Source organism: Saccostrea cucullata, unplaced genomic scaffold (assembly GCF_032062105.1).
Source record: "Saccostrea cucullata isolate Sc308-1 unplaced genomic scaffold, CSIRO_AGI_Scuc_v1 ctg938, whole genome shotgun sequence".
In the NCBI taxonomy this organism is placed as follows: Eukaryota; Metazoa; Mollusca; class Bivalvia; order Ostreida; family Ostreidae; genus Saccostrea; species Saccostrea cuccullata.
In genome coordinates, this window is record NW_026931372.1 from 224,463 (window position 1) to 285,410 (window position 60,948).

Here is a 60,948-nt window from a genome sequence, read left to right on the forward strand (position 1 = left end):
CAACGCTTCACACCGGCATATTTATCATGAAGCGCTAGCGCGCTTCATGAAATATGCCGTCGTGAAGCGTCGTAATTCATAACCTCATGAATCTTCAAAAATTAAATTCATTTCTTAAATATACTAATGTACGGCTTGAACAATATTGATAGTATTTTGTTGACCCAAGTTTGGGTCCCCAAAAAGAATTTTATCAAGGTCTATTTCTCCTTTGTTATTTTTTATAGTATGGAATAATTCTCTTCTTATTTCAGTATAATTTTTACAATAGAGGATGAAATGCTCAGTGTTTTCATTGATATATCCACAAGAACACTGGGTATTGTCTGAAAGTCTAAACTTAAAAAGATCTGCCTTAAGGAGGCTTACATTGTGCCTCATTCTGGTTAAAATTGAATTCAATTTTTTGTTGCCATAAGAAAGGTATTTTGGGGGAGGATCACCTTTAGAGAGTCTCTTTTTAAAAGCATTTATAGTGTCAAGGTTTCTAGTCTCAGTAGGCAATGCATTCCATGCTAATATTGTAGATGGAAAAAATGAGTTCTTTAATAAATTTGTTCTACATTTGGGAATAACAATATTATTACTATTTCGTAGATCAGTTGATTCTCCTTTCGTTTCCCGTAACAATGATAACGCTTCTTGAAAATGGCTTATGTACGCATTTCCATTGCTCTAGCTGGAAAATGTCAATGTAAAAGTTATGGAGAGTTCCTAATGCTAATTTTCACTAGATTTCGCCTCAGCAGGATCTTACGTATCATATGCATTAAGGACAGTCCTTGTACCGGAATTCCAAGGGTGACTACACTGCTCTAAATTAGAGAAAAATCGACCTAATTATCTGAAAAACGGGCATTTAAAAATGTCAAGAATAATACCATTGCTGAGATCTCGATATAAATGAACCTATTGTATCGAAGAAATTAAGCTGGAATTGTTGTTTATTAGGGCAGTCCTGTACGTTTTACTTGAATGGCTGGGAGGGGATGTGTTAACAGTAAAATTTTATTTAGTAATGCAAACAGATAAACATTTAACATTTTTATCAAATCTCTGATGTTTTGAAAAGTGAGTATAGCCTTTAATTTATTCGCATTTGAAAACCATAAGATAAAAAATCAAACATTTGTAAATTACTGCATGTTGTGTTTCTATTGCGTGTCAGTATATAATATAGAAGGAAAGGCAGAAATAAAGTGTACTGAAGGTAATCTAATCCAATGTCGTTCAACAGCTTCCTTAGCTCAGTGATGTCTGCACATAAGGAGAGTTTCGTACGTTTTGGCCGTGTAATTTTTGGGATCTCATTAAGAAATTGTGATTATGTAGAGAAATACTACATGTCTTCTTACAATCTGTTGGAATTCCCATGGGTGCCAACTGCCCCCGTTATAAGGTGATCTATTTTTGTTTTCATATGACAGAATTTTGAAAAAAATCCTATGCGTGAAAAGAATAAAACACCTGTTGTGGACTTCAGATCGAGATTTAGATATATCGACGACGTAGCATTGTCAATTAGCAATGATAATTTCCAATCCTATGTCAATACGATGTATCCCGGTGAACTTGAGATAAAAGATATCACATAATCTGACACATGTGTTTAATATAGAGAATATTACATACTTAAATCCATATCATATGTCATATCAGCCCGAGTGGCCCCATATCAGCCCGAGGGCCGGAGGCCCGACGGCTGATATGGGGTCCGAGGGCTGATGTGACATATGATATGGATTTTAGCATGTAGTATTCTATTTATCATATATTTAAAAACACGTAATATGCAAGTTCACATATGGTCATTGATGAATATTTCGTGCTTGTTTGTGACATTTCTCTCTAAAATCTAATGAAGCCTTATTTAGGTTACTTAGAAAAAATAAGACCATAAATGTCATTAAAGAAAGATTTATTATGAATATTAAAATAAAATCAAGTAAATTGACTTTTAAACGTTATACATGTACAAACGTTTCTTCCGGTTTAATATGGATTTTTGGCCCGCCGGTCCGATACGTGATATGGATTTTCGGACCGGTCCGTGATATGGGGTATTGTGACGTCACCCGTATCACACTGTACAGAATCGGTGTATTTATTACTTAGTATATGATAAATTTGGATATTTCACTTGAAAAAGACTTTAATGGTAATCTATCTAACAACCAAACTCTGTGATAAATTTGATGACTTTTAACTCTTCTATCGTCAACTTCCCTTACTTATGCGGCAATATAAATGTACTTTCTTCACCTGCACACGGAGTTTATATATATCTCTGTTGATACGATACACTCGAGCATGCTCTACGTATGAAGAATTTCTAAAACGAAGTAAATTGTTGAAAAACAAGTTGACGAAAAAAGAACAACAGCAGTCTCGATAAAATTCCCTAACGGTCTATGCCCGATACTATTACCTTGTCAGCAAATTTAATTTATCATTAACTCAAGAACTGACTGACATTTTTCATACTAATTGTTAGTCCATTATCTATACACTGAAATGACGACGTACTTTCCCGAACATGAGATAGAGCACATGGGTTGTGACCTTTCGGCAGGGGATACTTACACCGTCATGAAAATCGAACCCATGTCTGATGTTTCGGAGGTCCCTGTTTGCTCTCCGACTATTTCGTATTGTTTTGTGGATTTTGATATTGAATTTTGTTCGTTATATCCTTTAAATGAAAATGATAATAAATACTGGTACAAAGAAATTGTGTTAAACCCTTTTGATTGACCTTCATATCATAACATTCAGCATTTTATTCTTATATACATATTAATAAAGTGTACAAAAATTCCTCTATACGTTCTCATTTTGATAGTTTGATACACTTTCGTATTTTTGCATATTATACTACAGAAAATATACAATGTGACACTAACACAAGCAAAATTTAAACAAATACAGGTCTATAAAATTGAATTTTGTAGAAATATAAAAACCATTAGATAAAGCGGTATAGGTTAATAAATTCATAATTTTACATTTAAAAACTAGAGGTACTGTGAGCAATGAGCTCACTAAATGATACCCCCCGCCTCCCATAATGTCGATGTGTTGCTTTATATTGTTTTAGGGTAATGTGTAAAGAGGAATAACTCGTCCTATGAAATGTTATCCAGAAGCTTCTATTATGTGACGTCATAGGTAAACAAAAAATGGCAATGTCCATGTTTTGCTCTGGGAAACCTAAAATACGTGTCGAATAAAAAAGTAAAATAGGAGGTGCACAATGGCAATATGTAATAAAGATTCTGTGAAAGTTTCATTAAATTTCACTCAGTAGTATAAGAGGAGTTGCGGATAAGAGAAAAAGCGTAACAGACGGACGGACGGACGGACGGACGTACAGACGGACGGACGGAAATCCCGATCACTATATACCCTCCCGCTTTTCAAGCGGGGGGTATAAAAATAGAAACTATACTGTGAAATAACAAAGTTTCGTGGTGTTTATTCACGAGGTATGGCGAGACCCACGATTTCATGTCCACCACAAAATGTCAGAACTGTAACAGTATAGAATATACTATACAACTATGGACATCAGTGTAGGTCGATATGTGGTTATAAGGACTCATGGCAATTGATATTGACCAAAGACACAGAAAGTGATAGCGACCGAGCCTGCGAGGTCGCTATAATTTTCTGTGTCTGAGGTCAATATCAATTGCCATGAGTCCTGATAACCCCATATCGACCGTTCACTGAAGTCCATAATAGTTATATTATATAATCACTCAAATTAAATGAACTGACACAGTCATAACTGAACGTTACGTCACAATGGTTAAATTCACGCTTCTTCTATTGTGACGTCACGTTCTATGTAACTTTCGTGCAAACGAACAGCGTGTCGTGCGATATCATTTTCTGCGGACGCGCTTTCGCGTCGATATCACAAAAGGAGGAATACCACGTGACGTACTTTCAGCCAATGAAAACCACGAAAATAATCTTCTTATATAATATTATTGCGTAATACAAGTATCAAGTGCGTCGTTTTATATAATAAACGTTGTCTGACGATTATCTGTAACATTCTGTCGATGAAGAAATTATTTAAAAAATAACAAACGTTTGCGACCGATATAGAAAGAATCAGAAGAAAGGGCGTTGGTTCTGTCGTTTACAAATGAAGAAATAATTGCATGTACCGTATCTTATAATAGCTTGAAATTTAAACAAAAATTGATTATTGTAACATTTTATATTATTTTCTTAGTTATGCATATAAATTAATGCTCGCAAAATGTTTGTATCTATTTACATTTATGATACATTTGAAATTTATAGTTTTCATCAGCTGATAGCTCTTAAAAAGTAAGTGTCTTAGTTGATTTCTTAATTATTACATCTGAATGTTAATATCGCCAAGTGAAAAGACAGGAACATAATATGCATGCAATTCTCGTGCGGCTTATGCTACTTACAATCTCAAAGACAAGAGAACTTGTACTTATAAACCAATTAATCTAATCAATTTGATTGGTTTATGTTAAATTTATAGTACATTTTAATTATTTTGATGGATTACATTTTCTCGTGTTCTGACATTTGTGCATACATGCACATAATAACAACTGACCTAAAACAAAATTTGTTTTCTTCATCAAATTGCATGGATATTGGAAAACATATCAATAAGTACCTTTGCCTTGAGGGCCATGGCGCTCGTGTATTAATGATGTATTTTGTTTGCAAGAATAACCTTTTTCTCAAAATGTTGTCATTTTGATGCATTGCTGATGAGACAAATACATACCGGAAACAATATACTTAATTTTGTGTTGAGATTGAAATATATTTTTTTGTCAAGTTCAAGTCCATTTATTCACTCAAAATCATTTCAAATACATGGTACATGATGTCAATGAAAAACAATTACAGCACATATACATTCAGGTCAGAGGTATAAGTAAATGATTCACATAATAAGACAATGAAATGGGAGAGAGAAAAAACGAAAGAAAATGAAGGGAAAAGGGAAAAAAAGAAGATAGAAAAAAGGGAGGAAAAACACGTAAAAATGAAATAAGTGAGGAAAAAAAAGTATGGAGGGCAGACTAAATCATATATTTCTAATATAAACATACAGAGTTTTTTTTAGCGACATAGTATCTTGTTTTGTCATCAGCTGAGAAAATTTAGTAAAAATATCACAAATATCTTTTGCTACCTTCTTAATATCAGTGCTTGAAATATCATTATTAATCATTTCGATAAGGTTACGCTCAACTGACTTCACAGCTGAAGACAATGTTATTACGGAACTCGGCTTCCCTATCGGGGCACCATTACTTTACACCTGGTTGGTTTTCACACGTGGAGCTATTTTTATACATTGAACAGGTGGACAAAGAAAAAGACAATGGATTATGTACATCGGAAAAAAAGATCACAGAATTCGTGTACTTTAAAATGTTGTAGAAGTTTAATAATATGTACACTTGCAATAACATAACCCACAGTACTGCTGTTTTTACAAGTAACACCACCTTTGTTTTTGTCGGTACCGGATCTACTTTTTACTATATACAAATCGTTATTTTTACAGAAATCTATTAATTTATAGCCAAAATTGTTGACAATTGTATCTTCAACAGATCTATATAAAGGAATGTCATATTTTTTAGAAATACAAGCCCTTGATAACATAGAAGCTTTAAATGCACCTTCTGAATGGTTAACATGTAACAAAAAATTATCTGCAGAAAAATAATCCTTTAAAATCCCGACTCTAGCATTAAAATCTCCCATTAAACATACATATTTTTGGTCTTTTGAAACATTTATGAGTTCTTGTGCAATTTCTGTATAACAATCTGTACAAGAATATTTACTACATTCAGGCGGTATATACACAACCCTGCATACCAAATCTTCACTTGTTTGAAAACGTGACTTATTAAACTTAAACCAGAGCACATATTTACAATCAGTATTTCAAAACCTTTACATACTTAATGATTTCATCACGTACTGCTAATATCAAGCCACCCGATATTACTTTTGAAAGCTTATTTCTGTTTTTCATGAATGTTATATATCCTGGGATATAAATTTCATCAGAATTATTTGTTTTTCTTTCAGTGAAAGCTATTATATCATATTGGGTGATAAATTCTTTAAATTCGTTATTATTGAGACGGTTTTTAATTCCACAGACATGTAAAGATAAAAAATTCAATGTGTTTTGTGTTCGATTAGGTGTTTGTACAGACTCATTACATTTGGTGGATGTCTGCTCTCCCGCGCCCTTCTAGGCGTTAGTGTGGTCTGGAGTAGATCCAGTGCGCGGTCTTTTCTGGGTTGGCCGTTCGCCCCCAGGTGTTTGCTGATTTTGAGTCCCCCGATTTCCATGTATTGACTGCCCGAAAGGTCTGAAGGATGTTGTTTCTTCTGTCATCTCCGTTATCAGTGGAGGTGGGGGAGAATTCAGTGAAAGACCCGGAAATATTGTTGCAAAATTCATGTATTTCAAGGACTGGGAATACATCAGAATCAAAGCGCCACATAAACTCCATGGATGTAACATCTGGGTAAATGAACAGTTCCCGGCAGAAATCGAGGAGAGGAGGAAAAAAATCTTCCCCGTTATACGACAGGCGAGATTAGACAAATGTACAACCAAGCTAGTGCGAAATAAATATATATTTATATATATATACTTATATATAAACGGGTATTTTGCAACAATATTTCTGGGTCTTTCACTGAATTCTCTGAACTTTCCCATCCTGTGGACCCGTTCAAATGAAAGTTCTTAAATTTCTTCCTAAGGAAAGTTGCAGAACCTCCTCTGTGTCCTCTTCTCTCTGAATGCCTGAAAACACTAAATTGTCTCTCATGGATCTGGCTTTTAAGTCGATGATAGAGTTTTTAATTTCTGCATTTTTTTAATTTAATAATTGCAGTTCTTGCTCAGTCTGTCTTTGTGCTGCTATTTGTTCATAACCTGCTCTCTTTAAGTCATTTTTATTACCTTCAGCCTGTTTCTTAGCCGCTTGCGCCATATCATTTACAAATACTAACCCAAAGAACTTACATTTGACTCAAGTTCTTTGAATTCACTACGTATGTTCTTTATTTCTGAGTCTAGATCAGTTACTTTTATCTTGATTTTGGCCACATCACTTTGAATAACATTTAATTGGGACATCTTGCTCTCGATTTCACAAAGTCTAGAATTCATTTGAATAAGTAACGAGTGAATTGAGTGTAATGATACTTCGCTGTCACTGTTACTGGGGTTGGAAGTGTTGCCGTAGATAATTGAATTTGACTCGGCCATTATCTGGACCGTATCTGAGAGAGACATTGCTATTTATATACATACACAGACATAACTTGAGTACAGTTCAGCTCCAGAGTTGTCGATCCCTACATGGGAAACAATAAAACTGTCACAAAGTAATCAAAATAAGAAAATAACGCGTTTGTTGCTAAACGTCAATCAATACATCTACGGGTAGATGTTACCTGGAAATTTTTGGCCCATACAAAATTTTCCAGAGCACTTACACAGACCACTTCACGACTCCATGATGACCTCTGACCTCTCAATATTCAATAATGTTAAACAGATTTAATAATTTAATTTATCTAAACATTCTTGTTAATCAAATATATGTATATATGACTTAATAAATCTTATAGCTTATTTATTAAGAAAAAATACCAAAATACATTGGTTCATGATTCAATATTAAAGTTTAACTTTCTTAAAAAACATGACATCATAAATGTGTTGCAGGTACGAAATGTTGAACAAAATATACTTTTTACAAATTTGAAGTCTATGGTATTAAAAATATGTTAAACTTCATTCTTTTACAATAAATAAGAATGTAAGATAATGCTATTTCAAAAACTGTAACTAGTTTTTACATTTAAAACATGTGATATATATCTTCTTTTAATTTAGATGTACCTTTTAAAATATTCTAAAATTTCAAACGAATTTCAAATCATTAAAAGTTCATTAACGTTTCTGTCGTGTCTGTTGAATATCTAAATACATTAATATTGGTGGTAAACTTTCAGATAAAATGCCCCTAGCTATTCAGGGGTTATAATTTACTCGGCTTGATCAAATGCCAACCTAAAGAGACAAACATTATAGACAGATGACGTACTTAGTTTTCCAATCATGGGTCTACAGTGGTAAAGAAAAAGAGGTACGTGGATTTAAATTTGTTGTCACGTAAATTATAATATCAAAAGTGTGTTTTATTTTTAATACTTATATGTTTGCAGTTATAATGAGGTGTTGATTATTATCAATATTTTTCTTCGTGGCAGCATCATAAATTCATTACAGTATTGCTATCCATTTTTTAGCTTTTTCTTGATTTGAAATAATGGAAGTTTGGAAGTTTAAAAAATTATTAGAAAGAGCAGGAGCCACTTTCAGCCTTATTTGGATCTGGGAATTTCTTACAAATCGACACCGCTTAGTTAAAATTGCAAATGCAGTTATTATCACATGGAATGTTGGTGGCTACGTATATCTTAATCATGACTTAATATTCTCTCTAGTCAAGGCATTATGACGTCATAAAAAGCGTGATATGCAAATTCATAATGAAAGATCTGTTTCTGAAGATCAAAGACATATTCCAAACTGTTCTACAAGACTGCCCTACGTAACATTTCATGTTCCTTCTACAGTAATGTGTCCGAAATTCCACAATATAAAACCATAATAACATTTGTTGCTTTTATACGTTAAACAGATCATGAGCTGAACTGTTTAAGAGAGATTGTAATTTTTTATTATGACAATTGTAAGTAATATTGCAGCAACTGCACTGCAACATTATACAACTCGTTTAAGTGGGTTTTCGCAACAGTTGAAGTATTAATTCTAGAACTAATAACCAAATAAGCATTTTGATGTTTCGAAAAAGTGAATACCTAAAATATCCCCTTACACACTCACAGAAAGATTAATATTGTAATTTATGGTTAAAATATGATTGTTCATTGGAATTTTTTTTAATTTTGTACTAGCCGTCACTACAGAGGAAGTACTTGACCAAAATGACGAGGAGTACAGCGTTGGCGGTAGTCCTCTTTCAGCAATACGCTATTGTGTATGGAACTGGCGAACATCCAGGTAAATCAATCATTTTCGTACCGTATAGCGTATAAGTGGAAGTGTTCGCGAGAGGCTAATGCTTAAAAATAACGCAACAAATCCCCAAGTTTCAGTGACGTGTTGAGATGTCGATGAAAGTTTATGAATTGCAATATATATATTTTTTCTGTTTTATAACCTCTTTTCAAAGTTTTAAAAGCTTTGCCTTCGCCTCAGTTGATTCTAGTGTGCAAGAAAATATTTGCATATAAATGTTTAATATTTGTCCATTTATTTCATAATTCATAGAAAGAAAAATTAAAAGATGAATTATTGGTTGATTTTTTTTAAATTCAATGAATAATATTTTGAGGATTTTTTTAAAAATAAAAAATTCAATCCCCTTATTTCATTATTTTCTCATTTCGCTGTGATCTTTAACTGTAGAATATTTTGATTCCACAGCTGATTGTGATTTTGAGAACAACTACTTCAGTTGGGAAATATACAAGCCGTCGTATGATGTATTTAATATCAAAATGTTTGAATGCCTGGTAAGGTATAATCCATTAGAAAGTTGCCAACTGTTGCTTCATTATCCAAAGATTGATTCGACTATAAACACTCCCTGGACCAGAATGAATCCTAAAGAAGGAAAGCGTTTTATAGACAAGGAAGGTAAATCCCACAGTTAGAATATTTATGTCTATCGAGAATTGAAGTTTGCAAAATATGGCTGAAATATTTATTATTATTTGAATTCTAGGGCTTAAGGAATTCTAAGGACTTATAAACAAGACCAATAATTTTATTAAGTGTAGAATTCTGAAAAATTAGTTAATCGGGTTCGTAAGATTTTTCAATTATTATTATTAATATATATTTTCTTTATTTTTGTAAACCGGACCCCTGATGAGTACATTAATATGAGAGGTACTTTCTTTACGCGCTCCATTCTATTAATTTTAGATCTTCTCCTGAAGAGCACATCACTTATATCAGCTTCAAATATGGCCAATCTTCCTTCATATCTTAAGTATAAGCATATAGTGCAACCATTTTACCTGGTGAGTGGAGATTTGCCCCTGTCAGATACTATTCAGTGTCTTCATTATTCCTACATGTTGATTGGAGTGACAACTCTAACCGTGGCATACGTGCCCAGACAGAGTCATATACATAACTTACTGAATGCATACTCAGGAAATGAGAATGTGATCCTCACCAAGAAGCATTCTATACAAAACTACCTACAGAAGACCTCAATTGATCTCCCAATTAGGTTGAATCATAAGGTAACATTTAAGAATCTATGTTATAGGTATATATTTTATTTAAAAACTGAATTTTCGTTACTTTCCATATACTTTTGAAAAAGAAAGTTTTTTTTCAATGAATTATACTTTTTCTTTGTTTTAGATTGTTTTCCAATCTCAGTTTTACAATTATACTAAGAATTTCGCGATTCTTGATGATATTTTTATCAGCAGTGGCCTTGCACTGGTAAGTAATTTATAATTGCATTTATGAATAGGAATTGCGCATTACAATAAAATATTTTAGACCATTCCAATGTATTCTGATGTTTGATTACATGGATGGTTGGCATTGTATGTACAAATTGTACAAATAATCGTTCCTTTTGAGTTTCAAAAATTAAGATTAAGTTTGAATATTATTTTTGTACTAGCTACATGTACACATAAAAATACAATAGAGAATTCTATGATGACATTGATTTCATCGAGTATTAGCCAAAAGCTCAAAAACTCAATCCCGATCAAATATTTTTTAACTAATTTATCAAATTTGAACTGCGTCACAGTCCCTGAGACAATTGGTACATGCTGCCTTGTAACGAGAATAAGAACAAAGATATTTGAAAGGCTTATTCCTTTTTAAAATGTACATGTATGAATCAAAATGTATTATGAGTATCACAAGTATACATTTTTCCAAAAAAAAAAAAATGAAGCTAAGCTTTTTTTATGAACTTTATATAATAAAGAAGAATTTTTTAAATTTTATTAACAATAGGTCCACGTCTCAGAAAGATACAGTTTATTGCAAAAGATAATCAAATTATTATCAGAACAATATACATATGAATTACAGTGACAGAGCGGTATCCTAAAGGAGAGTTCCGTTGTGACAGAAGTAAAGACTGTATACCAAGGAATCGGTTTTGTGACAGGAAAATTGACTGTTTTGATGGAAGTGACGAAGAAAATTTTAATTATATTTATTATTATACACATCTTATGATATCTTTTTATCCATACCTTTTCTTTTTTATGGTTTTCGGAATGTTTGCCCATCTATATGATAGAATAATCTCTTGTGTTTAAACCATACACGCATTACCTTCCTCAGCAAACAAGAATCTAATATATTTTTCATTGCAGGTGACTTCAAATCTAAACATAAAATTTCATCAAAGCATAACCATACTTCAAAATTCATTAAATGCAAAACCTTCGGAGATGAACATAATTTCTTGAGAAGTGCCCTAGATGAAGAAAATCAACCGACACCAGACTGTATACCTGTCCTACAAAGCAATATCACGGGTGTTGATTTTAACAAATCAAACCAACCCACTGACAGCTTTTTTGATTTGGAGGCATTACAAAGACGCAGTGGATTGCTTAACCAGTCAAAAAATAGTTTATCTGGTAAATGTGCGTTATCGTCGGCTTTATGGAAATGTGTTCAAGAATGTTCAATGGCTTGCACATCGTCAAAGTCAAAAATGAAATGTTTTAGTTACACAGCACATATTTTTTTTATCCATTCTTGGAATGGAAAATCTGATATGTGGCAAAGATTCTGTCTCAGATCTTTTCGTCTTTCCTGCTTATTCTTTGGATATTATGCGATCAGATATTGATTTTCTTTTATTAGATCAACCGAACGCTAAGATTTTTCAGCATATGAAGTTATTCAATAGTTCCATTAAAAATCTTACAATTTATCAAAGTTATAAACCTTCAGAACAACTACAAATGCTTCAATTTTTTAATTGTTCAGTTAAATATTTACAAATATTTTCTTCTACAACCACGTCAAGTTTTTCACTTGATATAGACTCCCCCAACCAAATGCCTAGAACTAAAGATCTTTTGGCGTCTTTTTCATTTCATAAAAACTATCTCGACATAAAAATTAAAACGTCTAGAAACAATCGTATAAATATAACTTTTAAAGCATCTCGGTTTAATAACGCTATAAAAGATGTAACTGTTTTCAATGTAAAAGAAATGGATAATTACGAATAATCACTTCAAACCATTAAAACAGCTCATGTTTCTTTATCTTAACTCCAATAGGATCGATGCCATACATGAAAAGGTATTCCACAATTTGAAAAATTTGCTAACTTTAGATAGAATTGTTTATAAACTTGGAAAATCTAGAATATATCTATATACAGAATACATGTAATAGAATTACACCTGTTAAAGAAATGTTCCTTGGATTATTTCATCTTAAATTGCTGATAGTTGATTTATTTTCAATATGTTGTGCAAAACCACGAAGTATCTGATGTTCAGTGCATTTCTCCTTGAAATGAAATATCCTCTTGTGAACATTTAATTAGTGCTCCTATCTTAAATGTTCTTACCTGGTATATAGCGCTACTTGCAACATTTGGCAATGCTATCTCTTTCATTTGCAGTTTTACCACATTCAGAAAAAGGTCATCCTCTTCATTCTTTATTTTAAGTATAAATCTTGGCATCGCTGATTTTCTGATGGGGGTATATTTATTCACCATTGTCAACATGAATTTAATTTAATCTGGGTATTTGGATTTACGGATCATAAATGGCGACAAAGTGACCCTTGTACTTTTGCTGGTATTTTATCTACATTGTGAAGTGAGGCGTCTGCTCTGTTCGTTCTCTTAATAACAGTTTACAGAGTTATCGCAACCATATACCCCTTCGGAAAAAAGTAAGAAAACTTGGATTTTAGGATTTTCAATACTTTGCTGGTCTATCGCCATTTGTCTCTCAATTTTACCCATTTTACCTCTTGGATTGGAAATGTTTGATGAATTTTATGCCCAGTCTTTCATTTACGTATGCTTATATAGCTACTATTATCAGTCCATAGACAAAAGGGTTGGCAATATTCCATGATAATTTTCATTGGCATTAATTTCTTGATTTTCCTTGGTATCACTGTTGAACAGTTAATAATTTTTTTTTTTCATTTTTAAATCTTGAAGGATTTGTAATGATTCAGGCGTGCTTCAAAGGGAGGTGCCTCTTGCAAAATCTGTAGATGCTGTTGTTCTGAGTGACCTCTTCTGTTGGATACCAATAGGAATCATTGGTAATTTTGTATTTATGCAATGTAATAGTGTCAAAACTGAAAAAACGTCGTTGATATATCTAAATGCAATAAGAGCCCTTTTCATGTATAATTTTTAAAATAAATTCTGCTTTATATGTATAGGTTTTATAGCTAAGAAACCAAAACTATCTTTAAAATGTACAGAATACATGTAATAGAATTACACCTGTTAAAGAAATGTTCCTTGGATTATTTCATCTTAAATTGCTGATAGTTGATTTATTTTCAATATGTTGTGCAAAACCACGAAGTATCTGATGTTCAGTGCATTTCTCCTTGAAATAAAATATCCTCTTGTGAACATTTAATTAGTGCTCCTATCTTAAATGTTCTTACCTGGTATATAGCGCTACTTGCAACATTTGGCAATGCTATCTCTTTCATTTGCAGTTTTACCACATTCAGAAAAAGGTCATCCTCTTCATTCTTTATTTTAAGTATAAATCTTGGCATCGCTGATTTTCTGATGGGGGTATATTTATTCACCATTGTCAACATGAATTTAATTTAAACTGGGTATTTGGATTTACGGATCATAAATGGCGACAAAGTGACCCTTGTACTTTTGCTGGTATTTTATCTACATTGTGAAGTGAGGCGTCTGCTCTGTTCGTTCTCTTAATAACAGTTTACAGAGTTATCGCAACCATATACCCCTTCGGAAAAAAGTAAGAAAACTTGGATTTTAGGATTTTCAATACTTTGCTGGTCTATCGCCATTTGTCTCTCAATTTTACCCATTTTACCTCTTGGATTGGAAATGTTTGATGAATTTTATGCCCAGTCTTTCATTTACGTATCCTTATATAGCTACTATTATCAGTCCATAGACAAAAGGGTTGGCAATATTCCATGATAATTTTCATTGGCATTAATTTCTTGATTTTCCTTGGTATCACTGTTGAACAGTTAATAATTTTTTTTTTCATTTTTAAATCTTGAAGGATTTGTAATGATTCAGGCGTGCTTCAAAGGGAGGTGCCTCTTGCAAAATCTGTAGTTGCTGTTGTTCTGAGTGACCTCTTCTGTTGGATACCAATAGGAATCATTGGTAATTTTGTATTTATGCAATGTAATAGTGTCAAAACTGAAAAAACGTCGTTGATATATCTAAATGCAATAAGAGCCCTTTTCATGTATAATTTTTAAAATAAATTCTGCTTTATATGTATAGGTTTTATAGCTAAGAAACCAAAACTATCTTTAAAATGAATTAATAAAGAATACTAGAACTTCTAAGATTGTGTTGTCCAATAGTTGATTCAGCATGAAAAAGCAATCAATAATTAACAATTCATTTTGTTCTTGCACAGGCATGTTGACGTTTTCTGGAATAGATGTCACCCAAGAAGTTTATGCCTAGATAAATGTTCTGGTTTTACCCGTAAAATCTGCACTCAACCAAATATTTTACACGTTATCAGCAATCATAAGAGAAAAGGGGCAAAGTTTTAAGGTAAACTTAGATTAACATTCCTGTGTGAAAACAAAATTTAAAAACTAAAAAGATCACCTGATTAAGGGTAGAACTCTCTCTCTCTCTCTCTCTCTCTCTCTCTCTCTCTCTCTCTCTCTCTCTCTCTCTCTCTCTCTCTCTCTCTCTCTCTCTCTCTCTCGTAGTTGTATTTTTTCTATTTTGAACGTGAAGGAAATCCATTTGCGTAAGGAAAAGGAGTTACGTTCCTTGTCTTCTCAAGAGAATTTTTATCTGAAACAACGGTTGTTGTCTTTAATGGTTAGATTATAGATTTCATGTTATGTACTGTGTCTGTTTAATATGCTGTTCCATCACAATTCTTCTTTTGGATTCCAGCTGATATCTCGATTTGTCTGCAAAGTTTTATTATCCTTTCTCTTCACTTTGGGTACATCGGTATTTAACTACATGTATACAATTTAAAAGTATAGATTTAAAATTTCGTGTGCTTTTTGCACAGAATTTCTTTTAACATTTCTTTATTTGAAAAATAAAATAAAACTAGTGCTAATTGTAACGGGAACCGTTACAGATGTTCCCCAAACGCTCCCCAACTCCCTTTCGGTGCCATATTCCCCGGAAGCTTCATTAAATAAGACAAACTCTGTGCATATTTACTTTAACGTTTTCCCAGAAGGATACCAATTATATTCAATTTTTAGCATTGCACCCAAGCGCATGTGAATGCATGTGCATTATGACCATATCATCTTGTCTACACTATTTATATTTTTTAATATACTATATATTAAAGTATTCAGTCCAAAAGTAATAAAAATCACTCATTCAAGAGTATTTTAAAATATACTCGTTTCAAATGCACGCACGTGCGTGCACGTGCATGATGATCATACTTTCTTGTAGGTGTCCCTTACATCTATCTATGTTCTAAATTACATCCTGTTTGGTTGAAAAACAACGGAGTTATAGCCATTTAAAGTTTCAGCCAATCAGATTGCAGCACATGTGCATGCGCGTAATTTCATGATTTTTTTAATATCATTTTGTAGGATATCCTAATGCATGACTATATTTTGAATTTCAAAGAATTTCGTCAAAAAACAAAGGAGAAATAGCAATTTAAAGTTTCAGCCAATCAGATTGCAGCACATGTGCATGCGCGTGATTTCATGATTTTTTTTCTATATCATTTTGTAGGATATCCTAATGCATGACTATATTTTAAATTTCAAAGAATTTCGTAAAAAAACAAAGGAGATATTGCCATTTAAAGTTTCAGCCAATCAGCTTGCAGCACGCGCACATGCTCATGCTTTAATGAAAATTCTTATATATCATGCGGTAGATCTTCATAATGTATGACTATGTTCAAAATTTCAAAGGATTATGACAAGAAACAAGAAAGTTATTGAGACTTTAGTTTCAGCCAATCAGAGCGAAGCGCACGTGCATGCGCGTGAGATCTTGCTATTTTGACTATGCTATCTTGTCTATACTACTAATGTATCCTTACATTATGAGTTTCAAAAAATTTCATCAAAAAATAGAAAAGTTACGGCAATTTCCATTATATTGTTAATTTCACCTATTGCACGTGCGTGCTCTTGCAAGCACGTGCGCGCAAAATGACCTTTGTTTGGCAACTCTACATAACATGCCTACTAACCCTAAAAAGGTTTCACCTAAGTCGGATGTATAGTTTACAAGATCACTCGTGGACTAAATTTTCCCAGGAAGAAGAAAAATAATAATAAGAATAATAATAATAAGAAACAGAGTAAAAACAATATGTTCCCCAACTTCGTTTGGGGAACATAATTATACATTACGTCCTGAATGTAAAGATTAATCGATCTATGTATATTTATTATATACCTAATGTGTATCACTCAATTTTACTGTTGAATTTACGCTATCACGTGACGTCGTGATCCGATTTTCCGGATCACCAACATGTTGTTTTCTTAATCCATATCACCACTCTCTGAAACTGATGACGTAGTACGCAGAAATATGACGTTATTTTTCTTGCGCGTTAAAAAGTCCCTTGTTATTATGCTTTGTTTAATGGTTTAATATTATCCAATTTATATCTAAAGGTTTATTTTAATATATTTAGCCAGTTATATAGGGGGTATATAATAAATCTATCATTATAACAGTAACTTGATCCGAAGGGTCGTATCACGTCTCGTTGACAGGCGCGGATCATCAGATCAAACTCGACGCTTCGCGTCTCGTTAGATCTGATGATCCGCGCCTGTCAACTCGACGTGATACGACCCTTCGGATCAAGTTACTGTTATAATAATATATATTTATTATCATTGTATACTGCGTACACAGAACTATCACATATTTATGTACGCCATGTCGGTTATATTCTTTTCATCTCCGACCTTTGTGACGTCAAATTCTTTACGGAATCATACGAAATACAGATTTTTATCTATGTTTTTCAGGTGAGAAAAGCAATTTACAGAGAGAAAAGGATCTATTTTTACAGGAAATAGGTAGGCTAAAATTGAAAGTCGGTTAAATTCTTTAACAGTAAGTAAATTCTGGCATTTCTTTTGCCTATGGCTTCTGTCCATTAGTGCAAAATGCATGTCAACTTCATTTTATCTTTAATATAAATTCTGCGAATTATAAACGAAAACAGAGAAATGATATTATCTTGCAAATCTTTGAAACTACATTTGAGATCAATTTCTGTTCTGATAATAAATCATCGTGATTTAAACCATGTAATACCCTTCGAATTTTTGTTTAATATATGTTAAAATATAAAAAAAAGTTTCATTTTGCTGGAATCACAAAATATCATAAAGCATAGAACCAAATCTCAATACACTGCATGGATGTACGTTTATAAAATCAAAAAAATATGTTTGTAGGTGTATTCCAAAGGGGATAAAGTTGATTTCAATGTATATATATATATTTTTCTCTCTCTATGTGATGATCTATTTGATTAATTTATTGATTGTTTTCGTGCTTATAGTTATGTAAAGAAAATTTTTATTATGGATATACACCTGTACATATTAGTTTTGGCCTTAGAAAAATTCAGATATCTCTTATTACCACCATTAAACAATGAAGGGGACTCAGATGTCTAGCATTCTTCATATCATGACTTCATCGTGATTATTATCTACTCCTCATCATAAACTGATAAACATGATACACTCAAGTCTAGAAGTAGTTTTTTTTAATTTCAATTCATTACCACGAAGGACTTAAGCTAAACTATTCAATAGATTTTTAGCAACACTTAGTCTTGCTTTTTCTGATTTTAGTCAACAGAAAGCACTATAGAAAGTTGAATATCCCAAGAAGCCGACAGACTTGGAATGATAGAGACGTTCTTTTGATTGAACAACATATTGAAGACTATATTCTTTTGTTTATGTATTTTTATTGGGAAATATTTTATTATATGCTGACATTAAAATGACACCATGCGTTAAAGTATTTATATATCAAATTGAATTCTTTATTTCGTAATTAAACAGATTTGTTTGCAACAGTAAGCATGGAGGATATACACGCTATACAAATGAAAAGACCAGAAGACTAAGATTTTATGTGCAACATAGTTATACACATATACAAACATTATATATATATATATATATATATATATATATATATATATATATATATATATATATATATATATATATATATATATATATATATATATATATATATATATATATATATATATAAATTCGGGACCCTAGCGTAAGGAAAACGCCGTGCAGTGAGCACTTTGCTACCTGTGGGAAAGGGAAATTTAAATTATTTCCATTTTATAAAATGCACAATGACTGTGAAATATCCAGAGTAGCAAAGGAGGACTACTTCATAAAGCTGTTTAACCCAAAACTTAACAGAAAATAATTACTTCAGTTTTAACTAAAGTTATTTTCTACTTGTTTTTTGGTTTATTTCAGTGATTGTAACGGTGCGAATTATAATGCTACCTTTTAACGTTATTATGACGTCACAATGGCCAATACTTGACGTCGTGCTTATGAACGTTACTAAGCAATTTTATATTTAACTTTTAACTGTCTGAAGAGCCATTAGGCAGAAAGCGCTAACAATAAAAATGATTTTCGAGATTTGTGATTTCTGACTTTTTTTCATTTGATATATTTTACTGTACCAAAACACTGGATTTTTCTTATATATATATATATATATATATATATATATATGAATATACAAATATAAATAAATATATGAATCATAAATTTTTCTGACAGTGTTTTACACAATGTTTTACTTGTTTCATGAGAGGATAAGAGTTGATGACATTTTTATATGTACAGGTAAATCGCACCAGAGCACTGAAAGGAATTTTCAAAAAATATTACATGATGAATTGGCATACAGAAATCATCATTGGATTCAGATCAAAGAGTGTACTGGTTGTTAATTTGAAATTAAAATATTTCGTGCAAATAAGTTGGACAATGGGTTTATATAACAATACATATCAATATACAAGTTCATAATAAAGAGTAAGCCAATCAAGTTCATCAAAAAGGGATCGTGAGGGTGCATCAGGGGGAGCATCTAAAATATACCTTTAGCATGTTTTGGGAGTTGATGAACTTTGTCAAAATTCGATCTGGACGAATTTTCCCCAAATTGTAAGTACATAGTAATCAATGGTTGACATGATGTATGCATTATAAAAGAACTCGCGTGTTTGAAGAGGAAGACTTTTTTTAATCTGTGGAGTGAAGAAATTTTACTTTCTTCACTTCTGATAAAAACACAGGCTCATGCGCCAATGAGAGGAACACCCACGAAATGTTGACCATATCAAAAACTTAAAACGCGCAATTTGTTTCTTTTAGTTTTATGCTGAATGTAATGATTATGGTATCCTTCTCTATTAATGGTCGTTTTGTGGTATCAAGGTGGCGATAAAACAGGTAGCAGTAACAATAAGCCGCTCTTGACGTGGCTCTTTAACAGATCAACGTCATCCTCACGGTTGATTGAAAATCAAGATTCTCTTTGAAGACGGTTAGGACGTTCTATAGGAGAAATTTACTAGCGACTGCACAACAACTTGGTGTTGCCTTTGTTTTTACTTATTCAACATAAAAGCCAGACCCGATTTATTAGCTATATATCTAATAAATTGTTATTAATTCTTAAATTTTGTCAAATTTATAATAAGATCTTAGAATTGCAATCCATGATTTTTTAATACAAATTAGCTCTACATATTTTTAGTCTCGTAGTTTATGCTATACGGCTTTTCATTTCTTGTGTGTCCTCCTAATGCTTGATTCAATTAGCGGATCGGTACGAATGTAAACGAAGTTGTGAAACATTAGATGTGTGTGAATTTTCGTGATTCTGAAAACGATAATCTGTGTTGGAATTCACTTTGTTTTAACACATTTCTAATATTTTTGATTTATAATTAACTCTCAACCTTTATGTACGTTTCAGGACTATTTCATGGTGGACAATCCAGATAAAAATATGGCAAAGTTAGAAACAAGTTAAATCGACAATATTAAATGAGACAATAAAAATTCTATCGTTTACATATAGCCATGATATTATCGACCTTTTCTAGAGCAGAGTTAGCTTTAACGTCGCAACTGTAGCTACAGTAACTATACTTTCATTATACCCCCCGCTTGAAAAGCGGGAGGGTATATAGTAATCGTTAATTCCGTCCGTCCTTCCGTCTGTCCGTCCGTCCGTCTGTTACGCTTTGGGGTACCCATCTCTTATCCGCAACTCCTCTCATACCACTGAATGAAATTTGATGTAACTTTCACAGAATCTTTATTGCATATTGCCATTGTGCACCTCTTATTTTACTTTTTGATCCGACACATATTTTGGGTTTCCCGGCCACAGGAAAACATGGACTTTTTTACCAGTTATAACCATATGGGAGGCGGGGGTATCATTTAGTGAGCTCATCGCTCACAGTACCTCTAGTTTTATGTTTTAGCGTGATCATGAAAAGTCACACTGTTGACCTGGCCAGAATATACATTTATTTCGTGACTACGAGGGGAACAGTCAAACTGTTTCCCGAGTTGTCATAAAATAAATGTTTTATTACCTAACCTACTATATAATTTCTTGAAATGATGATAAAGACATAATCATCAATGGATTTTAGAATAAATCGGCAAAATTTATTATTTCTTGAAATCAAACTGAACAATAGACTAATCAAATTCTCACGCCAATTGGTTTAAAACAATACATTAATAAAATATCAATTCATCAATGCCTTATTTGTAAACAACATAATAATGCCTTGAAGGTTTGAATATAACATGCTGAGTTGGAGTTTTAACGCAAAGATCTATAATGAGTGAAGGGTCCTACATTTTTCCCAAACTACCTTCAGAAAAAGTGTTCTTGGCCTCTTCTTTGAAGTTATATTAAATTAAACATATATTTATAAAGAAATCAAAATTACTTTTCAGATCATAATTTCAAATTGAATGCCAATAATGTACAGTTATTGACTGGGTATGAGGGCGACATATGATTTGTTGGACCTGAAGATGAAAATGTTGCCCGAGGCCGCAGGCCAAGGGCAACATTTTCACCTTTGGGTCAAACAAATCATATGTAGCCCGAATCCCAGTCTATAACTGTTTTGTTATACCCTTCATTGCTCACTTAAAATTGATCATTTAATCAATACACGCTATATTATCAATCATTTTTTATGGAAAATTATGGCTTATTCAGTAAATATAAAACATCAAGCTGAGAAAGAACAAAATCTATTATATATCTATTGTATCCCAAAAATTATTTATCACAAAGCATACTCTTCCCTTCTTCCAACAACTATTGTAGCTCTTAACTTCGGCTATTTTCGCGTCGCCGATATGGAACGATGATTATTGTCTTATGACGTAACAGACAAGTGACGTTGCGGTCTAACAATTCTTATGTAAGACCGGTCAATAGTGAAATCGTTAGACCGATGTAATAAACAGTTCTTTTGTTGGACTTTCTATAAGTAATAAATACATGGAATGATATTTATAAGGGTACAACAAAATGCTTTATTTAATACATAATTCAGTGTAATATAACTGTAAACTACGGGAAATTGATTATGACGTCATATTGGATATTTCAGCCAGGCAACAGTTAATTCTGTGGCCCGGTCAACAGTTTGACTGTTTCATGATCACACAAAAGCATAAAATGAATCGTGAAACAGTTCAAAATGCCTAATTACAATTTATATAGTAGGTTGGGTATTAAAATGAACTGTTGCCTGTTTAAAGCGTCATCATGATATTCAAGCGTTTTGATGATCACGACAATATTTTTTTTCCTGCTTTATAATTAACTAAATTGAAATAAAACACACAAACAATCGAATTTTTAAGTATTTAGTAAAATTATTAAATATTATTTTAATAACGTGTTCAGCTAATTAATAGAGTGGTATGTGGATAAACAGTTGTTTAAAACTCTTTATTGATTGTTTGTGTTTTTTTTATTCCAGTTTAGTTAATTATATAGTACATGTAGGTTTGGTAATAAAACACTAATTTAATGACTACTCGGTGAAACAGTCAAACTATTGTCCAGAGTAGTGGGGAAGACCTGGGAAACTGTTGTCTTCAGGCTCGGGCAACAGTTTTCCAGGCTTTCCCCACTACCTCGGGGCAATAGTTCGACTGTTTACCTCGTAGTCATTAAATAAGTGCATAGTGATTTGAAATAAAAGAAACATAAACTGTTCTAAAAATAATATATGAGATAACGATAAAACTAATGGTTTATATAACTCTGTATTTGCATTTGTTCAGCTTCTCATTATTTTTTTAGGAAAGCAGATGAACAGATACTCTTTAGTTAACCCAGCTTTATAACTAACAGCATCCACTCGAAAGAAATCGAAAGTTGTACAAACACGCATCAGTGATGAAGCCTCGATTTTGAAAGGGGGGGGGGGCAACCTGAGAAAAAAAAAATCAATCTTCCTGAAAAAAATGACGAGTAAAAAAAAAGGAGAAACTCGAAAATTCTATTTCGGGAGAAAAAGATTGGGGTGGCTTGCTGGCTTTTCAATGAACATTGCAATAGTAAAAAAGTTATGTCTGGAAAAAATTGGGAACTAAGTGTTGGCATCCGAGGATATGAGATCAGGCATAACAGAGAAGAGCTACATCAGTCAATTCAAAAAATCAAATTATAGCAAGAGTTATTGATTAGTAAATTACTAGCTCGAAATTATTTCAATCTTGTTACAGAACATATAGAAAAATCTAGAACTTAATGAAAATTACCAAGCGTGACAGAATATTTTCTTTCATCAATCGGCAGCCCTCGGCTTTTTTCACTGCGTTCTATCTGATAGATTGACAAATATGCATCTTATCGATACAAATGCGCATGTTCTGTCACTCATATGCATTTCAAATTTCGCTTTGAATAAAGTACTTTTAAATTAAAAGTTTTCTTTAACCTCTCATTGCAACCTTATATTAGTAGTATTCAAAAGCAAAAACATTTTTTGTGTCACAAAATAACTCAGATTTAGTCTCAGCAAAATGGTAGAACATCGTTTACGTCTGAGGCTTTTGCGCGAGGAGCCCCGAATGTTCTTATATATGCTTGAATGGCGTTACCGTATAATATATCAATAGAGTTTAAAATAACTCATTTAAAAATCCACTCTATTTTCTTAAATGGTTCCGGATTTTATTATAAGTCGATTCTCTTCATTTCAACCGGTCATTTATATACAAGGGAGCTGTGTACTTGGGAATTTTGCATGAGAAGAAACTTAAGTTACTTCATGATGGTCTTATTTCAGTGTTTTGGTGGTAAGCAGTTATATTGTACTTTTTTGTACACCAAAAGTACAACGCACTTATACTTTCGTTTCCTTAAGTTTTATATGTTATTCAAAATTACGTCTCAGATGTGCAAAATTTAAATGAGGTGATATTATCCTCTATTATGTAAGTTAATTCGATTGATAACTTGTGTGCGATCCCTTTGACATATTGTCAATAAAATATGTTCAAAACAAAGACTTGTCACATTACATTCATCACATACAATATTGTTCAAAATTGAATAGAGAAAAAACAATCAAGGTAATTGATGATTTATGCATTTCAAATGAATATCTGTGATCTGCATGCAGCCCGTTTAACCTGACTTGACGTTATTCTGACCATAAATGGAATATTTGCCTTTGTTGTTGTTGTTGGGTTTTTTGTGGGGGGAGGGGGGTATGTCTTGTATTCTTTTAATGTATAGTTTATTTTTCGTACATTTGTAAAAGATTCCTGTTTTTTTTATAACAGGTTATGCATTCACTATCATGTATGAAGTAGATTCACTTTTTTAAACAGAACATTTGATAGAGTACATTTAATGTATATATAATACAGCAATTTATTTTGAGTGTCATGTGCAAAAATAATGCAATCTTAGCTTTCAGAAAATTAAAATGGCAACTTTTAACTTCAGCACATGCATTTTAAATCAAACAACACCGTTGATTGTTACTAGTTCAAGATAACCCACACCTAAAGCAAAGTTTTCATCCAGGTATAAAATCTATTTATAGTTTCAAATTTACACTTTCGTTTAAACTCGGAAATTTTAAAAGCTATTTAAGGATATCGTTCTATAATTAGCTTAGGCTAAATAAATATTCCATATACCATAATACCTGGTTTTGGGGCGTTGATAAATTTTCACTTTCATATTTCTTCTAATTTAAGGATATTGGTAGGAAGAAGAAGATATAATACACATCTTTGACTTATTTATCACTATTTGCTGACCACGCGAACAATAAATTTTTTGAATTAAAAACATACTGCGAAAATAGTGAACAACTTGTGCCAAAATTCATATATCCATACATAATATCTTGAATGTACAAAAGAAAGAAGCATGTTGATGTTTTCAAAAAGGGCCTACGAGGTAACTGAAATTTTAAAACTGTGGAAAAAATACTTTTTTTAACTTTATATTTATTCTCTCATTGTTATGAAGGCAAAATGCCAATATTTTATATGCAATTGTAATTGTGTTGTTTTATTTGTAATATTTGGCATGTGACAATTGAATTAACAAAATTGCTTCATTTTATAATATCATGTGTCTTTTGAAATTGGATGAATAATTGTTTAACATCACATACCTTTGATGAAAACAGTTAAGCCCAAAAAATCTTTTTAATAATGCCAGATGTAATAAATGCTTCAGTCATTGTTTGATATTTACATTTGCAACTATTTTACTTAGATCAATATATTGCTATTGAGGAGAAAATATGTTTAATTATATATGAACTTGTAAGGAGGTCACAATTCATAACGTGACACACTATGTAATCACATATATAATCATACAATATTATTATAAAGATCATAATACAAACTGGAAGCAATACTAACAAGGGCCTCTAAACATCATAGGTGATATCACGGAATCATGTAGCAGACATAGTAAGCAGACTCTGTCGACAGGTCACAATAGCTACTGGCCCCTTTACATGGTCGGCTAAACGGAAAAATCACTGGCGGATTTAAGGGGGGCGTGGAGGGCGCACGCCCTCCTAAAATTTTTAAATTATGATATGACTAATTTAATAATGCCATATTTTGGTACATATAACTAACCAATACCAATATCATTTTGCCTGGTTTTACTCTTTCAAAAACACCAAAAACCCAGGAGCTTCCGGGGGCTTCGCCCCCCTGGGCCCCCATCTTTCAAAGTACGATATGACTAGTATTAATTATGCCGTACTTTGGTTTATAACTAGCCAATACACCTATAAGTATGTAAGTAAGTAAATCGTTTATTATAGCAGGGACCTACAAGTATATATTAACGGGATAGGCAACTCCTTCATTGCCATGTGAATTTATCCAAATAAAACATCATGCACAACACTACAAGTTTTTAGCTCACCTGAACCAAAGGCTCAAGTGAGCTTTTCTGATCAAAATATATCCGTTGTCTGTCGTCGTTGTCGTCGTTGTTGTCGTCGTCGTCGTCGTTGTTTTTGTAAACTTTTCACATTTTCATCTTCTTCTCAAGAACCAATGGGCCAATTTCAACCAAACTTGGCACAAAGTATCCTTAGGTGAACATAATTCAAGTTTGTTCAAATGAAGGGTCACGCCCTTTTCCAAGGGGAGATAGTTAAGAATAAGAGAAAGATTGATGGCATTTAAAAAAATCTTCTCGAGAACCGATCTGCCAGGAAAGATAAAACTCATGTTGTATCATCCTCAGGTAGTTTAGATTTAAGTTTGTTCAAATCATGGCCCCCGGAGGTAGGGTGGAGCCAAAATGGCCGATCAAAGTTCTACATAGGAATATGTAGGGAAAATCTTTAAAATTCTTCTTCTCAAGAACCATTGAGACAGAAAAGATAAAACTCATTTAATATCATCCTCAGGTAGTGTAAATTCAAGTTTGTTCAAATCATGACCCCCTGGCTAGAATGGGGCTATAATGGCCGTTAAAAGTTTTACATAGGAATATATAGGAAAAATCTTTAAAAATTTTCTTCTCAAAAACCACTAGGCCAGGAAAGATGAAACTCATGTGGAATCATCCTCAGGTAGTGTTAATTCAAATGTGTTCGAATCCTGACCCCCCCCCCCCCCCGGCTAGGGTGGCGCTAAAATGGCCGATCAAACTTTTGCATAGAAATATACAGGAGAAAATCTTTGAAAATCTTCTTCTCCAGAACCACTGGGCCAGAAAAGCTGAAACTGATGTGGAAGCATCCTAGGGTAGTGTAGATTCTAAATTGTTCAAATCATGACCCCCGGGGGTAGGGTGGAGCCACAATGGGGAATCAAAGTTTTACATAGAAATATATTGGAAAAATCTTTAAACTTCTATTAAACTAATTGTTCTAATCGTGACCCCCGGGGGTAGGGCAGGGCCACAATATATATTACAAGGGGGAAATCTGGTAAAGAACAGAATGGTAAAAGCTTCTCAGGTGAGCGATGTGGCCCATGGTCTCTTGTTTAAACTAAGTTTATTCCTAGTAAATAGGGTGTTTTCTGATTAATATCACTTATTCATTTTATGTATTGGAATTGATAATAGATTTTAACGCATAAATTTTAATATAAATCAAATATTTAAAAGAAAAAAACAACGAAATAGGTGATTCCTCGGAAATTTTGAATAAAACAAAATTACTACTATGATAAAAAATATAATCGGCCGTGGTAGAAAAAAAATTTTAATGAATTTTTGATAGATAATTAAATGTTTTGATCTGAAATATGTGATAGCATAAAAGATATAATTAATTAAAATTGACTTGAGAAACCCCTGTCAGTATGTATAGTTCCTTGATTATAGTGGCATGTGTTATAATACAATACAAGGAGGAACATTCAATAGAATCAATATTCAAACACCCGGACTATATGTCACTTTAAAAAAAAAAATGAAAAATATACACTATTATAGTGCCTGATTTACTCTTAAAATACACAGAAATCCAGGAGCTTCCGGGGACTTCGCCCTGGACCCACTGGGGGCCTTAAAGCGGCCCCAGACCCTTTTGCCTCAAAAATTTGTCCACACCCCCAATTACAAATCCTGTATTCGCTCATGAAAATATTAAAACAATTAGTGTGAAAAATGTCATTTAGTGTTGGACATCAATGATAGTTTGCATTTTATGACACGAATAGAATTGGGATACGTAAAATATCAATAAAAATGCATTATTAAACAAGAAAAAGAGTAAACTTGTTTGAGGATAATTAATTAAATACCCGGGTTTATTTTGGATTGACTGATTGTATGTTGTTTAACGTCCCTCTGATTAGACCAGAGTATCTTGATTTTTTTCATAATAATTGTTGAGTCATTATTAATACATTTCTTTGTCTTATTTTTTTCATGTTCCAGATCATCATCAGGTGCACACGCGGGTGTGACGGCCGGTTACAGGGGATGGTAACTTCTCCATAGCATGATGTTTACTCCTCCGATCCATAGCACCAGAACCCATCGATGATGTTGTAGAGGTCATTATTTGCTTTGTTACTATAAATATTGTTTCAATTGACTTTTGAGCATGATTACTGTCCGGTATCTCATACTTCAGGGTCACATTTACATTACAGCGTTCAAGTAGTACAATGTGTACATATATTGTAATTTCACATTTGTCAATTGTTTAACCTAGGCTATCTAAGGGTCACAATTAGGGGTCAAAGTTAGAAATACAAAAGAAAATTATTTGTTAAATGTAATAAACAATAGTAAAAAACTAAATGCTCACAAATTTTTCTAAAGTATGACTTTTGTGGTTCAATCTTACCTTAAAGAACTGGAAGACAATGGTTAATAATACAGAAAAATGTCCAAACAATGAATTCATCAGCAGTGGCGTTTACAGTCATCATTCCATAAGTTCTATGGTTGATACAATGACCTTGTCAGCAAATACAATTTATCATTTCTTCAAACGCTGACTGACGTTTTTCATACTAATTGTTAGTCCTTTATTTATACACTGAATTGACGACGGATTTTTTCGTTATTCCCGACCATAACAAGGAGCACATGGCGGGTCGGCAGGGGATGTTCACTCCTCCATGACACCAGATCTCACCTCTGATGTTTCTGAGGTCCTTGTTTGCTCTGCTTCTATTTTGTATTTTATTGACTTTTGATCTTAAATACTGTTTGTTATCTCCATATATTCCATTCATTCAGTATCCATGATATTTCTCGAGTGCTTCAAATTATTCTATCTATTTCCATGTACACAAAAAGATATGGATGAGCAAATTGTCCAGGAGGAAGATACGTTTGAGATTCTCCGCCATTACACTGTTTCTATTGAAACCAGTTTCGGCCAAGGAAAAGTAAGGCCTTCATTTTTATTTTTTACTGCTATATAAATGCGTGTTGATTTATAAATGAGAAAGCGTTTTTAATTTTTAATAAAATGAAATTTTTGGCCATTGAATGTTTTTGGTGTTTCTTCAAATTGACTGTTATCAAACTTTGATAACTTTTATTTAATTATGAAAAGTTACTCATATACATCTTTAAAAAACTGAAAATGTATATGATATCCTAGTACCTCATGAAAATGCAAAAGTAATTTGATCTTTTATGCAAGAAAAATTATATTTAACTACTTATGTAATGTGGAGAGTATTGGATGGCATATAATCACTGTAGATCGCAATTTCAACTTCGCAAATCAATAAAATCAAACGTTCCGGGGTTTCAAAGCCAAACCTTCCCTAATTATTCAAATACAACCTGTTCAAAATCAAACATCCATATCTTTCAGTTCTCTACTTTTTGACCTTTATAGATAAGGAAATTTTTCTACAGAGGCAAACTGATCATTTCAATAATTTTCAAGGGCGATTTTTCTTCAGTACACTCCAAAAACATGTATCAACCAGTTAGATCAAAAAACAATTCTATATATTTATCAAAAATATAAAATAAATAATGTCGAATACCTGGTACCATTCGAGAGATTTTTTGTCTCTTTTTCAGTGAAATAAAGCTGAATAATAGACCTGACACTTTAAATACTTGTATACATTTATTATTTTTATCGAGTGATATTTACCAATAAATACAGATTTTTGATAATGATGTAAAACTTGATATAAAAAGAGATACTGTATGAAACCATTAGAAATATTGAAACATGAAATAATTTATTTCGTAGCAGAAAACTGTTGATGAAACAAGGATATCAACAATCTCGTTTGAAGTAAACATTTCGCCTCTTTTTCGTCGATGCATTGACCTTGCCAGCAAATACACAACCTATCAATTATGCCAAAAGTTGACTGATTATTTTCATACCAATCGTTAGTCCATTATTTACATACTGAATTGATTAAGATTTTATCGTTTTTCCCGATCATGACAAGGAACACGTGGCGGCTGTGTCTACAAATTTGTAAACCCCTTTTATATAAAATAACACAAGGGATGAATCAAAATATAGAATTTTTGCTTCTCACATGTTCTGTCATCTTGTTTTAATTTTTCTCGAGTTAAACAGTTCACTTTTACATAAAAGAAACCTTTATTAAGCTTTTGTAACATCTTCCATGAGTTCTACCTTTCAAGACACTTCTCTCTACCAATATGGCAGTTTAACTTTGGGAAAAGATAATTTGTACTTTTATGAGTGCAAAATAATAAACTTCCCTTGCGAGTTATCTCTATAGTTCATAATTTAACTGATCACTTTGAGCCCACCAATGGTCTTAGTAGTACGTTTAAATTAACATATTGATAGGGTATAATGTTGCATTAAAACTAATATTTTGCACCTGAATAAATTTAGGATGCTATTGATGATGGAGAGACAGATCTTGTCCTTTGGTATGACACATTTCTGTCAGAAGATAGTTCAACTGCGGTCCAAGTTAGAACCGAGGATGGGACTCTTGTTGGATATTTGAAAGAAAAATTAGCAAATGTGTTTGCAAAGCTACTGAAAACAGACAGCATCAGAATGAACCATTTAAGGGCGTAAGCAAAGTATTTCTTTTATCTTTTTATCTATAACAAAGCAAAAGAAATTATTTAAATTTTTGTGAGCATGAATTTATTTTTGTTTCTGAATTTCGCTTTACTAAGGTTTTCTGTCTCACAAAGTCTATTTTTCGATTGGTATTACTTTTCTTGCCAATTTCTTGCCTTGGAATTATCGGAAACGGCTCAAATATTTTCACGAAAAGTTCAGATTAAAATACATGTATACAGATACCACAAAACGAAAGACCACCCTTGAGCAATTACTTAATGGTAGCTTAATTGTGACTTAATGGTGGCTTAACGATGTTAATTCCTTTAAGCCACCATTAAGCTGCAATTAACTTACAGGTGCCTAATGTCCAACAATTAAACCACCTTTAAGCGGAGCTTTATGGTGGCTTAATGGTCAAATCAATTTAAACCACTTTTACGCATCTTATATCGAATCTTTGAACTAAATTGTTAAGTTGTTTCAATATCATTTATGCAAAGTCTATTTCAACTCATAATTTTGTGTCGATCGTCATTTCTATATAACATTCTTGTCAACATGCATAAACTCGGACACTGAGAACAAATTTAGCTCATACATGTACCTACAGGGCTTGCTCCCGGTGTTTAATAATTATTTATTATTTAACAAAAGCATTTACAGAAATAATAAAACAAGACATGTTAAGTCATTACCTTATATGATTTTTAAAAAGTAAATAATTTTCATGCATTGTTTTATTATTAGTGTATATTAATTTTTGTAATTAAATCATTATTACACGCCGTGAGCAAGCCCATGTGAAATAATCTTAATTTTTCAATACCGAAAATCAATTTGTTCTAGTAATTATAATCATCTTTATCCATGAACACAAAATATATATCTTTTTTTTTTTTATAAAAAGCAGTATTTTTATTTCATGTTTTAAAAGCAACATTCAGCTACAGAATTCACAGGAATATAACGTCATATTCTCATGAAAAAAAAATCCCTTTTTTGGGGGGGGGGGGGCTACCGGTATATAAATGTTTAGTTTTCAAAGATTGACTTTTACCATGCTTACATAATGAATAATTTGAATTAATTCATGGTTAATTGTCATTATTTTCTTTTATGTAATGCAGCGATAAGTATCTGTCAAAATACAGCCATTCATTCATTTATTTCCACTATAAAGTGATTAATGAAAACTGAACAAAAAAAAAACACACACACATAAAAGAAATATATCATATATATAAAATAACTAGATGGTTTTCATTTAAGGAATAACTGTCTTATTTTTCGATTTCATGAAGTAATCAATCGATTGGCTTGCGTGATAATTTGCATAAACGCCGAAGGCGTTTATTCATAAAATTATCACGCAAGCCAATCGATTGATCATCTTCATGAAATTGAAAAATCTGACAGTTTTTCCTTATATTTACATGCTTTGTTTCCGCCAATCCACGTGCTCCAAGCCCTGCTTCTGTCTAGCTGTTTGTCCCACCCTGAACGGTTTTTTTTTTTTTTTTTTTTTTTTTTTTTTTGGAACCGCGCCAATACATTGATGGAGAAATAAAGTACATTTACATTTGGTAATTTTATCTCGGAAAAAGACATTGGAAATGTAAATATGTAAACATACCACATATAAAAAGAAAAAAAGAAATATTTACAATGTTTTAGATCACAAATCATTTGAGATCATTACCCTACTTCATACATATATATAAATATGTTCTTGCGTATTAAAATAAATCTTAAATGAACATAATGGGAATACAGAAGATATAAATTTAAGGGGCTGGAAGCATCCCTCACTGGCACATTTGCAGTACGAAAAGATTGCGCTTTTAGAAGGCACAAGCATCGATAATGAAACGAAAGTTTCGTAACTGGAAGTTTCGGAGGTGGAAGGCGTATAGAATGGTCTTCGGCCTACGGCCTAGAAGAATCAAGTACAGCTCATCATCAGTACGGGCACACAGTTCAACTGACAGGTTAATGTCAAAGTAGTTAATTACATCCTCCCACCACTGATTGCGTATATCATATGTTATACGAAACGTACACGACGCATGGTTAAATAGATCAACGTACAGAGATCCAAAAAGGGGAAAAATTTCTGTTGTTTCTCGAGGAGATTCGGAGACTAATTTGCAAATGAATTTGCACCACGAAATCTCATAACAGTTTTGGGATAGTCGCCAGAATAAAGCGGGATTTCCATCATGAAATATTTTCCGGAAACGGACGAATCCAGGATCACCTGAGACACGTGTGTCTCTCCGGAGCTTATTGTATCGGAAGGTTGCAGATCTCACAATCACAAACAGATTAACAGTGTACAGTATACCGACTGGTCAGACAATAGACCTTAATTAGGTGTGTCCACAGTCCCCGGTTAACTAACAGGAAACTATACATACACAACGTACACTGACAGATTTTGATGATAAATTATTTTTACAAAATTAAAATTTAACGCAAGCATACGTATAACAAATGAAAAATTATGATTCATTGTAAAAAGACAATTATTTTGATACCCATTATGATACAAAAAGAATTTAAACTGAATATGACATTCTAAAAAAGGTTTTTGTAAACGTTACCAGGTAACTTTAACGCGAGGATTGTGATTTTTTAGACACAAAAACCATTAATATCCGCAGTATATTTAAAAATAGTAGAATCTGGGGGGGGGGGGTTTCATCTTTCTTCTCCCATGATAGATTTTTGTGTTTTATCTATAATTAATTTTATCATGATAATTTCTATCATAATTAAATGCTTACGTGTATAAATCTTCGAATAACAGAGCAAAGAATTCATTGCATCAATTTAAAAGCCGAACTCAACGGTTTAGAAATATTAGCCTAATGTGATATAAACGACTTTTAAAAAGATCCATAAATACAATTATTTATATTTTGATTAATACATCAATTCAAGACTTAAAATACTTTTACAAGTCCAAACACATTTTGTGAAAAATAATGCTTTAATATTTTCTCATACAATTACAAGCTGTGATAGCCTAGTGGATAAGGCTTTTGTCATTTAAGCTACTGGTCATGAGATCACTTCCCGTTTTGTAGCGACTTTTCTTTTTATTTTTATCTTAATGGTAGCTTAATGGTGACTTATTGGTGGTCTAAAAGCTACCATTAAGAACCTGTAAGCCACCATTAAATTACCATTAAGCTATATTTAAGCACCCATTAAGGACTTTAAGATGGCTAAATGGTAATTTAATTGTGGTGTATATGTTACTTAAAGGTGCTTAATGGTGACTTAAAGACAACCATAAAACCATCATTAAGAACCTATTAGCCTACATTAAACCAGACTTAAAGGGTGTGTTTCATCTTGTGTACAAAGTTTTTTTTTTTGTTTTGTTTTATGAAATCACTTTCAGCATAGAGATATGCATGTTTTCGATTTTCAGGGGGTCGAAAATATGGGTCAAAGCCATTCGCAAAATTTAAAATATTTAGTTTCATATCACTCTACTAAAATAATTTCTCAAAACATATAGAAAAAAAGTTTGCATAATTACAGCATGTTTAAAATGACATCAAAGATAATGGGCTTGCCTTTAATTGGCAGATCAAGATGGACTGTTCTCTTTATAAATAAATAAAACTGTTGAGAATTTTTAATACATTAAAAGAGCCGCCTGCATGGCGCATGGTTAGAGCGTCTGCTGTATAGTCTCGAATTAATGAGTCCATCCTTGCGTCGCGGATTCGAATCCCACTGTCGGACGTGGAGACCGGTCCTTCGGATGAGATCGTATAAACCCTGGTCCCGTGTCGAAGTAGGTGCTGGCACGAAAAAGATCATTCCCTGCTCAAAGGCCCTTAGTGCCGAGCATAGGACAAAATTTGTAGCTCTCCATCGGCAAGTGGTGGCGTCTCCATATGAGTGAAAAATTCTCGGAAGAGACATTAGATAATATACAATCAATCATGTTACATCAAAGAACCAAAGTTGATCAAAATAACAAAAAGCGCCTCATGATATTCTAATTAGACGTCAAATTACGTTCCTCCCGGCCGAATCAGAACCAAAAGTCGTGAATCGCCCATTTCTTCTCTTATCATAGTATATTTTAATACCTTTTAATATACCTTTACTGTTAATCGACTTTTGTTACTTGACATTTACATTCCACATTTCTCTTACATCGGGAAAATGTACGGGATATAAGTATTAAGCTTCATAGTTTAGAAAAGAAAAATAACGGGTCATCTCAAAGGCTATACTTCGTTGTCGAGGAAGGCAACGGTAACTAGCCTACCTTTATCCCTCTCCCTTGCCAAATTGACAATCTCCTGTCTAAGTTTCCTTTCAAAATGTTTTCTGCTTTCATTCTTTAAGACAATATAAATAATCGGAGATACTGTCTTGCATGAGTAAGGTATTTAGAATAATTTTATTCTACCTCTAACCATCTTCTATGTTGGTAAACTAGGTTATTGCCCCTAATATTGTAACTATAACTCCTATTAAACATTTATTGCATGATAGTGACGGAAATATAAAGATTTATTCAGCCAAGAAAAATCATATGATATTTTTTAGAAAAAATAAATCTTCGTGTTTCTCGAACATTCATACAATGAATTGTTTATTATACCGAAACAAGAACAAACATTTTTATTAAGTTCACATTAAGTTTTAAATTCGGTGCTGCTCTCAAATGGTTATGGTAACTTTATTATTTTTGTTTCTCGGCATTAATGCATAAGATATCAAAAAAAAGTATAGATACAAGCTTTTGTGTACATTTGAATGCCTTTATATTGTTGAAAAAAAAAGTCTGAGCATTTGCATGATTTAGCCCCTTAGATTGTTTCTGTATAATAAAACTAATATGGAAATGGTACAAATTTATGTTTTAAAAACTAGTTTTCTTCCTTGTGGAACAATAAATTTGCTTAGTCTCTCATACTCGTTCGATAACTGTATGTCTAGATATGCCCGTCCGAATATTCATCGATTGACTCTCTCAAAAATGTACTTTCTCGTTCTCGTTTTATTGAAAAATAGACGAAAACCTATTTTTGCTTTGCAATGGGCTAATAATATTATTAAGGTCCTCCGACTTCAGCGGAAGACCTTATTGTTTTTCTAAGGTTTCTTTTCCACTATTTGTGGTCTTCCGTCTTCAGCGGAAGATCTTCTTGTTATTCTTCTATCTCTTTTTCACTTTTTTTCTTACCTATTATTAAGGTCTTCCGTTTCAACGGAAGATTCTGTTGTTTCTTTTCAACTTTTCTTATTTATTATTATTCTTACAGATCTTGTGCAGGCGATTTCTCGAAAATGCGTCGATGGATTTTCATGAAACTTTCAGCATTGATGACAAATGATATGAACTTAAGGCTTTTTTTTTTTTTTATTTGATGACGTCACTTCCGGTTCGGAGTTTTCTGCGATTTAATGAGTTTTAGAGGGTCATTTTGTCCGGCAATTTTCTCAAAAAGCACTTATCACAGGAGCATGAAATTTTCAGTGCTGATAGAGCAACCTGTGGAGAATGTATTAGGTATATCTTTATCACCGGAAGTACGAAGCGCCGACGCTCGCTATGGCCCGAAAACAGCCCTATCGCGAATTTCAAAATTTCTGACACCTTTTCTTCCATATCTTATTACCTATAAATATTTTGTGAAATCATATAAAACAAAAGAAGTGTAGAATAACATGATCTTTCAAATGATACCTCGAAAAAAGGGCTGGCCCCTATAATTAAGGGACAAAAGGGGCCGATTTTTTTTCTTTTATATCTCAAAAAGTATTGAGAATTAATTTGTAATACGCCAAAGAAGCAAAGTTGTTCAAAATATCAAGCTTTATCTAATGAGGTTGTCAAAATACGTTGGCGCTCTCTAGGGCCCGAAAATTGTCCTATCGCGAATTTCAAAATTTTTAATACCTTTTCTATGATATCTTTTTACCTAGAAATATTTTGTTAAGACAGTAAATATTTTGTAATACATTACTGAAGCAAAGATATTTATTTCAACCATTCCCAACTATATATTATGATTTTTATGTCGTACATAATCAGGGGCCAGAAGGGGCCAAAATGCTAAATCTTTGACGCTTTTTGTCTCGAAAGAGACAGATATTTTGATAAGTAATGTTGAACAAAAGATGTTCAAAATCATGTTCTAAACAATATGCAACCTTTCATTTTCGCTAAACGTCCCCGTCAGGGAGTTGAAGGGTTGGCCCCTTAATATTTCCCTTGGAAATACCCCGGTAACTCTAAGAGAAAAGAGAATCTCTGAATAGTTGTTGGACAAAAAGTGATCAAAATCCTGAGAACTTAAAGATTATATGAAGAAAAAAGGGCTGATCCCTAAAATTAGGGGCCTTGAGGAACCAAAATTCGAATTTTTAAGTCTTTTATGTTCAATGTCTTTTTATAGATTATGGAGGCAAAATTATTCTTCTTCACAATCTTTATCATTATTTTAGAATGACAATCTCAATCAAAATCTTATCTCATCTCATCAAAAATCGGACGGAAGACCCACTCGTTGCTCGCAACGAGATCGTATCTAGTTAAGGTCTTCCGTCTTCAGCGGAAGACCTTACTGTTATTCTTAGGTTTCTTTTCCACTGTTTTTATTATTAAGGTCTTCCGTCTTCAGCGGAAGACCTTACTGTTTTTCTTCGGTTTCTTTTTCACTTTTATTAAGGTCTTCCGTCTTCACGGAAGACCTTATAGTGATTCTATTGTTTCTTATTAAGGTCTTCCGTCTCCAACGGAAGACCTTCTTGTTATTCTTCGGTTTCTTTTTCCCTATTATTATTATTATTTTTCTTACCGATTTTGTGCACGCGATTTCTCGTAAACTACTGGGCCGATTCTCATGAAACTTTCACATCTGATAGGTACTGACCTGAACCTTATTGGAAATTTTTTTAGTTGACGTCGTCACTTCCGGTCGTGAGATATGGACAATTTCTGATTTTGAAATGCAATTTTGTCTTGATTTAGTAGCAAAAACTGCTTAAGATATGAACTGAAGATTAATTGGAGATGATAGTTCATGACTTATAGCGTTGCAGAATCGCCTTGCCGTGCGTCGTCAGTACTTCCGGTCGATACCGGAAGCGAATTTAAAAATCGCAATTTTTCAACTTTTCTTTTTTAATATTTTTGTTTTAGAATTGAATAGAGACCATTTTGCAGAAGCGAAATATGTAATTTGTTTGAAAATCGAAAAAGCCAATCTCGAGATATTTGCATTTGAATGCGATCTCAATGGCTAAATGGTTAGCGCGTTGGATTGTCACGCGGGCGACCCGGGTTCGATCCCCCGTGTGACCAAAAAATTTTATCATTTTTTCTGCTCGATTTTTCGATATTTTTAAATTTTAAACCAATTGGAACAATATATTATAAACTTTTAAGCATATCTTGCGTAATAAGGGGTCACAAGGGGCCAGAATGTCACATCTTTGAGGCTTTATATCTCAAAAAGGGGGAATATTTTGATAAGCAATATTGAACAAAAGATGGTCAGAATAATGTTCTTAACAATATGCATACTTTGAATTTTTGTAAAACGGACCCATCAAGGACTTGTAGGAGTGGCCCCTAAATATTTTCATTGAGCATATCTCCACAACGAAAAGAAATCTCTGAATAAGTGTTGAACAAAAAATCTTCAAAATCACAAGACCTTTCATTTGATATCAAGAAAATGGGGCTGACCCCTCAAATTAGGGGCTCATAGGGGCCAAAAGTCTTTTATCTATAACTCTCTAACGATCAATATTTTGTTATACATTACTGAAGCAAAAGTATTTATCTTACCGATTTGCAACAACATATGATGATATTTTAATAATATATTACGTAATAAGGGGTCATAAGGGGCCAGAATGTCTGATCTTTGACGCTTTATATCTCAAAAAGGGGGAATATTTTGATAAGCAATATTGAACAAAAGATGGTCAGAATAATGTTCTAAACAATATGCATACTTTGACTTTTTGTAAAACGGCCCCATTAAGGACTTGTAGGAGTGGCCCCTAAATATTTCCATTTAACATATCTCCACAACAAAAAGAAATCTCTGAATAATTGTTGAACAAAAAATCTTCAAAATCACAAGACCTTTCATTTGATATCAAGAAAAGGGGCTGACCCCTCAAATTAGGGGCTCAGAGGGGTCAATAATTTTTTATCTATAACTCTCTAATGATCAATATTTTGTTATACATTACTGAGGCAAAAGTATTCATCTTAACGATTTGCAACAATATATGATAATATTTTTATCATATGTTACGTAATTAGGGGTCGCAAGGGACCAAAATGCTATATTTTTTATGCTTTATATCTCGAAAAGGGGGAGTATTTTCATAAGCCTTATCAAACAAAAGATGTTCAGAATATCGTGATAAAAATGAGAAACTTTAACTTTAACTAGGGAAAACTCAATTTCATTCTCTTTAAACAAAAATCTCAGTCAAAATCACATCTCATCTTATCTAGAAATTCAACGGAAGACCTACTCGTTGCTCGCAACGAGATCTCATCTAGTTAAGGTCTTCCGTCTTCAGCGGAAGACCTTCTTGTTATTCTTAGGTTTCTTTTCCACTATTTTTATTATTATTGTTTTTTTTTTCTTACCGATTTTGTGCACGCGATTTCTCGGAAACGGCTGGATAGATTTTCATGAAACTTTCAGGAATGATAGAACATCAAACAAACCTGATATATAATTTTTTGTTTTGATGACGTCACTTCCGGTTTTGAGATTTTTGCGATTTAGTGATTTTTAGAGGGTCACTTTGTCCTGCAGTTTTCTCAAAAAGCACTCAACACAGAAGCATGAAATTTTCAGCGATGATAGAGCAACATGTGCTAATGTGACACATACCACTCTTTTTCTCCGGAAGTGCTGCACGACGGCGCTCGCTATGGCCCAAAAAAGTCCTATTACGAATTTCAAAATTTTTGACACCTTTTCTAAAATATCTTTTTACTTGCAAATATTTTGTTAAAACATATAGAACAAAAGAAGTGTAGAATATCAAGATCTTTCAAATGGTATCTTAAAAAAAGGGCTGGCCCCTAAAATTAGGGGCCTAGAGGGGCCGAAAGGTTTTCCTTTTTATCTCAAAAAGTATTGAGAATTTGTAATACACCAAAGAAGCAAAGTTGTTTTAAATGTCAAGTTCTATCTATTGAAGTCGTTAAAATACGTCCGTCGTCGTCACTTCCGGCCATACCGGAAGTAGTCGAAAAACGCGTTTTTTGCCGTTCTTGACAAGTTTTTGGGTTACATATGTCTATGGGTGCATAAAAAGTAAATTTTCCGTCCGTCGTTGTCACTTTTGGTCAAACCGGAAGTAGCAAAAAATGGTTTATTTTGAAGGTTTTTATGCAAAATTGTAATTATAAAGTCACAGGAGACTACTTAGCTCACTGCTTTCTTTTGTTCCGTTACTTCCGGCTCCTCCGGTCAAAACCGGACGGAAGACCTACTCGTTGCTTTGCAACGAGCTTTGCTCTAGTTATTATTATTATTATTCTTTTTTTTGACAAAATTTTGTGCACGCTATTTCTCGAAAACTATTCAGCGCTTTTTGATGAAACTTTCACAAAATATGTGTCATAACATGAAGTTGTGCATGCCGAAGTATTTTTGGTAAATTCGCTTTTGGTGCCAAGTTATGGACGATTTCCTGATTTTAAAATGCGATTTTGTCGCGCACTTTTATTGAAAATGGCTGAGAATATGAACTGGAGACTAATTGGAGATGATAGATCATGACTTTGTGGTTTGCAGAATTGCCTTTTTGTGCGTCGTCAGCACTTCCGGTTTCTGCCGGAAGCATATTTAAAAAATGCAAATTTTCAATTTTTTTGTTTTTCAATATTTTTCTTTGATGTTTGTAACGAAAATAGAGACTCGTTTGCAAATGTGTAATGTGTAATTTTTTTTAGAATCGAAAAAGGCAATCTCGAGATATTCGCATTTAAAAATTTGAAGCGGTGTTTTCAATGGCCGAATGGTTAGCGCGTTGGATTGTCACGCGGGCGACCCGGGTTCGCTCCCCCGAATATCTGATTTTTTTTAATCACTTTTTCTTCTAGATTTTTCCTTTTTTATTTCAGAATCAGACGGAAGACCTCTCGTTGCTCGCAACGAGTATCGTTCTAGTATTATTATTATTATTCTTTTTTTGACAAAATTTTGTGCACGCGATTTCTCGAAAACTATTCAGCGGTTTTTAACGAAACTTTCACAAAATATGCGTCTTTACATGAAGTTGTGCAGTCTGTAATTGTTTTTGGAAAATTCGCTTCCGGTGCCAAGTTATGGACGATTTCCTGATTTTAAAATGCGATTTTGTCGCGCACTTTTATCAAAAATGGCAGAGAATATGAACTGGAGACTTATTGGAGATAATAGATCATGACTTTGTGGTTTGCAGAATCGCCTTTTCGAGCGTCGTCAATTCTTCCGGTCGTTACGAGATGCAAATTTAAAAAGATCGTATTTTCTAACTTTTTTGTTTTTCGATCTTTTTCATTTATTTTTGGTATGTTAATAGAAACTCTCCTTATAATGCTAATAGTACAATTTGTTTGAAAGTTGATAAATCTAAACTCTAGATATAAGCATTTAAAAATCTGAAGCGGATCCAAAATGGCGGCTCTCTCTGTCAACTCCGACATTTCGCAATAGGGGTTTGAGGAGGCAGCCGAGCGTTTGCTTGAACGAAAGTAACATAAGGATAAATGAAATGTAAAGGAATACTTGGATTGTCACGTCGTAGTTACGTTGTAGTTCAGTGTCAAACTAACGTCTTCTATAATTGGTTTCGGCTGATTTTCAAAGTAGAAAAAGAAAAGACTTAATGTGCAAATGAATTTCGACATCTTTTATCTTTAGTGCAACAACTAATAAATGAGACAAAAATAAGAAGTTGTTTTTTAAGATTGCTTCATGGAGTTTAGTTTAGCATTCTCTTCTCAGAGACCTGATTCAGGTTATTGAGCAAGAATGATATCTGATTCCTTGACTGTCGTAGGGCGAGCCATGTTTTTTGGCGAAACATTTCAACCTTTGTCGATTAACTAGTCGGAAATGTTCACTTTGAGGATCAAAGGAAATTGAAAAAAAGTAAAAAATTCACAACCGTTTCACCCTTTTAGTGTTAAATGCATATATACAATATGGAATTTGTTAAAATGTGTTAAATATACTTTCTAAACCTCAAATAGGCTATAAGAACGTTCTTTTTATAACTTCATTGAAGCCAACACACCTATTTGATAGAGCATTTCAAAGAAAAGTCGCGAAGATTAACTCGTTGTGTTTGTCGCTGAATTTTGAATAGTGACCTGCCTTTCATAATGTTAAGACATAAGCACTGTTTTGTAAATATATACAAGCAGGTTAAGAGTAGATGTCAAAATAGCGTAAGATTTAGTGCGTTGGAAATTCATTCTACTTGGGTTCAATCCCCCGTGTGTGCAAATCTTTTTTACTTTTTTAGCTCGATTTGTCGTTTTCCTTCCGGAATCGGACGGAAGACCTCTCGTTGCTCGCAACGAGTTTCTTTTCTAGTTATTATTTTTTTTTCTTACCGATTTTGTGCACGCGATTTCTCGAAAACGGCTCAACAAAATCTTATGAAACTTTCAGGACGTATGGAACATCACTTGAACCTTATGCGTTTTTTTCCGTTTCGATGACATCACTTCCGGTCTAGAGATATCGTCGATTTTCTGATTTTTAAGGGTCATTTTGTCCACAATTTTCCCGAAAAACGGCTCTAGATAGAAACTTCAAACTTTGAGGCTAGGTAGAGCTATGTCTGGAGAGGTCCATCAGGTATATCAAATTTACCGGAAGTGACGCTCGTCAGCGCCCGCTATGGCCCGAAAATAGACCTATCACAAATTTCAAAATTTCTCACACCTTTTCTTCGATATCTTTTTACCTGAAAATATTTTGTGAAAACGTATAGAACAAAAAAGTGCAGAATTTAAAGATCTTTCAAATGATATCTCGAAAAAAGGGCTGGCCCCTAAATTTAAGGGCCTAGAGGGGCCAACAGTTTTTTCTTTATATCTCAAAACGTATTGAGAATTTGTAATACGTCAAAGAAGCAAAGTTGTTCAAAATGACAAGCCTAATCTATTGAAGTCGTCAGAAAACGTCCGGCGTCGTCAATTCCGGCCAAACCGGAAGTAGTCGAAAAACGCGTATTTTTGCCGTTCTTGACAAGTTTTTTGGTAACAAATGTCTCTAGAAGCAAAAAAATAATTTTTTCGTCCGTTGTCGTCACTTCCGGTCAAACCGGAAGTAGCAAAAAATGGCTTATTTTTGCATTAATTAACATAGCGTTAAAGGATTCAAACCATTTTTAGGCGTTATTTCTCATTTTTGTTAAAAATAAATGCTACTTCCGGTCAAACAGGACGGAAGACCTACTCGTTGCTTTGCAACGAGCTTTGCTCTAGTTATTATTGTTTTTTTTCTTACCGATTTTGTGCACGCAAGTTCTCGAAAACGACTCGCTCGATTTTCATGAAACTTTCAGAACTGATAGAGCATGAAAAAATCTAGATATATATTTTTTTGGTTTGATGACGTCACTTCCGGTTTTGAGATTTCCGCGTTTTAGTGATTTTCAGAGGGTCACTTTGTCCGGCAGTTTTCTGAAAAACCACTCTACACAGAAGCATGAAATTTTCAGTGACGCTAGAGCAACCTTTGGAGAAGTGAATTTCGTATATCACAACCGCCGGAAGTACGAAGTGCCGACGCTCGCTATGGCCCGAAAATAGTCCTATCAATAATTTCAAAATTTTTAACACCTTTTCTACGATAACTTTTTACCTAGAAATATTTTGTTAAAACATGTAGATTAAAAAAGGTATAGAATTAAAAGATCTTTTAAATGGTACCTAGAAAAAAGGACTGGCCCCTCAAATTAGGGGCCGAGAGGGGCCGAATGTTTTTTCTTTATATCTCAAAAAGTATTTAGAATTTGTAATACGTCAAAGAAGTAACGTTGTTAAAATGTCAAGCTTAATCTATTGGAGTCGTCAAAATACGTCCGACGTCGTCACTTCCGGCCAAACCGGAAGTGGTCGGAAAACGCGTATTTTTGCCGTTCTTGACAAGTTTTTGGGTTACATATGTCTCTGGGAGCATAAAAAGGAGTTTTTCCGTCCGTCGTCGTCACTTCCGGTCAAACCGGAAGTAGCAAAAAATGCTTTATTTTGAAGGTTTTGATGCAAAATTGAAATTATAAAGTCACTGGAGACTACTTAGCTCATTGCTTTCTTTTGTTCCGGCACTTCCGGTCAAAAACGGACGGAAGACCTACTCGTTGCTTTGCAACGAGCTTTGCTCTAGTTATTATTATTATTGTTTTTTTTTTTCTTACCGATTTTGTGCACGCGAGTTCTCGAAAACGGTTCACTCGATTTTCATGAAACTTTCAGGACTGATAGAGCATGGAAAAAACTAGATATGTATTTTTTTGTTTTGATGACGTCACTTGCGGTTTTTAGATTTCCGCGTTTTAGTGATTTTCAGAGGTCACTTTGTCCGGCAGTTTTCTCAAAAAGCACTTAACACAGAAGCATGAAATTTTCAGTGATGCTAGAGCAACCTTTGGAGAAGTGAATTTCGTATATCACAACCACAGGAAGTACGAAGCGCCGACACTCGCTATGGCCCGAAAATAGTCCTATCAATAATTTCAAAATTTTTAACACCTTTTCTACGATAACTTTTAACCTAGATATATTTTGTTAAAGCATGTAGAACAAAAGAGTAAAGAATTTGAAGATCTTTTAAATGATATATCAAAAAAGGGCTGGCCCTAAAATTAAGGGCCCAGGGGGGCCGAAAGTTTTTCCTTTATATCTCAAATAGTACTGAGAATTTTTAATACATCAAAGAAACAAAGATGTTTAAAATGTCAAGCTTTATCTATTTAAAATGTCAAAATACGTCCGGCTTCGTCACTTCCGGCAAAACCGGAAGTAGTCGAAAAACGCGTATTTTTGCCGTTCTTGACAGGTTTGGGGGGAACATTTCTTTTGGACCTTAAAAATTAATTTTCCGCCCGTCGTCGTCAAACCGGAAGTAGCAAAAAATGGCTTATATTTGCATTAATTAACTTAGCTTTCGGGGATTCAAAGCATTTTCGGGCGTTATTTCTCATTTTTGTTAAAAATGAAAGTACTTCTGGTCAAACAGGACGGAAGACCTACTCTTTGCTTTGTAACGAGCTTTGATCTAGTTATTAAGGTCTTCCGTCTTCAGCGGAAGACCTTATTGTTTTTCTTAGGTTTCTTTTCCACTATTTTTCTTATTATTATTTTTTTTCTTACCGATTTTGTGCACGCGAGTTCTCAGAAACGGCTCGATGGATTTTCATGAAACTTTCAGGTCTGATAGAACATCAAAAAATCTAGAAACAAAATTTTTTATTTTGATGACGTCACTTCCGGTTCGGAGATTTTCGCGATTTTGTCATTTTTAGAGGGTCACTTTGTCCGGCAATGTTCTCAAAAACAGTTGAAGATAGAAGTATGAAATTTTCAGTGCTGATAGAGCAACCTTTGGAGATGTGAATTCAGTATATCATTTCTACCGGAAGTACGAAGCGCCGACGCTCGATATGGCGTGAAAATAGTCCTATCAAGAAATTCAAAATTTATGACACCTTTTCAAAGATAACTTTTTTAGAAATATTTTGTTAAAACATATAGATCAAAAGAAGTGTAGAATTACACGATCTTTCAAATGATATCTGAAAAAAGGGCTGGCCCCTAAAATGAAGGGCCTAGAGGGGCCGAAAGTATTTCCTTTATATCTCAAAAAGTATTGAGAATTTGTAATACGTCAAAGAAGCAAAATTGTACAAAATGTCAAGCTTTATCAAATGGGGTCGTCGAAATACGTCCGGCGACGTCACTTCCGGTCAAACCGGAAGTAGTAAAAAATTGCATATTTTTGCTCTTCTTGACAGGTTTTTGAATATCATATGTCACTGGAAGCTTAAATTTTAATTTTCCGTCCGTCGACGGTACTTCCGGTCCAACCGGAAGTTGCCAAAATGGCTTAATTTTGCAATAATTAACATAAATTTGGAGGATTAAACCATTTTTGGACTTCATTTGTCTTTTTTTTCTCAAAAGAAAGTTACTTCCGGTCAAACAGGACGGAAGACCTACTCGTTGCTTTGCAACGAGCTCGGCTCTAGTTATTATTATTATTCTTTTTTCTTCTTATTTCTTCTCCGGTACTTTTTTGTCCGCGAGTGTTCTCAGAAACTGTTCACCCAACTGAGCTAAAACCTTTTTAGGGTTAATAGGTGTGTTGTGTAGGTGTGCGGAACGAAGGTCATTTTGCGCGCATACGCCTGCACGTGCGTGCGCGTGAAATGACTGAAATGACTAATATATTTAATACAGCCATAACTTTAACATTTTCCGATGAAATGCTTTGAAACTCATTATATAAGGATATATTAATAGTGTAGATAATGTGACACTGTCAAATTAGCAAGAACTCACGCGCATTTACGTGCGCTTCGCTCTGATTGGCTGAAACAAAAATCTCAATATCTTTTCCGTTTTTTGACGAAATGGAATGAAATTTAAAATATAAGCATTCTTTAAGATGTCCTACAACATGATGTATAACATTTGTCATGAAAGCATGCGCATGCACGTGCGCTGCAATCTGATTGGCTTAAACTTCAAATGGCTGTAACTCCCTTGTTTTTCAACCAACCACGATAAGATTTAGAACATAGACAGACACAATAGACTCCTATAAGAAGTTACGGTCATCATGCACATGCATGCACGCGCATGCACGTGCGCTTTGCTCTGATTAGCTGAAACAAAAATCTCAATATCTTACTTGTTTTTTGACAAAATACTTTGAATTTTAAAACATAATCATACCTTAATACGTCCTAAACTATGATATATAAAAGTTTTCAAGAAACCACGCCCATGCACGTGTGCTGCGATCTGATTGGCTTAAACTTTAAATGCCTATAACTTTTTTGATTCTCAACAAAACAGGATGAAATTTAGAATATGAATAGATATGACGGATTCTTACATTATGCTACTATCAAACTTGAATGCAAGGACTTGCATGCACGTGTGCGCGCGCAATGCGTTAAATGACCGATTTACTTGATATAGTCGTAATTTTTTTTATGAAACGTTTCAAAATTCAAAGAATACAAACACATTAAAAGTGTAGTCACGATGATATAGCTTTCATGCATTGCACCTTCGCGCGCGTGCAATGATCAAATGACTTGTATACTTGATATGGCCGTTACTTTTATATTTCTTTATGAAATGCTTTGATGACCTTGACCTTTGACCTTGACCTTTGACCCCTTGACCCAAAGGTCACAATCCAGCTCAAGTTCGTAGATGTATTTACAAACTCACTTTAACAAATGCTTAGAATAAAAAAGTCAACCCCCCCCCCCTTCTCCTTAAAAAAAAAAAATCAATAACAACGTAGAAAATTTCTCTGAAACTCGATCAACACCTGGGATCGACATAAAATTTCACTTAAGGTGCAGAAAAGACTTCATAGAAAGTTTCCTGAAAGTTTTACGGTAAGTCTCTAAAGTATATAGAAATTATGAATTTTTACGGCAAAAATTACAAATTCTGTCGTGTTTGAAATTTAAGTGCAGACGAACAAAGATATGATATAAACCTTTTAAAGCCTATTTCTCCAGATGTCGTTAATAGCATTCAATTCTACTGATATGAATTAATATTTTAATACCAAGCATTCTTCTTTTATTTCACCATTGAAATTTATCTGAATTTTTTTTAGAATTACACAATCCCCAGAAATAGCGAGTTTCGGTATATTAAAAAGCAATACACGTTTCTTTCCAGTAAAACCTCACGTGTTTGAATTCATGAAAAAATATTGATAAGGGGGTGTTAAACAATACCTGTCACATTAGCTGACACCAAAAAACCAGGGTACGTACACGACATTTTCTGATTTATTTGCATATGCAAACAGGGCTACCCTCAAATCCACGTGTTTTCCATGTCTTTATAAACATCACAAAAGCACCCCAGGAAGTAGCCTCCTATGCCCTGGAGAAATAGTTCCTGTCAAAAAACTTTATTTATTTATAGAGTAGATAAAATTTCCTAGGCACAGGTACCAGAGTTGTCAAACTGGCCTGGAAGGAAATTAAAAAAACTCTCAAAAGAAAGGAAAATCGGCTTAATGTATGGACCTACAATTGACTAAGTTCATTTTGATTGGTCAATTACCGGTGTGGTACCCCTAGTCGCCTTGAACCCAGTCCTGTCTTTCTGAAGAAAACCAACTCCGAGCCCGATGTAAAAATCTTAGTAGAGAAATGAGAATTTGAATTTTGCTGCCTTATTATGTTCCCCAAACGAAGTTTGGGAACATATTGTTTTTACTCTGTTTCTTATTATGTTCCCCAAACGAAGTTGGGGAACATATTGTTTTTACTCTGTTTCTTATTATTATTATTATGTTCCCCAAACGAAGTTGGGGAACATATTGTTTTTACTCTGTTTCTTATTATTATGTTCCCCAAACGAAGTTGGGGAACATATTGTTTTTACTCGGTTTCTTATTATTATTATTATTAAGGTCTTCCGTCTTCAGCGGAAGACCTTCTTGTTATTCGTTTGTTTCTTTTCCACTGTTTTTCTTATTATTTTTTTTCTCCCCGATTTTGTGCACGCGATTTCTCGAAAACGGCTCGTTAGATTTTTATGAAACTTTCAGGTCTGATAGAACTTATTAAAAACTTGATGCATTTTTTTTCATTTTGATGACGTCACTTCCGGTTCGAAAATTTTCGCAATTTTGTGATTTTTAAGGGTCATTTTGTCCGTCGCTCTTCTTAAAAATCGCTTATCACAGGAAGATGAAACCTTGTCTGAAAGATAGAGCAACAAATGTAGATTTGCATTGTGTTGTTAACTTTCACCGGAAGTACTGCACGTTAACGCTCGGTATGGTCTGAAAAAAGCCATACTGAGCGTTTCAAAATTTTTTACACTTTTTCTATTATATCTTTTTACTTGGAAATATTTTGTTAAAACATATAGAACAAAAGAAGTGTAGAATTCCAAGATCTTTCAAATGATATCTCGAAAAAAGGGCTGGCCCCTAAAATTAAGGGACTAAAGGGGCCGAATGTTTTTCCTTTATATCTCAAAAAGTATTGAGAATTTGTAATACGTCAAAGAAGCAAAGTTGTTCAAAATGTCAAGCTTCATCTAGTAGAGTCGTCAAAATATGTCCGGCGTCGTCACTTCCGGCCAAACCGGAAGTAGTCAGAAAACACGTATTTTTGCCGTTCTTGACAGGTTTTTAGATAACATATGTTTCTGGGAGCATAAAAATTAATTATCCGTCCGTCGGCATCACTTCCGGTCAAACCGGAAGTAGCCAAAAATAGCTTATTTTAAAGGTTTTTGATGCAAAATTGAAATTATAAAGTGACTGGAGACTACTTAGCTCATTGCTTTCTTTTTATGTCACTTTCGGCACTTCCGGTCAAAACCGGACGGAAGACCTACTCGTTGCTTTGCAACGAGCTTTGCTCTAGTTATTATTATTATTAAACAACTTCTGGGTTTCAAATTTAAATAAAAAAATAAAATGATGATTTCAAAGATATGTGTTTCGACATAGGTACACAAATGGAAATGACTGTGATATAATCCGTATTCATATATGCCTTTACGGTTGGAAAAGTGAAAAGACAACTATCAAGGAAGCAGTCAAAGACCTTGGTTATAGACACTTATCAGTATGTATTTGTTTTACAATTGGTAAAAGGGAACATGCTAGTTAAATCTATTGTGTTTTGTAAAAATAAAAAAAAACAAATAATTAAAATATTCAACATGAACTTTTAAAAACATCATTTGATTTGCAAAACCATTTATTAAAATATTTTCATTTTAGAGAAAATGCCGTCGGACATTGACATTTGAACCAGGTGATCTTTCATACATTGCTTCTCATAATATTATTTGCTTTCAATTATTCCCTTGCATAACGCAAATACATTATACGAGGGCTGTTCAATAAATAATGTCCTGAACTGTATGACATACAAAACAGATATCATATGACATTTAACTTGACTATCTCTCATTATTGAATCTTTACTGAATTTATAACAGTTTATGTGACCACTTTTCATCACATAGTTTCATCGTGAGAAGCTGGGAAACAAGGGCTTTTCGAGACACTGCATTATAAATGAATGGTAAAGAATCAGTAAACTAGAGTAAAAATAAAGGCTACATTAAAGCTGTTGTAAAACTTGTTAAAAATCCCAAAGAAATATTCACTGAAATATGTGTCATTTACAGCAACCGATGCCTGTTCTATATACAAATGAGCGGTTGGATTTCAATGATAAAAAAATTATATAATGGGCATCAAAAATGGGTACCCTCCTTGTCAACAAAAAATATAACAACTTATGTACTGTTTGCCAAATTTCAACAAATAATATTTGATTATGTATGATTGACTTCAAGACACATAGCAAATTTGATAGACATCACATCGGGAGTAATTAACACTGTTTTTAAGAAACGTTTGACAGTAAAAAAGCTTGGTACTCAAAGGTTACCCTATATTTTGAAAAATGGGTGAAAACGACAGCGTGTACGAAAGCCTTAACAATTATTTTAAAATATCAGTAATTGTAGTTATCCACGTTTGTTTGATATTCAAACAGATATTGGAACATGGATCTATCGCTAAAAATCATCAAAACAAAATTTAGCATAAGATGTACTCGATGAAAACGGCGAAGGTCTGACAAAAGCAAAGAATTGCAAGAGCACAAAGACAGACTTATATGCAATTTTCTTAAATACTAGTGGTATTGTTGTTCAAATTCGTATTCGGGGAGACAGTTTAATATCTGAAGGAGTCTAGAAAGCAATTTTTTGCAAAAAAATCGAAAGGTTTATTAGAGGAAGGACCTAGAATCAGGAATCCACTACATTAAATGTCTTTATGACAGCGTCCAAACCCGCATGCCCTGGAGAGTAAAGGGATTTTCGGGATAAACAGAAAGTTATTGTTTTTTCACATTAACAATATTTGCCAGATCTTTGACCTTATGACTTGTTTCTATTTCCAAACCTGAAAAAAACACCTTTCAGAAAGTAAAAATAAGTCCAGGAAATCATTGGATCTGCCATTTTCCAGTATACTAAGGGTCATACCCTAAAATGATTTCTAAAAACAATCAGAAATTGGATAAAAAATGTTATGGACATGAGTTTGAATTAAAAGAGATTAATAAGTAAAATCATGAAGACTAAATTATTGAAAAGCGTCGTTTGCTTCTTTCTGAGCACCGAGGAAATATTTATTGAACAGCTCTCGTATTATCCTAATCTAACAATTGGAATTGTCAATGATTAAACAAGATTGACGCCTTTTTCAGCTCTAAACTTGGGAACAACTTTCCTTCGATTAAGGTCAATAGAAATGGGGCCAAATGAAGAAACACTTGAACACTGTGTCAGAATTATTTTTTTTTTTCTTTTTTAAATAGTTTAAACAATTGTGTTAGGAAGTTGAAAATGTGGACCATCTATCTTTCCGTTTTTACTTAATTGGAGATTTTATCAGAATTTGAAAGACTACATGAACATTATGTCTTGGTTCCAACAGAAAAGGCTTGTAACGAAATCGTCTTTGTTTGTAAGTTTAATGACATTTAATGTATTTCAACAGTTTAGAAATCCAAACTTTGCTCATAGTTCACTTTTTAATGAAGAAATTCTTGAAAATCACATTTCTACAAAGATACATTGTAAATTCCAGCACATACTCTACAAAGCACGTACTCTTACTACTATCAAAAGTACTAACCGTTTAAAGGAATAACTTCAGACGTACTTTCCTACAACATAAAGTTGAAAAGACTGTAGCTATACAGCTTACGGCACTTCCATCTGTTACAGTCAAAAGACAACAATATGGCGGTACAGTGCGTCACAGACGTCTGAGGAAAAACTAGTTTTAATTTAACTTTGAAGTTGATTTTCAATCAAATTCAAATTAAGTTATTCCAATGCACGATTCAAATATATATATATATATATATATATATATATATATATATATATATATATATAATTAACATTTTTTGGAATATTTTAACCGGCCTTCATCAGTCGTGTTTATTTCGAAGGCCGGTAACATGGTTGAAACATTTCAAAAAAGTGTTTTAAAGTTTTTTTTAGTCTACTGACAAAAAGAGAATTTGGAGATATATATATATATATATATATATATATATATATATATATATATATATATATATATATATGACACGACAATTTTGACATTATTTTTCTTTTGGATATATCTTTAACACTGCATGTGAGTATGAGAGTAGCTGAGGTGGATTGAAAACGAATTGCAAAGAAGAATTTCAAACCAATGTTCTCTTAGACATCCGCGCCGAATCGTACTTGTCAATTTCATTGTGTATCATAAAATGTTTGACTCAAACAGATAGAAATTACGTAAGATCTTGATAAATAGTCTTCCTTTGCCAAACGTGAATTTTCGTTTTCATTTGGAAGTTCATAAATCGGGAAAATCTTAAATATTCCTTTGCAGCATTTTGCGAAATGTTCACAACACGGTGTATTATGCACATTAGGGTCTTTGATTTGTTGTTTGTGCACACGAACCCTGGCATTTAGTTTTCCCGTTTGTCCAATATTGTATTCTTTACACGTCGGAAAGATGGTTTACGTCGCGGGTTTAAATCCTACTGCGGGACGTGGAGACTTGGAGACCGATCTTCAGATGAGACCTGTAAACCGAGATCCAATAGGTCGCAATAGGTGCTGGCACGAAACAGAGCATTCGCTGCTCATAGGCCATTATTCCATATTTGCAGACCTCCACCGATAAGAAGTGTCATCTCAATTTGAGTGAAAAACTTCGTAAAGGGAGTTTAAACAAATCAATTTTTAGTACGAGAATAATTTTATCCCCGCTTGAAAAACGGGTGTACGTAATGCTTGGAGTCCATCCTTCAATCCGTAGGGGTTTTTTTCCATAACACTTGAGGTTAGCCATCCTTTATCAACAAGCCATCCTTTACCACTTGATAAAATTCCTAAGATGTCCACAGAACATAAATGGTGTCGTTGTGAAACTAATATTAAACGTTTCCTTTGGTCACACAGTTTGGGTTTTAAAAGCAAGATATTGATATTGTTATTCTTTCAATAATGATTCAAACGCTACCAGTATCTTATTAGCAAATCCTCCTAAATGAGTAAATAGCATTTAATGTAAATTTGATAGAATCTATTTGATAATGCCATTTTCAGTTTTTATCGGGTATCAATTTACATACTGCCAAAAAATGAGCAAAATACTTATGTTGGAGCGGAGATATCATTTTGTGAGCTCAGTGCTAAGAGTACACTTAGCTTGCTAGTTTTATATTTCAGACGCACTAGGCAAGTCTCCAATTTGTGTCTTGAAATTTATCAAGATTCAGGAGACTGGGTATGAAAAAAAAATCAGGAAACATTTTAAGAATAAAATGTACGTTGTGTCGAAATGAGTTAGAAATCAAGCAGTTGAAAACTGAAATGATTTTTAATACATCATTAATAGACTACCGTTATATGCAAATTAAAAGATTCAGTTCAAAAGTAATAAACATTTTATAGATGATCAAACGTTTAATGTAAGTCTAAATCTATTTCTGATACCTTTTGCAGGTTACTATTTATATGAAAGCTACAAGTATATCAAAGTTTCTATAGATAATATAGTCAGGTGTCTATATATAAAGCTACTAACAGTCAAATACATTTATTGTTGATTTTTTTTATTCTTGTTGTTCCTGCTTTTTTTCTTTTGTTTTGTTTTAAATTGATATACCGTAATTAATCGATGACATCAGAATCTGTTGCTTTATTCTTGATAGCAAATGTACAAGAACCGCTATGAGATGCTTCTTATATATTTTTTTTTATTCCAAGTTAATTACATTTTTTTCTATTTTCTATTAGATGGCTTGAATAACGAAACAAAACCTCTTTTGTATTCCTTGTTGTTGATGAAGAACTATACATCAGCAGAAAATGGGGATATCTGGGAAAAACATTTACGTCAAGTTCAAAGGATTTTATCTTCAAAACTGGGAAGTACTTCTTTGATAAAATGGCCGCTGAATGAATATTTGACTGTAAGCAAAGAAGACATAGTGACTTTTATATCAAAAAAAGAACGAGATCGACTAGTACAATCAGTTTGTTCTAAGAAATTCATCAGCTACTTTTTGAAAAACGCTGATATTTGCTGCGTGAAAGAATATTGTAGGACTAAAGGGTACACATCAAAACAAGGGGAAGCAATTCTTCGAGTGAGTTTAGAGGACAAAGAATTGTTAATTCAACGCCTTGGTTTAGAAATTCTGATTCATCCAACCATAGAAGACTCCTCTATACATAAAGAAGTAGCGTTGAAACGTATGTTAAACAAAATACATAAAGGACACTAATAACAAATTAGATATAAAATGAAATAATATTAGTAAGATTTTAGCATTAAAAAATGAAAAGTAGTGACCTTTATATTGTTTGGTTTAACTTGCACTGTGAAATCATAAACCATTTTTGTTTCTTTGAATCCTAGTGAATATTCCTTTAGAAGTCCTTTCTCTGGGTAGAAATGGATACCCAGCATTCCTAAAACTTCTTCAAATGGAAAAGAGCGAGATATGCCATGCACAAGGACTAATTTTAGGATGCAAGGGTGTCGGCAAGACAACATTGCTAAAAAGACTAATAACAGAGCAAAGCATTAGGGACATTAGGGCGTCGACAAAATCAACACAAAGTGTGGAAATTCATAAAACTGATGCAACAACTCTTAGAGGTTAAAAGTGACATAACTCTCGTAAAAATATTTTATTGAAATGCAATATTAGTTAGAACATGACTGATTGGGAACTCTTTACTATATATAAAATGTGTCGCATTATTGCATTCTTATTCATATGTCATATACTTTTTATACAGATTTAAACTTGAAAACCAAGGAAACTGTCACAGTAGATGTTTCCAGTCTAAAAGTAACGAACGTAGCAAAAGATAATATAAAGAGAGCAATGAAGCGAAAAAGTCAACCTATCAGCCCAAATTTTGAAATTAAAATGCAGAGAAGACAGGAAAATCCTGAGAGGAAAAGTAACTGCCAAACATCGGCAAATAAAACACCCATTAAAACAAGTACAGATGTACCTGCACTTAGGGGTACATTATCATCGAGGAATAATAGCCAAAAAGCAGAAAAAAATAAAGATCCTAATTTCCTTCATCTAATTCCTGCAATAACACGCAAGGAGGCAGATTTGTTTCAAACGATTGACTTTTACGATTTTGCCGGGCAATACGAGTACTACGCAACTCACCATATATATTTACGACGAAGTGCCTTTTATATCTTAGTGATGGATATGAGTAGAGATTTTCAGGATGTGGTGGAGGACCAAAGGGGAGATATGATGTTTAGGGGCTGGACAAATGAAAGTAATTTAATACCCGCACTTTCTAAAGAAATACTGTAGAAGTACTTTTTTCAGCGTTGTATCAATTTACTCTATGTACGCGGTCACAAAATTTCCGCGGAAATTTGTACAAGCGTAGTTAATATAAATGCAATGAGAAATCTGCGTAATTTTCGGAATAAACGGAAATTGAGATTCCTCGGAATTATATGACCCCGTGGAAAAAAATTACGTCTACAGTATATAAAGGGTATATTGTTGTGGCCCTGGTCTGTCCGTCCGTCCGTCCGATTGTCACATTTTTTCTTCCTCAAACTCTTTTTTTAAAAGCAGTTACCAATTTATCTTTTAGAATATGATAGGTCGTGTCCTTTACATGTGCAATAAAATTTTGGCATTTTAAATACTACCCCGTGGAAGCAAAGCGTGGACCACAAAAAGACGCTTTTCATAAAAAAAAATTTTAAATGGTTTCCAAGATTCTAGGAAGTAGCCTTATCACCTTTAGAAGATGATATTTGGCGTCCTGTAGGTGTGCATTCAAATTTTGGAATTTTTTTTCCACTTGGGGTTTAAAATGATGGTTTTGTTTAATATCTGGCAAAGCATCCCTTCATTTTTGGTTAAGCTGCATAGGAATAGGGGAAGCTAATTTATTTTAAACAACAAGTTATTAATTCTTTTATAATTCGAGAATTGACTGTATTTTGTAATTGTTAGAGACTTCCAAGCTCTTGTAGAAGACAAATATAAGCATATGTCCTCAAATAAGTATTCCATTTGGCCCAATTGAAGAAAAAGTACGAGATAGATCGGAGACTATGTACTCGTATAATTCTTTTCAAAAATAAATTTTTTTAACTCGTGCTTTCTGTAATACCTGTCATTATATGCATAATTGGAACATGTGAAATTCTAAGAAGAATTAAAATGTAAATTACAAACTTTTAATATTCTCCATAATTAATTTACTCGTCGATACTTCAACCTTTAATCAACAGACTAACAGATATATCAAGCATGCTGACAAAAAGAAACAATTCAGAAATTAGTTCTCAATTCTCATTTGAAAAAATATTATTTTTTCTGCAATTTTCAAAATTGCATTTTGTAAAGAACTGCTTAATTTTATGACTGAAATAATGTTGTAGAGTACTTGAAATTCTGGTTGCAATACATATATGCTTTCTCCGGGGATGAAACACCATCAATCATTTTAGTGGCGACTCATGCTGAAAATAAATCAGAAGAGGTGAGTTAGTTTATAAAATAAACTGAAAATGTCAATCCCAAGTTCATCCTTCCTTTATATTTTTATACATTAAGCCCTAAATACAACAATGCAGTTTGATAGAAGGAAGGCAGTGTATAAGAATAACAAGGAAAATTTATATGTTGTATGGAACATCTAGGGAAAGTACATTTATTTTTTTATGAACTACGTTATATGTGTTTTTAGTTTTAGTGCCGACCGACATTATGGATTGATTTTATTGTTCATGTATTATATTCATCTATGCTGTGTTATATAATTTTAGGATATCGAGGAATACTTTATGAACCTCAGAAGCAAAATGGGAAATCTTTTGGAAAATGTACGTTCGGAGAGAGAATTTTCAGTGTCATTTGACGACAATAGCAATGTAAACGAAATAAAGGATTGCATAAAGAAAATAGCAAAAGAACATTCAAATTGGAATCGTTTAGTTCCTAACATATGGAGTCTTTTCGAAAGAAAATTCATTGAAATAAGAAAGGAGAAAAAAATTATGAAAATTGAAGATGTTGAAAAACTGCAGGATAATTTTCCCACAAATACTAGATTGAATAGAAAAGGCATCATCTTTATGTTATCATTCTTTCACGAAATTGGAAGAATATTGTATTTTGACACAGAAAATCTCAGGGACTCTGTTTTCCTGGATGTAAACTTTCTCATCGATGCTTTTAAACGCATCATAACCGTCAGAAGCAGCTTCAATAAAACAATTACAAGAAATTTTTTTACACAATGGAAATTGTTACAAGAAAATGGTGAGCTATCACATCGTCTCCTTGACGAAATTTGGAAGCAAAAACAAAGCGTAACATTTTTATTACACAAGGTGGAACTACTCTCATATATGAAAGAATTGTGCTTCATTACAGAAGTAAAAGTGAATGAAGAATCAAATAGCGAAAGATCAATTTTAGTGGTACCATGCATGAACACTGTTCCGTTTACACCTGATTTTTTCAACAGCTATGAAAAATCTTCCATACTTTGTTTTCAACTCCCTGTTTCTTCTCTCCATGTTTTCCAAAGACTTGTGACACACTGTGCTAATAAGCTGTGGCCAATAACAATAGAGAAGAAGAGGGGGTGTATATATCAGAATGTTGTCATCTTTGAGCATCGTCATCGATTCATAGCCATTGGATGTAGCAACAATACTATACAGATTCAAATCTTTAGGAGGAGTCCAATCAATGCGGAAGTAAATGTCAATATCGAAGTCAAAGACGCCATCAGGTCAAGCCTCAAAGACATTGCAAAAGTTGTACATCCCAGTTTAACGATCATTTCTGGATTCAAATGTAAGACAAGTACTTTTTGTGTCGAAACTAATGTATGCTTTATACGTGACAAAGACATAGAATTTTACAGTGGTCACTGCAGAACTTGCTCCCTGGAGGAAAAAGAAATTATTGATGGTGTAAAATTGCTTTCAGACTGGGAAAAGGTAAAACAGTAAAGATAAATGGAAAAGAACACAAACCAAACATACTGAAAAGGATTCATGATTTTTTTTTATATTCAGTTTGCTAAATGATCAGGCCTCAAATTGGCGTCTAATTTAGTTGACAAGGCGCTCAAAAAATTTTAATTGGGGCCTAAAATTTCTCATTAATTAATGAACTATAATCATTTTCAGTATTTTTAAGAGCAAAAAAGAATCATTCGACTAATATCAGTATTTTTATTGGCGCCAAAGATGAAATTTGCCTAAAGACTCAAAATATGCAACTAATTTTGGCGACTAATTGTTTTGATTTAGAGCCAGCTAGCGCCTTAATATTTTAGGTGATATAAAAGCCTGTTCTTCTTCTCATCAAAATTACCTTGTACATTTTTAATAGTTATCCAATTACAAACATGATTTCAGTCGTGTGACAATGCAATACATTTCCATTCATTTCTAATTTTAGTTGGATGACACAGATGATGAGGAAATGGAACCTGTCTTGGAGGAAGACGGTATGTTAATATAATAAAACATGCGAGCGGGCAATTATTTTTACTTTCGAAGGTTATAGATAAATAACTGGTCAACATTATATTTTTTAGGTACAAACTTCGTATTTGATTTCATTTCGCCCAAGCTCAAAGATACAGATATGATATGTTTAGACCTTCTGGGAGAAAGCCATTATGCAGACACTCTCCGGGGGAATCTCGCTTTACCGGAACAGGTCTTCCAAATTCTTCTCAAATGGAGAAGGCGAAGTCCTCGTCTAAACCATATCAGTGTCTTACAAGAGCATCTAAAAAAAAATGATAATGCACACTTTGCAGAAGAAATTGAAAATATAACGAGAGAAAAATATGCATACCAAAGTGTGTATAGACCTTTAGAACCTATTACTAAGTCTGAGTGCAAACAGATTGGTAAGCAAGTAACTAGAGATCAGAATAGATTATTACGCTTTTTGGGATTAAAGGAGTCAATCAGGGAAACAATAGAACAATCCTCTATAAACCCTTGTCAAATCCTTATATGTTCCTTGGAGAGGCTTGTGGATGAGAGTATTCTAAACAGAAAAAAGTTGTGTTGCGCGTTGAATTATATTGAAAGGTTGGATATTATAGAAAAACTAAAAGGAAATTGGGAAAAAAAGCTTTAAAATCTTAATCAACGTGCAAAGGCTGGATACAGGGATTTCATATACCATAAAACGTTGGTATTATATACTTAGTGCTTTTTGTGAATCAAAATAGAAACGCAAGCCTTGTTGTACATAGTTGCATGTACATTGTAAATGGCAACTGTTTCCCAAGCTACTTTTCTACATGTTAGTTAGATTCGTTTATCATCAGCCGCATCAGCAGCCGATCTCCTTGTGGTTGTGGTTTTGTAAGACTGCACTTCGGAAAATGAGAAGTTTGGTTTTTTTTAATAATTCCATCTCGATAGTATATAGTTAATCAATGAATTAGTAATTGTTTTACATTATCTCGTAACTATTGTTAATTATTGTAATTAATGCATTCCATTTCTTTATGAAATTTATAAACTTGCTTGTCCATCATCACGCCTGCATAATTTCTACATTTGCAGAAGAAATTCTTTATCTAAATATAATCTTGTAAATCCGTCTATATATATCTGGATATTTTGTTTTGCTTTTGTGTTCCTTTTTTTTTAAATCAAGATTTTCACTTTGCGTGAAAGTTGTACAAAATAATTCTGTCAAATTTCAACGCGTTGTTTCAAGAGAATGTTTACTCTTAGCTTGCTATATGCATATTATGTAGCTAGATGGTTGTGAAATATGGTAAATATTTATCAAAGGTTGTTATTAGTTTAATGTATTTGCACTCTATCATCAAATAATTTACTGCAGTTCGAAAGATTAGTAGCTTAAGATAATTCAAGCTTTCAATGTTTCAAACTGAAATAGTCCCAGAAAAAATAATCAATATGTGTATATATGTATAGGAAAGACTTTTTTAATTACAATAATTTAATTAGTTAAGATGTACAGTAGCATGTATTTTTTTTCTTGCTAAATGGAAATGTTTAATTAAGATTCATTATACTTAGCACATGTAGTATGTATGAAGTACTACTGCGGTACATCTGTTCTAAACAAGAAAATAATTGTATAATCTATAACCTACTGACTTTGAAACAGAAACGTATAGAATTTATATCTTTTTCTTACAAATATTGTATAATTTTAAACTAATGGTGGATTTTAACTTGGTCCCCTTGTTACAGTTTATGAACGAGAAAGAAATTGGATTGTATACATGCATCTGAAAAATCGAGGCTACAAAATTCGAAGTCAACGATATAATTTTTTTTTTCATAATTTCAAAACAATATGCAGAATACGTTTAAATCTTGTGAATAAATTTTGAAAAGGTATAACTAATAAGATTTCATATTTCTTTTTCAACAAAGGGTACCTCACTTTCATTGTTATGAAAAGTGCTCGTAGATAGACATAATAAATTAAGGTTGGACTCAATAGATAGGCTAATTTTTCCCTAAATTTATTTTTTCTGAAACAATTTTGTTCTCGGATAAGAATTCTCTCTTTAATTTACATATGATATGAAAAAAATTCAACCAGATATTTTTTGCCAACACAGTTTGAAATATATAACATCAGACTCCCGTAAGAAGATTGTGAAATCAAACATTCGACTTTAGAATGACTAAGTTTTAAAATTATCAATTGAACTATTGCAAATTTGCATGATACAGTTTATAGAGGTTATCTTTTTGTTACTTAAACTCAGTAAGATATATTGATACTGGAAAAATTGAGTAAAATATTACGTAAAAATAGAACATACATAGCTTTGGAATTGAAAATTCACATCTAATTATCCTACACTTTAAGTTATCTTACGAGAAAATTTATAATCCAAATTTAAAAAAAAAATCAACAGAATGATTCAAATGGGCCCCAGAATAAAATGTGTAAAAATAAAGAAAATTGAACAAGTGGTTTCAAATCTTTTGGCGATTAGAAAAATTTCAATGGCAAAAAACTGAAAGATTCAGTAGATGACATCACATTAATTGACCTTTGACCTCTTGAGATGACCTTGATCTTTATAGTATATAAAGAATGGAAACT

The 60,948-nt window shown here is 33.1% G+C and overlaps 1 protein-coding gene across 1 annotated transcript; it reads left to right on the plus strand.

Annotated features, from left to right (window-relative positions):
- Positions 1 to 28,690: 28,690 nt before the first annotated feature.
- On the plus strand, positions 28,691 to 59,227 carry LOC134232365 (uncharacterized). Its single transcript, XM_062714307.1, has 11 exons — positions 28,691 to 28,819; positions 30,280 to 30,467; positions 49,209 to 49,326; positions 49,485 to 49,518; positions 53,597 to 54,055; positions 54,222 to 54,464; positions 54,608 to 55,117; positions 56,247 to 56,347; positions 56,634 to 57,818; positions 58,285 to 58,333; positions 58,424 to 59,227. The coding sequence occupies exons 1-11, from the start codon at positions 28,730 to 28,732 to the stop codon at positions 58,978 to 58,980; spliced, it is 3,534 nt and encodes a 1,177-aa protein (XP_062570291.1). The 5' UTR covers positions 28,691 to 28,729; the 3' UTR covers positions 58,981 to 59,227.
- The last annotated feature ends 1,721 nt before the right edge of the window (positions 59,228 to 60,948 follow it).

Excerpts from the sequence above, each read along its gene's own strand:
- LOC134232365 (XM_062714307.1), top strand. The coding sequence starts at position 28,730 with ATGGATGAGCAAATTGTCCAGGAGGAAGATACGTTTGAGATTCTCCGC. Across the intron at positions 54,056-54,221 it reads TAAAGAAGTAGCGTTGAAAC|TGAATATTCCTTTAGAAGTC; the intron begins GTATGTTAAACA and ends TTTGAATCCTAG. Across the intron at positions 58,334-58,423 it reads ACCTGTCTTGGAGGAAGACG|GTACAAACTTCGTATTTGAT; the intron begins GTATGTTAATAT and ends TATATTTTTTAG.